The 72,089-nt window shown below is 37.4% G+C and overlaps 1 protein-coding gene across 1 annotated transcript; it reads left to right on the plus strand.

Moving 5' to 3' along the window:
- The first annotated feature begins 5,979 nt into the window (after positions 1-5,979).
- Positions 5,980-17,810, plus strand: LOC131650062 (patatin-like protein 1). The gene is made up of 10 exons (XM_058919804.1): positions 5,980-6,007; positions 6,097-6,187; positions 6,597-6,687; positions 6,846-6,976; positions 9,851-10,087; positions 10,183-10,369; positions 10,451-10,615; positions 10,694-10,999; positions 17,387-17,562; positions 17,646-17,810. The coding sequence occupies exons 1-10, from the start codon at positions 5,980-5,982 to the stop codon at positions 17,707-17,709; spliced, it is 1,476 nt and encodes a 491-aa protein (XP_058775787.1). The 3' UTR covers positions 17,710-17,810.
- The last annotated feature ends 54,279 nt before the right edge of the window (positions 17,811-72,089 follow it).

The raw sequence follows: 72,089 nt of genomic DNA on the forward strand, positions 1-72,089 counted from the left end.
TTGATATTGCATATCGTGATGTTGAGCGAAAAGCACTCTAACCCTGAGAGACAATGTGAGAAGTGTGAAAAGTTTGCAGGTGAAATACACTCTGTTGTGAAGTGTGATGGACAATAAGGTTCGATAAGCCCAAAAGCCTAATCAAGAAAGAGAAGTAAGTTGCGAAAGACATCGACTATGTTGTAGAAAAGAAAAGTTTAAGGTGACCTCTGTTTGATCCCTTGCATCACTTGAGGACAAGCAATGAGATAAGTTTGGGGTTGTGATCGGTCACCATTTCTACTTAATTTCGTCATACATTCGGCATAAGATCGCCATACTTGGTAACACTTTGTGGTTGTTTTTTAGTGTTTTTCTTTAATTCATCTAATTCTAGTTATTCTATGAGCAATGTGTTTTTATGTCGTTTTCATTGTCAATTAGGTGCTTTTGATCTCGTTTGGTAATGGTTTCAGGTTAGCTTCAGATTGATGGAAGATCGCGTGGCCAAAAGATGTGAAGAAAGAAGCAAAAAGCAAGGAAAAAGCATATGGGCAGAGGCGGACACGGTCTGACCGTGTCACCTGACACGGCCGTGTCAGGCCTCAAGAAGAATTGATCTCCCAGACCAGAAGCGGACACGGTCAGACCGTGTCAAGTGACACGGCCGTGTCAACTGTGCGGACAGAATTTCTGAATTTTGGTTTTTTCCAATTTTTAAAGTTCCAGGGGCAGTTTGGGCATTGTGGCTGAAAGCTGAAAAACCTAAAGGGATTAAAAGAGGCTTGAGAGACAAGGGGAAGACACTTTTTGATCGTACGAAAGAATTCCAGAAGAGAGCAAGATAGCGTATTCAAGGTTGTGGAAGACGAAGAGATTCAACGGTGGAAGCCATTGAAGATCAGAGTTCTCCTAATCTTTTGTAAATGTCTAAACTTTCTGATTTTGGTTTCTTGAATATTATGAGAGGCTAAACCCCCCAATGCCAGGGGGGTGTCCCTGATTTGAATTGTAATGACTTTTGAATTCCGTATTTCTTTAATCAAGTATTAGTTTTATGCAATTTGATTGTTTAATGTTTTTATGCCTTCTTTGTCGGAAAAACAAAGATTGATCTACGGTTAACAATTTGTAGGACTACGGTTGTTAAGGTTTTTAAACAATTTGATCTAGTAGTTATCACCTAGGACTAGGGATACCGAAAGGTTATTTGAACATTCTTGATTATTTACATCTTTGGTTTACAAACCTTTGTTTCTAAGGACTTAGGCAATAGGATTGCAAACCAAAAGGTTTTCCACTAAGGACTTAGGGAAACACCCTTAAGAACAAATAGTTGCATTCTATGAACTTGTTAAAGAGATCTTTTTACAGAGTCATTATAAGGAAGATCAAACACCTACCCTGGCATTACCTCAAATTACATCTAAAAAGTCAAACTTTAATTTCAGCTTATTTTTATTATTTCTTTTATTTAAATTTACTTATTGCATTATAACAAAACACCTATTTGCTCTTTTGTTTAATTGACTTAAACAACTTGTGTTTCCTACGCAATCCTCGTGATCGATACTTGGGGTAAAACCCATTATAACTACACCGGTGAAAATAGTACACTTGCTATTTTTCCGATCAATGATCACGACAACTTGTCCCTTGGAGGATTTTGGTTCTTTTGCTTTGTCTTTTGCTTTCCCTAATTTTAGCCTGGACAAAAGTTTCTCTTGATTTTGGTTTTCGTTGTCCAGCGGGATATGCCCAAATTTTTGCCTAAGTCATTTGCTTCAAAGCTTTGTTTTTTTTTTTGACTTAGCGGGCTATTGCTTCTTTTTTTTCTTTTTCTTTTGATTGTTCATGACTTTCTTTTCATTCTTTTTTGTCTCGTTCGGGAACAAGTTGCATGACTTTGTGATTGACTTGATGAAAAGGTTGTGAATTCCTTCTTCTTAGTGAATGGGAGACATCCGTTGTGGATTGTGCTCTTCTTCTTTTGTTGTGAGATATGAGATATGATTGATCCTCTGATGGAATACCTGAAAATCGAGCGCTCGGTCGCACTAACTGAAGACTACCCTGCCCTTGGTTAAGATTGAGGGTTTTGTATATATTTTTTTTTGAAAAGAAACTACTACTCCTTAGGCTCAAAGGGGTTAACAAAGGTTTCACTCCCTTATAACTCCGGTGTTTAGGAATTGAAACAATGCCTGTACATCGTCAGCAGGATCTTTGTTCCGAGAGCATACAATTAGTAGTTCATGTGTTTTTGATTTTTTCATCATTCTCCTTTTTTAGTTTCTTAAGACAAATGAGTGAAGTATCAATGAACATAATGACAAAGATGAAATGATTTGAGAAAAACATGTATATTGCATTATTTTTATTTATTCGAACAGAATGAGTTTCTTACATTGAGAAGTACTTGATAACAACAAAAGTAATACAGTTGAAGATACTTGAGAAATCTATACAATGGCAAGTTTGGCCTTATTCTGATGCAAATGAAATATTCTCTGACAAACACAAAGTCTTTAGGCTCCTTTGGTGGAAGGTACCCTCATGAGGAGGCGTGGGGTCCTTAGATAGTAGCTTGATTTTTTTTTTTGTAATTCCCCATGATTCTTTGTCGGTGAGCTCTTGTCAGATATCGGTGTGGAGGAATTGTCTTGTCTGATCTGATGGAGAGGAAGAATGGTAAGAGTCTTTGTAGCCATGGATGCATATGCATGAATGCAAAGTGTTAATGAGGATGCAAATGTATCATAAATCAGGATCAAGGATCAAGGCCTCTTGGATAACAGCTTCTCATGGTCAATAGGATATGGTCGAACCCTCCAGATTCAGAGGTTCGACATTGCTTTATGGATAAATAGGCCGTGCATAAGTCAAAGATGGTCGAACCCTCCAGATTCAGAGGTTCGACGTTGATTCTGATAGATAACTGATGTAGAACTTCTGTATAAGTCAGAGCTGGTCGAATCCTCCAGATTCAGAGGTTCGACGTTGATTCAAGATATATAACCTTTGCATAAGTCACATAAGGTCGAACCCTCTATATTCAGAGGTTCGACGTTGGTTATGATAGATAGTCTGAATGGGCATAGGGTGAGATGGAGGCATGTTTTCCTGCAAAACAAAATTCCCAACCCCTCTCACAGGTAGGATCTAGTATATGGTAGGTCAAAAAGCCAACAGAGGATTGAAAGTAGGCGCAATCATACGATATTGCCTCGTTCAACCAAGCTCTGCCCGTGGATACATGATCGGATCAATCAGACATACGTCTTCTGTCCGTCATGGCCACTCTATTCCTAGTTCCTAAGGTATCACTTATGGCCTGGGTATTGGGCCTTTTACCTCATAGAACATCCCACCCAACCTGCAAACAGAGAAAACATGTGGTCCCCACGGGGACCCATAATATAGTCCAGATGCATGCGGAAAGTAAATATGATATACAAACAGAACAAACATGATATGTAAACGTATATACACAGGATGTAAGCATATAAACAAACAAATAAAAACACCCAAAGAAAAGAAACAAACAAAGGCTAGGATCGACTCGCTAAGAATGGACCAGCACAGGTCTATCACATCCCCAGCGGAGTCGCCAGCTGTCGCACGCTCGCGAAAATGAACAGACAGAGTCGCCACCAATATATTTATCCCATAAGGGAAAGGAATATCAGAAAACCAGGAATAAAGAAAGGATAAGAAAAAGGTCTTGCGACCAGAAATAGGGTACGGGAGTCGGTTACGCGAGGGGAAGGTACTAGCACCCCTCACGCCCATCGTACTCGATGGTATCCACCTATGTTTGTTGCTATCTAAAGGGTGTATAAATCTAAAGCTTAATAATTAAGGGAATGCATGCAAATGAAAGAAAAGAAACACGGGGAAAATAAGGATTATAAATAGTTGTGCTCGCTTAGGCCCCGCGACCTAATGCCTACGTATCCTTTTCAGGAATCAGAGCGCCGTAGTTCGGCTCTTTAGTTTTTGTTTGTTTTTGTGTTTTTTAGTTGAACAGTTACATTCGCACTCCGCTGCTCGACCTCTGGAGTCTTAAGCTGGGAATGGAGCGGAAATAACGTGTCCGATTAGGAGAAAGAATGCCCTGAAGGCAATAGAAAGAATGCCTCGGAGGCAAGAGAGAGAAGAGAGAAAATTGGTTTGTGTCTTTTAGATGTAATTCCATGATGAACAAAACCCAATACAAGGCTTCGCATCACTTCCTTACTTTGTTTAGGTCTGAGCCTTTATTAAGTGTTTTAAATGTTTTTGGTTGAGTGTTTTTTAAGGGAATTTACTTTGCGATTTGAATCACATAAAAATGTATAATGATCGAGAAGCAGATTAGGGAATGAATCCCACTCACTTCTATCCCATTATGTAATGTTCGAGAAACAGATTAGGGAATGAATCCCACTCATTTCTATCCCATTAGTTAATGTTCGAGAAACAGATTAGGGAATGAATCCCACTCATTTCTCTCCCATTAAGTAGTGACCGAGAAACAGATTAGGGAATGAATCCCACTCATTTCTATGCCACTAAGTGATTGAGAAACAGATTAGGGAATGAATCCCACTCATCTCTCTATCACTTTCTTAATGTGATTCGCATCTCTATCTGTTAATGTTTTAAAGTTGAAAAGGAAAAGAAACAAAACTAGCCTAAGATGAATAACTAGCCTAATGTTATGAAGGGAACTTCTAAGTCCTAATGTTGTCATGGTTTCTACCTAAAGTTAGGAATTAAAGAGACATGAAAATAAAGTCACAATAGAAGCAAAGATGAAGAATGATACAATGGTACAAAGTTACACACAAGTATGAAATAACAAGTAAAAATATAGTACTAGAGTGAAATAAAATACTACTATTTTATATGGTTTTTATGAAGGAAATTGAATTACAAGTCAAGCAAAAAGGATTAAAACAAATAGCCTAAAACTAATATTTTTAATGATTATTTTTATGTCAAAAATTGTATTAAAGGCTAAGAAGATAGTAGAAAAAAAAGGTATTTATCACCTAAAAGAAATTGGTAAAAAAAAGACTAAGTAAACATAAATTTATTAATGAAGAATAAAAGGAAAGGGGGGTGAACAGTGAATTATATGGTGCAGCAAGCAAGGCGCAGGGCCCAGGATGAGTTTGGCCCAAGGGGCGTTTTTATTCAGATTTATCAGCACAAAAAAAAATAGACATGGGCCTTCAGGGGGTGCATTCAGAATTCGGCCCAATAGATTTGTCATTCAGATTTTTATTATTCAGAATTTTGTTAATCAAAAATTGGATTAAATAAAACAATTAATTAAAAATAAAAAAAGAAATAAGGAATAGAGGGAAATTAGGGTTACTCTGTGTGGCGATTGGAGTTCTTTGAAGCGAAAGCCTCTTCTTTCTCTCCTCACGAGCAAACGGCGGCCGGCTCAACCTTCTCTTCTCCGGCGAGATCCTTCGATTTGTCATCATAATCGGAAGCAAACACTTCCTCTTCCGATCCCATCCCTCACCTCTAAGCTCTTTCTCCTTCTCATTGCGAGAACAGCGGCGGCGGCGGAAGAACAAGCTCTCCGATGTACTCAACTCGCGATTGATGAAGATGATGATAAGATTTTGTTGGAGATGCGCGTTGAGGATTGAGAATAGATATGAAGAACGATGATGATTGAAGCCGTTGCAGAGAGTGCAGTCTTTATTGGTTTTGTGAATCGATGAAGGGATGTGGAGGAGAAGACAAAAATATGGAACTCGATTCAGATGCGATACGAATGTGAGGTTGTTACGAATTCAGGTCGTTTTCTTTCTCCTCCTTCTCTGAACCTTCTTCTTTTCTGTTCTTAGGATTGTTGTATTGATGTTGTTGCAGGGATTATGGAGAAAGATGCTGAGATGAACTGAAGTTGATGAGGTCATGAAGGTTGCGATGTGAGGAGAAGTTTGGTTCGAAGTTGATGAGGATAGTTGAAGATTGGTGAAGGAGATGAAGGTGATGGAATTGGTTGAAGAAGAAGATGAAGGTTTAGATGTGGTTATCGATGAAGGAGATTCTGAATTCCTTTTGTTGCGATTTTCTCATCTTCTCAGCATCTTGGTTCTGTTTTTGCAGGTTCTTGTGATGATTACTCAGAGATGGAGAGTGATTGGAGAAAGCTTGAAGATGATGATGAAATTGAGAGAGTGAAGTGTGAAGCAGAGAAGTGAAGAGATGAAGATGAAGATGGTGTGAAAAATGGTGGAGAGGAAAGTGATGAATGGAAGTTCTGATTTATAGATATTCTTCAGGTAAATTCTCCCTCTGAATTTTTCTGTTACTCTCTTCTGATTATCTGTTATCTGTTGATTCTGTTAGAGTTTGTAACTGATTTGGAAGGTTAGTTATAAAGTGGTTAAGATTGGTTATTAGTTAGGAAAGTTTGTTATGTGACAGTTGGAGATTGTTAGAAATATGGTTACAAGTCTGTTAGAGAAAATAGAAAGGGGTTAGTTAGAGGGTTGTTAAGTTAGTTATGATGTTTATGTATGATATGATGTGGCTGGGAGTTTTATGCAACTAATTGGTAAATGAATGATTAGGCTGTTAGGATAGGTTCCTGTTGGTTTATGCAGGGCTGCTGGTTTGAATTTGTATGGTGTTGTATGTTCTGGTTTGCAGGGACTGGTTTTGATTGAGTTAGACTTTGTAGGTGCTAATTTGAATGTATGGAGCTGTTTGGTTTTTTGGTCAGTTAGAAGTTTTGGTTTTGTTATATAGCTTGAATTTGAATGAATGATGATTAGTAAGAAGTGATGAATTGAATTTGAATATATGACTTGATAATATAATCTCCTTGGATTGATATGCACTTGATTATGCAGGGTTGGTTTGATGTGATGGAGAAGAAGAGGAGACTGAAATATGAGCTGGAAAATCGGAACAGGGAACAAGCCTTCAAGATTCCATTGGACTTTGGCCAAAGCAATATTATTATTTGTGATGCCTTTTTTCTGTAATGGATTTGATGATGTACATAATTAGGGATTGAATGTAGACATTTAATTTGACATAGAGACTTTTAATTTGAGATTGAATATGAGTTTGTATCCCTTTGAATAAAAAGTGAAATTCTTCTTTTGTTGGAATCGGATGAGCTTCCAAACATCCACGCCTGAACTTGAGATAAGATCAACCCCTTATGTAGGCTAGTCCAATAACTCATAATGAAAGGGACCACCTCAATGAATCCATTCATGTAGTAGAATAAATCCACTCAAACCAATGGTTTACAACATAAGCGAACAATCCAAATGACTCAACGTTCTAAACCAAACTTATGAGGCCAATATCAAAGTCATATGATCAAGTGTTCTTTGAGAGGCTGAATTAATTATCATCTTCTGGTCAAATGCCAAGCTTCTTTTTTTTGAATGAATAAGCTCATGCCAAAACTTTGTGAGCTCCAGTTAGTTCACCAATCGATCCCTGATCCCATGTGTTTTGGATTATGAATGCAATGATGTGTTAGATGACCTAAAATGCAAAAAAATGAATGAGGTATGTAAGCCAATTAAGAATAATTAGATGGGCAAATTTTGGGGTGCAACACCTGCGCTCTCCGGTGCTGGTTCATGTTTGTGGTAGGCGATGCACTCTTTGTGGACAAGAGTGCAAGATATGCCGACGTGACCTACCTCCGCTACTTCATGGACTTGACTACCGTTCACCAGTGGAACTGGGGTTCAGCTATTCTGGTATACCTATACCAGAAGCTGAACGAGGCCTCCAACTGGAGGACCAGGAAGTTGACCGGATCCTGTACACTACTGACGGTACATTTCATTTTAATTGTTTCACATTTATTTATGTTTCGTATTTATTTTTTTAATACATTATCGTGTTTGTGTTTCAGAGCTGGATCATCTCCTACTTCCTCCGCATCCACGGCTTCCGACGTTGATCCTGAGTACGAGGACGCCATGCCCAGGGCCACCCGATACGTTCTCTAGAGGGGGAAAATTGCAGTGGGACCATACCGTGGGTACCTCGACCGCACGATGCACGATGACATCAGTTGGAGGCCATTCAGCGACTACACTGATGTTGTCGCCTTTGACAACATCTCGTTATATTCTGGCTGGTTGGCATGCGGGACCAACACCATGGTGAGGTATCTCCCTGAGCGGTGCATGCGGCAGTTTGGATTTGTGTAGATGATATCCAGGTCACCTTTTGAGGCTGCTCCCGACACAGTTACCCGAGTGTAGCTCACTGACATATTTGCGGATTGGGAGCGTCATGTGGTCCCGGAGGAGTATCGTCGCATGCAGGTCACCCAGGACTGGCACAGTGTGGAGGGGTATGTCACATGGTTCTATCGGGTGTCACATCCTCTGATGACATCCGACGCTCCTAGGCCAACATACGAGGAGATCCTGGAGAACCAGCAGGCCGAGGATGACCATGCCATTGATCTCCTGCCGATCTGCCAGCGGATAGAGCTGCTTGGGCGGGACGCGTTGGATGAAGGTGTCATTGATCAGGGCGGTCCAAAGGCAATCGCCGTGGTGGAGAGGATCGTCGGTGATGCGGGCCTTGCGGCGGCATACAGGCGGCAGAGGAGATCCCAGGGAGAGAGGGTTAGGCATACCCAGTAGGGGTTCGGGTTTATTTTTTTTGTATTCGGATTATATATTTCGTACACTATGACTCGGTCTGTATATATTATTTGAATTTTATTTATTATATTAGCATTTTACGTTGATATGTCGTTTGTTTTGTTCGGCGTTTTCGTTTTGTATATATTATTCGTTTTGTATATATTTCGTACGGGACTATTAGAAAAAGCATAAAAAAAAGAGACTTCTGCATAATTCGGAAATGCACTTCCGAAACACCCTAAAATCTGAAAAAAGGTGTTTTCGGAAGTGCATCTCCGAAAACACCCCCAATTTGGTGTTTTCGGAGATGCACTTTCGAAGTCTGGGAAAATTTAGAAAAAAATACTTCGGAAATGTATTTCCTAAGCAAGGGTAAAATGGAGTTTTCGCTGGGGGTGATCCTCCATAGGGAGGTGGATAAAGAAAAAACCTTAAAAAAAAAATCATATCACAATTTAAGGTTTGATGAAATAGTAGGATATGCTAAGTCAGTTCTGCACCTTCTCTTATCTCGTTTTTTTAATTAAAATTTTCATCATCAATATGAGCTAAAATGGAAACTAACATGATAAAACAAAAAAATAAATGATTGATTTATCCCTAAATAATATAAGTTAAGATTAATAAAATAAATTTAATAAATTATAAATTAAATAAACGAAAAGGACTTTAAAATTAAATTAAAAAATATTTGACTTATCTAACATATATAATCAAATTATTTTTTACTTTTTTTTTAATTAAATAATAAAATAAATTTTTATTTAGTTGTCAATAGATTAGTGGATTTCTTTAAAATTATCCAAGATTTTTTTTTACTTTTTATTTTTATCATTTTTTGCTAATATGTTAATATTAAAAATTATTTATTAAAATATATGGAATTATTTTATAAAAGTAATTTTATAATTAAATATAATATATATTTGATCTCATATATTTATCAAGTGTGTACTAAATACATGAAACATTAAAAGAGTGATATTATGTTTCTTATCGTGTGTCTATCAAATACATATATGATGAGTGTGTTTTATGTAACTATGATGAGTGTGTTTTATGTAACTATGATATTATCCAACTCTTTATATTTTGTGTCAATCCTCTCACATAAAAAAATAGTCCTAATAGTTTATCCTATCTCTTTCAGAACTTAAACCCCTTAATTATTCATTAATTACTTATTTCTTTTTCTATATAAATATTCAACATTAATTTCTTACTATATATGGTTCTCCTGGTGTTATTCTTGCCTACCTTGAATCTCAACTTCAGGAGATAGATGGTTCTGATGCAAGACTTGCAGATTATTTTGATGTAATTACTGGAACAAGTACAGGTGGTCTCATTACAGCCATGTTAGCTACTCCAAATCCAAAGAACAACAACCGTCCTTTATTTGAGGCAAGAGAAATTGTTCCATTTTACCTTAAACATTTGCCACATATTTTCCCACAGAAAAGGTATATATTTAACTTATCATTACTAAATAAGTCTAAATATGCATATACATTAGAAGAACTAGTTAATTACTCTTGAATCATTGTTGAATCGGCAGTGGAATATTTGCGCCGATCATGAACGTAGCGAAAGCTTTATCAGGACCTAAGTATAATGGGAAGTATCTCCATAAGATAATAAGAGAGATGACAGGGAACACGCTTTTGAGCCAAACTCTCACAAACATTGTTATTCCATCTTTTGATGTTGAGAATCTTCAACCTACCATTTTTTCCTCCTATCAGGTATTGGCCTTGATTCTTGTTTTTTAATACTTAACAATGCATGCACTCGTTTAATTATTAGTAATCATGAAATTTATGCAGATTGACGCGGAGCCAGCTTTAGATGTTATACTGTCTGATATTTGCATAGCCACATCAGCTGCTCCAACTTATTTACCTGCTCACTATTTTGAGACAAAAAGTGAACAAAGAAGAGTGATTAAAAAATACAATCTCATCGACGGCGGTGTTTGTGCTAACAATCCGGTAAAGTTCTATCCCGAAGACAGAACATATTAAAAAAAATTCATGTCTATAAAATATTTTTGATAATGATTTTTGCAGACCATGGTTGCAATAAGAGAAGTGACAAAGGATTTGATAAGGCAGCCAAAAGGGAGAAGTGCAAATGATGCGGGTGTAGGATACGATCGTTTTCTTGTGATATCAATAGGGACAGGTTCAAACAAGAGTGAGAGAAAGTACAATGCTAAGATGGTATCAAAATGGGGTGCATTGACATGGTTATTCAACTCTGGTGCAACTCCAGTTCTTGATTGTTTCAGTGAAGCTAGCACTGATATGGTTGATTACCATAACTCTGTGCTTTTTACTGCACTTCAATCTCAAGACAATTACCTCAGAATTCAAGTAAGTAGTGATGTACTTCTCATGACTATATATATATATATATATATATATATATATATATATATATATATATATATATATATATATATATATATATATATATATATATATATATATATATATATATATATATATATATATATATATATATATATATATATATATATATATATATATATATATATATTTTTTTTTTTTTTTGAAATCAAGAAATATATTAAACAAAACCAACCATTCGGAATTACAACACCAAAGAACCAAAACACAGAAAATTACAAACCGATTAAACTCTAACTTAAGTAAAACAATGGGTTATTGCTAAACTCATAGAAGTTATAATTGGAATGAGTAATTTTCCCGATATAAGACCATCTCCACACTAGCGCCTTACAACTCCACACCACGTCCCTCGAATTCCACGAACCGTTATTAAAGACAATGTCGTTTCTACACCTCCATAGGCTCCATAAAATAGCTAACCAAACGGTGCCAATTTTTCCTCTTTTAACTTTCCTTGCCCGGCAAAAAGAGCTCCAAAAAATAAAGCCTTCCTTAAAGTCTAAAACATCTTTGAAATGTAATCCAATCCACTCGGCCATTTCCCTCCAAACAATACCGGCGTTTCGGCAAGAAAGGAAAGAGTGAAGGAGAGACTCATTACAATCGGTACAAAAAGCACAAGCTAGATTCGAAGAATGATGAAGAATACCTTTAGACAAGAGGGAATCCTTAACCGGGACTTTGTTGATAAAACATCTCCAACCAAAAGCCTTCACTTTCAAAGGGACTTCTACCTTCCAAATATCTAAAAAAGCCGCATCAAAACGATTAGTCGGGCCAAAGGGGACAAAACGGCTACAAAGAAAATGGTAACAAGAAGCGACAGTGTAAACTCCATCCGATTGCAACTTCCAAATTGCAGAATCCGGTTGATCCTCAACCAACTCAGCCGTGGCCAAAAGAAGCAGCATGCTGTTGAGCTCTTCATGAAGCGCTGCTGCACGTGACTGAGGCGAAGGCACATGAGCAGGAGGATAATTCTGATCCGAAGCGAAAGGCAGCGCCGGCGAAGGGTGTTCGAGAACATCCGAGACAGTGGCTGTAAGCGGAACAGCGAGACAGTGTTCGGGAATCCCAAAGTCACCCCAGGTCCATGAACCATCTATCCACCCACCCAAAGCTCCAATGGAAACATCTTGAAGCAAAGAGCGATTGAAAAGATTTACGAAGAGATTCTTTAAGGGACCGTCTTCCAACCAATGAGAATTCCAAAAAGATATAGTGTGCCCATCTCCGACCTGAAAAAGAAAATTGTTAGTAAAAAAATTCTCCGGTAACTCTTTCCCCAACGAGGAAAGATCCGACCACCACACCGACGAAGATCTATCCTTCTTAAAAGTCGTGTTATCACTCCCCAACTTAAGGTTCACATCCTCATACCGAGCTTTTAGCACTCTAAACCATAATTCGTTAGAAGCTCCTAGGATTCTCCAATTCCACTTCAAAAGGAGCGCTAAATTAAATTGCTCCAAACGCCTAAAACCAAGCCCTCCTTTTTCTACCGGAAGGCACATGTCGTCCCACTTCACCCAATGCATCTTCCTTATCTCTTCCGTCCCTCCCCACAAAAAGTTACTTTGAATCCTATTGATCTCCGCTATAACCTTCTTAGGAGCTTTGTAGAAAGAAAGAGTGAAAATAGCCAAACTACTAAGCACCGATTTGATAAGAGTTATCCTCCCTCCGAAACTAAGCCACCGCCCTTTCCAAGAATTCAATCTCCTCCTAACATTATCCACAAGAGGTTTCCAAGAAGAGATACGTCTAGGATTTGAGCCAATATGAATACCGAGAAATTTGAATTCCTTCTCCTCCATCCTACAATTTAGAAAGTTAGTGGCGACTCCCATGAAGTGCGAGTTAATGTTAACCCCGATCAACTTGCTTTTATGATAATTAATGCTAAGACCCGACACCACTTCGAAACTCCGAAGAACCGCTTTAATGGCCCAAAGGTGATTCCAACTCCCATTACCCATTAAAAGCGTGTCATCGGCAAATTGAAGAATATCCACAAAACATTTTCCGTTCACATTAAAACCAACAAAATCGCCATTATCTACCGCTCTTCCCACCAAGGTCTTTAACCCCTCCGCCACAATAACAAAGAGAAAGGGAGATATAGGGTCTCCTTGGCGAAGACCCCGTTCCACCAAAAATTCATCCGTTGGGCTTCCATTGATAATCACCGACATCTTACTAGAAAAAATGATAGCCTCCATCCATCTCATCCAAACATTCCCAAAACCCATCCTTCTCATCATGTACCTAAGAAAACTCCAACTCACTTTGTCATAGGCCTTTTCAAAATCAACTTTAAACAAAAGACAATCCTTTCCTTCCTTGCTCGCGAAATCGACCACCTCATTAGCTATAAGCACTCCATCCATCATTTGCCTACCCGGGACGAAAGCGCTTTGACAATTCGAAATAATTGAAGGAAGCACTTTCTTGATCCTACAAGCCAAAACTTTTGATATCATTTTGTAAATACTCCCCACAAGACAAATGGGACGGTATTCATCAAGAACCAAAGGATTGCTTTTCTTTGGAATAAGGGCAATAAAAGAAGAAGTAATACATTTAGACAACACGGCTCCGGAGAAAAAACTATTGAAGCAAGCATGAACATCCTCCTTTAAGAAAGACCAACACTTTTTAATAAAAAGAAGAGACATACCATCCGGCCCCATACTTTTGGTCCCATCACAACTCCACACCGCCTCTTTAATTTCATCAATTGAAAAAGGAACCTCAATCGACAAAGCTTGCTCCTCACTCAAAGACTTAAAAACAAAATCATCCAACAAGGGTCTATCGAAGCACTCCTCCTTGAATTTGTTTTCAAAATGGGACTTCACCAAATTCTTCACCTCCTTAACCGAGTTAACCCCCCCTTCATTATCATTCAACGAGCAAATGTGATTTCTACGCCTCATTTCCTTCACAACATTATGGAAAAACCTACTATTCGCATCTCCATCGTTCAACCACTTCAATCTACTTTTTTGAATAAGCATGTTCTCTTTCAATTTCAAATTAAACCAAATGTTCTTCGAAGCTTTCACCTTATTAGAATGGATCTCTTCCTCCCAATAGTCCCCATCATCCCACATATTCAAATCCTTCACATTCTCCTCAATCTCCAAGTCTATCTTACCGAAAACATATTTTTCCCACCATTTCAATCTCTCTTTAATAAGTCTAAATTTCTCCTTCAAAACAAAATCTCCTCTCCCATGAACAATGATTTCTTGCCATTCCTTCTTAACAAAATCAAAGAAATTCCTATCGTTAAACCATTCATTATTGAATTTGAAAGGTTTTGGACCCCAATCTTCTTTATCCACCATTAACCAAACCGGACAATGATCAGAAATATCTCTCGAACCTACGAATTGGCCAACAACTCCCCAAGATGAGATAACAAGATTGGAAATAATAAAGCGATCAAGTCTACTCTTAGATTTACCATCCCCGCTAAACCAAGAGAATCTCTTTCCTTTACAAGGAACATCAACAAGACCGGATGCATCAATAAAATCCGAAAACTCTCTCCATTCCGAATTATTACTCCTAGCCGAAACACCACATCTCTCACTATTTTTTTTCACCGCATTAAAGTCACCTCCAATGATCCATTCTCCATCTTGATACTTATTTTTTAACTCAAGCAATCGAGCCCATAAAATACGTTTTAGAGGCATAGAACAAGCAGAGTATATATTGAAAATATAGTAGTAAGCACCTTGCCAAAAAACTTTTGAACCAAGAAAACCCGGACCACAAAAACTAGCCTGAACAGAAACAGAATTGGTTCTCCAAACAGACAGCAAACCCCCGGAAAGCCCCTCCGAAGCTGAGAAAGAGAAGTCCACATCATCCCCTCCCCACAAACTTCTAACCAAAGTGGCCGAAACATCAGACAGTTTCGTTTCTTGGAACATAACGAAGTCAGCCCTCCAATTACCAATCAAACTTCTAATTTTTTTCCTCTTAATCAAACTACCTCCCCCCCTAATATTATAGCTCCCAATAATCATTAAATACGGTTTAATAACTCCTTCCTTCCTTCCCTACCTTTGACTCCTCTAGATAAAACATCCAGAGCCAAAGGTTTGTAAAGACCATCCTTCCCATTGAGATTAGCAAGAACCCCCAGCTTAGCCATTTCCTTTTTCAACCTTCCATCACTATTACTATCAAAATTGGAAAGAATCCTATTGTTGCATCTAGCAATATCAGAGTCCATCGAAGGAAAGGTGGAGGAGGTAGACTCAATATTATCACTATTCCCCGAAGAAGCAGAAAATACGTGAGGAGAAAAAGTAGTAATAGGAGATATAACCTGAATTGGGCCACCAATCACCTTTGAATTGTTTTTAAAAGATTTATTGGACTTCAGAGTGGAAACAGTCTTAATGGGCCGAACCACCGGAACTGCCTTAGGCCCATCCAAATCCTTCAACAATTTAAAAATAGGTTTTCTTTTATAGTTGTCCTTACGTAGCTTGGATATCTCCTCATTCTCGATCTCCGTGCCAGATAAGGTGTTACCAAAGAAGGAGGATTCTGGAACAACACCAAACTGATGTGACCCACCTAGCTTGTTAGAAAAAGCTAAGTTAACCTTTGAAGGAACCTGTTGCAGCGCCGAAAAGGTATGCTCAGAAGAAATCTCGGACACGTGATTCTGCAGCGCCACATCCTTCCTTTTGAGATCAAGAATTGCAAGAATAGCTTTATCAAACGAGGAGCTTTCTGCTACACTAGCTGAGTCTACCGTAAGATTTTCCTTTTCCCTATGAAAGTCGTGATTATCTCTGGCCCCACCCTGCCCTTTGCCGTGTTGCACATTCTTACCCCCACCTTGCTGAAACTTCACCGTCTTCCCCCTCCCACCACCATCATCATGCGTATCGTCACCAAAGGAATCAATGGGATCTTCCAATCTAACATCATCCTCGCGCCCACCATCTTCATAATCTTTAGGAGAATCCGAATCGGAAAAAGACGAAGAGTTGGAGTCCAGGTTAGAAGCAATCGTCTTCCTTTCCAGAATCCTAACCGGTCCGTAAGTGTCCTCCCGAAGAATTAGAGTGAATCGCTCTTCATCAATTTCTACCACCATCTTCTCCATTAGAGAAAAATTAAAAGGAACTCGTATCATGACTCTTGCTATGTCCATGTTGTTGGCGGCACTGGTGTTTTCATCTACGCACAGGAACGTACCCAACAAATTAGCTACGTTTTCAAAGAACTCAGTGCTCCAAGCGTGGCAAGGCACTCCATACAGACGAACCCACATTACCCTCTCCGCATCCACACTTTCAGGTTTCCAAGGTGTGATCCTTTTGAACCATTGCTTCCACCACCATTCTCCGTCGTCTACCAGCTCCTGAATAATCCCTTCCTCCAATTCCTCTAGCAGGCACAGATTTGCTCCCATAGGATGAACTTTTATAGCAAAGAAGCCTTCAATCTCCATATGAGTTTGGATATTGTATGATTCGCCCGAGAAAAGAACCTCCCCAATGAAAGCCTTCTTCCATCTTTCTTTGATTTCCGATGAGGATTGGAAACGAAGCAAAGGTGGCTCTTCAGATTGTTCTTCAGCAGCTCCAGTTGCTTTGCTTTTGCCTTGAACAATGTCTACGAAAGAGATGGAGTTCTCCACTTTTCTGGCTGAACACCCCGGAATCCCCTCCCTTCCGTTACCGTCTTGGTTTTGTTTCATGTTTTGCTTCTTTCTGGATCTCGTATCTCTTCTGGAACCTCCGCCCCTTGCGAACCTGGGTTGGTTAACATGTATTTTCCTACCATCAATCAGAATGTTATCTAACTTCACTGCTAGTAATCTCTCATCCTTCACTTCTATAAACCTTGCAAAACCGAAACGTTTTCCGAATTTATTCCTTCTTGGTGGAATCACCACCTCAACCGTCTCTCCCACGCAACTAAAAAGTTTGAAAACATCCACCGCCCTGCTCCTCTCCGGAAATTCCGAGAAGTAAAAGGAAGATATTATCTCCCCTTCTCCAACCTGCATTCCTCCGAATGGGAATATATCCCATCTAGCAGAAATGTGCCTAAAGCTTCTCTTTGGAACTTGCTGCCAAGCCATAATGCAGAAGAAAAAGAACTTTAGAGAGAAGGGAGAGCACGAATCGCTTTCTCTCTCTTCATTACAGATCCAGTGATTTTTTTATTGATATATATATATATATATATATATATATATATATATATATATATATATATATATATATATATATATATATATATAGTTATATATTGTTATAAACTTAACATGGGTGCATGAAATAGGATGATACATTAGAGGGAGAGCTAGCATCTGTGGATATATCTGCTAAAGATAATCTGAATAATCTGGTGAAAGCTGGTGAGAATTTATTGAAGAAAAAATTTACTAGAGTGAATCTAGACTCAGGCATATATGAAACAGTTCATGATAAAGGTACCATTCAGGAAGAACTCAAAAGGTAATTATTCATTTTATTTTATAATAGTCCTAACTAAGGTGGAAAGAATAGTAACAAATATTGATATTTATATGCTTTTGCAGGTTTGCTAATAAACTGTCAGAGATAAGAAAAGAGAAAAAGTCCAAGCATAAAAATGGCAAGTGAATGAGTGATCACTAGATTGAAAATGTCATTAATCCATTGCTGAAGCTCTATATTTTATTTTATTTGCTTAATCAGTAATTTCAGTAGCATTATATCAGATGCAAGTGTATAACATTTTCTAATACTATAATTGTGAGTAAAATGATTGTTTTTCATTTTCAAAGTTTAGAAGGATTCTAAATTTTCATTTAATGATGTGCAATTTTAATCCAACTTGTAAAGAACAATCTTGACAAGTGAATAAAGGGATCGACTTCCCACTTTGTAGTACTATTTTATATAATTATAAGTCTAGAATTAAGGTTCACAACAACCTCTTCAATGTCTTTAAGGTTCATGATTTAATATATTAAATATGAATTGAATTGCTATAGCAACAACAAAATGTGTCCACTTATAAATAGGGGTCCCGCCCCGCCTTAAGCCCGACCTGCCAAGTGGTAATAAGTATAAAAATCATGCCGATCTTGTTAAAGTGGCCGGTTGGCTGGCGGCAGATTTGTCCGTTTTTATTTTTTAAAATTTCTTTTCCATTTTTGTAATAGATTAATAAGCTTTTTTATTTTTTTACCTTTCAATTAAATTTTTCACTTTTTAACAAATTTTACTTAAAAAAATATTGCATATATTCACAAATAAATGTATAAAAGAAAACCATCAAGAATCATAATTACTATAATTAACTAAAAAATGCGGGCTTAAGGCGAGACGGGGTGAACGAATTTGCGAGACGGGTTTTGGCGGGGTAGACTTTGGCGGACGACGGGTTTTGACGGGGTGGACTTTGATGGACGGCGGACCAAAAATCCCAACCCAAACCACTATATTTTGGCGGGTGCACAGGTTGGCTTGGCGGGTCACGGCCCATTTTACCACCCCTAATTATAAACAATAAGTCCAATTGAAATTCTTTGAATGCTAGACCGACTAATTTATGTGATAGTTTTATTATAGGTTATGTTGTCTTAATTATTTGAACACATATCACATGTTCTTCTAATTCTTTTTTCCCCCTCATAAAATGAGCACAAATAGGTAGATAAATTACACTGTAATATTATGAGTTGCACTTCCTGAGCCTAAGAATCAAACCGAAGTTTCCTTGATTCTTAGACAAGAAAGTGTACCGTTAGGCCAATTCGCTATTGATGCTCAATATTTCAAACTTGAAATATTGAACATCAATAGTAAATTGGCCTTGCGGTACACTCTATTGTTAAGGAATAAAGTAAACATGGGTTAATTTTTTTTAAAATTAAAAAATAGGCGCCGTTTGTTAAAATGAGACGAAAATGATTTAATAAAAATATTAGACTTGCAAGTCACAGTGGTTTTAACACATATCCGAGTTTTTTGATAATTGTTGGGATTAGACGAATTGATCCAGGCGTTTTCTGCTATCCATATCAAACAATTTTTAAAACAGTACTTTCATTAAGTATTTTTAATTAGGGATCTATTCACCCCTTTAGATAAGTTGCATTCTTCTAAAACGTACCTTGGGAATTGATGTGGTTTGGGTTGAACGAGTTGCTGGGTACACGATGTTGAGTACAAGTATGTTGTGAGATGCTTCACTTTGCAGGTTGATATTGTTGTATAGTTATAAAGGATAAATTGGTGATGATTGTTTTTTTACATGGTTTGTGTTGAAGGTTGTATGCAAGCTTCCTATTGTTGTTACTGAGTATGCTCTGAATTTTGCAGGTTTATTAAAGTGAAGGTTTTGGTGGATGATTGAAGGAAGATTGTGATTACATTTGTGCAGAGTTTCTTTTTTGTTTTCCTCCCATTTTTTTGTGATTGTAGGTTCTTTTTTTTTATGGGAAAAACTATTTCATTAAGAGAAAAGCCAAGAGGCATTACAAACAAAAATAGACTTATGGTATAGGACAAACCCCATCCATAATTGAGAAGTATCTAAGACATTACACATAGATTTATCAAAAGCTAAAGGATTACAACCAAACCAGAAACAACAACATATCATCAAATCATCAAATCTTGTAAGGGCATCATTAGTGACAATATAAGAATGAGAATCTATTGTCTTTTTCCAAATCCAATTAAGGATGATTTCTTTGACTTATGTATGCGTATATCGACTTCTTTTGTTCTCAAGATTGTCCATTTTCGTGGAAAGCTCAAAACTTTGTTGTTGACTAGAGATAGTGTTACTCCAAAACACAAAAATCCTTTGAGGCTTTTTATCAAACACCATGAGTGCAGTCTTAAAACCCAAATGACCAAAGCATAAAATAGACAACATAAAGACATAAAAAGCTAGATATGAAAGAGGGACAAAATACAACCTTTTGTAAAACCACGACGGCTTTCGGGGTGTGCGAATCGTAGCCAGTAGAGCATAAACAGAGGAGAGGGGCGACTTTGAGATGCTAAGACCAGCCTTGAGGATATTTTCATCTTCTAGTAGTAGTGGTGGCTCAGGCGGCGGTCGGTTCAACAGAGAGGAGTATGGTTGAGTGGTGGTTTGCAATGGAAAGAGGGAAAATCTGATGAGGGGATCATATCTGATGGACGTATGAGAGTGAGGTTGGGTGAAAGAGGGATTACCCTTCATAGAGGGAGGAGTGACCACCATAAAAGTGGTAGATAAGAGCCACCATGAAGGTGGGGGGCAACCACCAACAAACCCTAAAGGTTTGGGAGGAGGTATTCTAGAGAGAAGAGAGAGCATCTCTCTCTATGGTACAACAAACCTTAACGTGTGATTGTAGGTTCTTTATATAGAGGCTAAAGTAGTGAATTTTTTAGAGGGAGAATTTGAGAGATGGGGGAAAAATTAGAGATTGAGAGGTGTTGGTTCCATGGCTTTGTGATTGTGATTAAGTTTCCTAAAACATGGTTCTTAACTGATGCTGAGCAAGGTGTTGAAACATCTTGACCTACTATCATAGCAGGTTCAACTGTTAAGTGTTTTTACAAATGTTCTGCCAGATGTTGTGATATCCTATACCATAACATCCTGACAGTTTATACTGGTTTTTAATCCTAGAAATATTTGATTGAAAAATATGAGATTCTAGAAGATTCAGATACTCATTACAGGCGCAGGCAATCAAGGAATTTTTGGACAAATGCAGATTTGTTTTTGTTTCAGAAAAAGGATCTTTGAGACTGTTTTTACATAACTAAGATTTTATTTGGTTTTATTTGTTCCTATTTTATTTGAAGATATTGCATCTGATTCAAAAAGGAGAAGATTGGATTTTTTCAAAGTTCAAGCTCATACTGCAAGAGTCTATAAATAAGGACTTGCTAAACCTAGTTTTGCAAGCATTCACAAATAGAAACCGTGAGTGCAAAATAAGGGTTACTGTTTTGGGAGTTGACCGGTAAAATAACAAGTATACTATTTTTACCGATGTAGTAATAAGCGGATTAATTTTCCCAAGTATTGAACTCGCGGACTGCGTAGGAATTATATGTTTTAGAAAAGTGCAATGGAATAAAAAGTCATCGGGGTATTTTAATTTGATTATTTAATTGAAATGACAGCTTAAGTTAAATAAAATGCTTAAATGTTTTGACTAATGAAAAAGTATGAAACTAGTTAGGATATATGTATGAATTGCTCTGTAATGAAATAGTTACCAATTAACAGATTGACAGTAGAAATTCTCGACTATCGACACCGAACATTGATTTTCCCTAATTCCTTAGTGAAAAACTTCTTGAGATTAAAACCCTCTTTCAATTCCTTAACAAGATAATTTTATCTCAAGATTCTATAAGACATAGCCCGGATAATTTGATCGCTACGCATCAAACCCTTATTCCTAAGTGATTCTTAATTATAGCGTTATGATTAAAAAAGCATTGAGGTAGTTTGTCCGACAAAACCCCAACCGTAAATCAACACATATATTTTCCAATATATTGAAGCAATAAGAACTTTTAATCATAAACTGAATTTCATAAAGATAGTCCGAAAATAACGGTAAAGATTATTCATTACATCACATGATCCAGGGACATCAATCCTAACAAGTAAGAGTTTAGCTACTCATGGCAATTGTTCGCATAACAATGATTAAAGAGGAAGACATTACAATTGGTTGAATCGGAATTGATCTTCAATCGCGAATGCTCTTGAAGATTTCTTCGCTCCAAGCCCTAGTGCTCTCAATCTTCTTTTTCACGTTCGTCGGCTATCAAAAAGTGATTTTTCCCTTTCCAAACGGTGACTAAATAACTCTCAGCCAATAGTCTCTTCTGAAAAGTCCATCATGCCCTCCCTTAAGTGACACATTCCAACGATTTAAAACATAACTTTTTCTGTGCACACGTCTGACACGGCCGTGTCATGGGACACGGGTGGCCGTGTCAGACCTCTGACTTATTGGCTCCAAGTTTTTGCAATATTTTCCTTCAGCAAGTGTGACACGGCCGTGTCACATGACACGGGTGGCCGTGTCACAACTCTGTCTCGCCAAAAACCACCTTTCCTTGACTCGAATCGTGCCCTGTTCCTGCAACACTTAAACACTACCAATACAAGATCAAAAGCAAGAGAAAAACCAACAAAAACTAGAAAAGATAACACATCAAACTCAAATAACAAAATAAGCAAAACTAAAAAGAACAAGATTAAAATGACTTAAATTACCACCGGATGAAGTTTTTTTCCATTGATCAGAACATAGAAACGAGGTGAAATTGGTGGCCGATCAGGAGTCCTTTAAGGTTTTTCGTGTGTTCTTTCTTGTGTCACTCATGTATCTTCTGATACATTGAGGTAGACGTGTGTTCTCACTCTTGAAGCTTTTAAGCAAGAGAGTTGAGTATTGTTCTTAGTTAAGGTTCTTGACTAAGTATTGTTTATTGGAAAGTGTTAATATTTCTATTTGGTTCCTTTGGTCATAAGGTGTGTGAATGTTTTTATCACCTCTATGATTAGAAGTGCGTTATCGATTTCTCACATCTAGATGTCGATTTATAGGTAGAAGTAGCATTGGGTTGTGATTAGAAGACAAGTTGTAAGTTGGGACTATTTAGGCTTTAAACTAATAATACTAATATTCCTCCGTGGCTTGGTAGCCCCTAGATTAGGGGTTGTTGCACTGAACTAGATTAACAATTTACTACGTTATTTATCATTCTGCAAGTTTATTTCAGTTTTGATAATTGTGCTCTCAGTCAGCAGATGTTATAACATCTTTCTTGATATTGTGTGTTGTTAGGACATCTATCTTGACATCAGTTGTAAGTGTCAAAATTTCAACTGGCATCAGAGCAGGCACCCTGTTTTGTTTATTGGGCGAGCTCTATAAATTAAAAAGAAAACTCAGAAGAAAGAGGACGAAATTTTTTTTGGAGAAACCCTTGAGATCGCTGCGAACCCCACACCTCACACCAAAGCTCGTTCACTGAAAACAGATTTAGGGTTCATCCTTAGAACCCTAAAATCCATGAGCTAAGCCCTTTCACCACACCTGTAAGCAAACAAGAAAGGGGAGAGATCAGAAGGAGAATGGGAGCTTACACGTTCCTGAAAGCAAGACAAAAGGTGAGATCCAATCACTTAGCTTTTAATATCGTAATCTGAATCGTGTTGCATGTTGATTTTGGTTTGATTGTTGTTTTTCGGAAAAAATTGAGGGTTAGGGTTCATCCTTCAAAGGATTTAGGGTTAGGGTTCATCGGGGTTCTTGGGGTTTTGGTTGAAGGTTGTGTGGATCTGGGTTTTGGGATGAGTTTCACGGATGAAGATCTACCGGAAACTGGGTTTTAGGGCGGTTAAAAGGGTGGTTGGGGGTAGAGCCACCGGCCAAGGCAATTTTCGTCCAGTGGTGGTTGTTGGTTTGCGGGGTTTGGGGTTCGGAGAGAAGAGAGAATTTGAGAGAGAAAGAAGGTTAGAGAGAGAAAGAGAAGAGGGAAATGGGGGAGAGAGGGGAGATAGACGAAGGATAACCCTCTCCTTGTCTCACCGGATGAAGGCCACGTGGCCCTCCCATGGCCACCTGGCTGCGCATCTGAACTTGATTCAGTGCGCGTCGTCTCACCATACACCTTCAACAATCAACACATGCAGGCCACTTGATAGGAACGAACGACCTAGATCACTGAACGCCTACCATGATAATATGCACCTGCACCACACACGACCAACAGACCTTAGAACACCCTGCGATGGTTAATAATAAAATTATTTTATTTAAACAATTAAATAATTTACACAAATCGAAATTCAATTTGCTATTTGTTTTACCGAAGCAATTGGTTATGATGATTAGTAATAAAATTAATTTGTTAACTATATATGTTGATCAAATCAATTGATCAATGCGATTAACAAAGTTAAAACACTAATCAAGATTGTACGCCACATTAAAACACCTCTTTTACAAACTGTGAATTTCAAAACTGCGACAATTACCAAACTGCGTACGGTAATTCAAAACACACTCATACTAAAATCTAAGGCGTACAACCCTGTCCCCGAACTACATAGACTCTGATCCTCCATAAGGAGGTACGTAGGCACTTGGTAACAAGGCGAGTCCCCTTCCCTAACACTCCAATAAGTTTCGAATCTTACCGTTCACCCTTGAAAGCATAAACCTTGCCTTAACATTTTTAGCCACAAATTTTGCCTTAAACTCAAAACCATAGGAAAGGGTTAAGGGTACCTAACACCTTCCCTTAATCCGATTATAATAACTTACCCAGAATTCTCTAAAACTGTAGGGTTTCCTATTTGCCATGGCAGAATAGGTGGCGACTCTAAAATTCTAATTTTCAGGGCATGTTGCTACAGCTGGCGTCTCTGCTGGGGATAACTTAAAATGGTGAATTATTATGCTCCTAGGTTTGGGATTAAGGTTTAGGGTTTGGTTTTAAATTTTTAGGGTTTATGGCTAATTTTTAGGATTGGTTTATGGTTTTAGGATTGAAGGTTTTTTTTGGGGTTTTGGGTTTAGGTTTAGGTTTTTTTACATTATATTTTTATAATATTCTGGTTTATTTTCTATTTTCACGGTTATTTGAATAAATATTTGTTTAATTGTTTATGTGAAATATTATATTTATTGCATGATGGGATATATAAAACTGCGTTAAAACATAAGTGTGGGAATTATCTTTAAGACCAGGGGAGACTTGCATCGCCTACGAGTCTTAATGATAATTCCACTCAGAGTGGGTTGAATATTCGGAAATGTCCAAAAGGAGGCTTGACTTTGTTGAGGGCAGGATTGGGTATTTGGCTGATCTCTCTGAGAACCTAACCCTAAAACTCGAACCTCATGGGCAAATGATTTATTCTAAAATCCAAAGAGACAAAAAGTCTCGGAGGCTCCGAACGGCCCCATGAGACCCTTTTTAGAACATACCTATGGGAAGGGTAGGCTCCCTAAGCCGTTACGTCGAACCTATGAACTTAGGGCTTATGTGCTTATGTGTTTAATTATATTTTTTTTATTTTTTTAATCATATAATTGTTTGCATTCATCATGCATCATGTGCACTCCTGCATCATGTCTTATCCACAAGAAATAAATAAAAAATAATAATATATAAAAAGAGGACTTATTATGTTTAAGCAATAAATGTGGATTAGATATAAATGCAAATAAAGCATATAATTCATGGCATGCATGTCATTTTCATGGCATTGAAAGAAAATTCTCTTTTACCTCCAGAGCAAGAAACCATCGGGAAGGATAATCTGACATCCCGACCGTCTTATCGAACCAGATTTCCACAGAAGAAATCAATGGAACAGCTAGAACAGAATCAAGCTTCCCTTCGTGAGAAGGTGAATCAACTAAAGGGTAGTGTGGAGAAGGTTAAAGGAGGTATGGATCAGATGCTAGGACTCATGAAGGACCTCCTGGATAAGCAAGAAAAAGCAAAAGAGTTTTAGTCTAGGGAAACCCTTGTTCAGGATGAAATTCCCAACGACGAAAACCCGCTACTAGGATTTATGACAGGCTTCGGCCCTGCTAAGGACAAACTTCAGGCACGATCTTTTTAGAGAGCTATCTAATTCCAAGAAGAAGGAGAGACCTCTCAAGAAAGATTCGTTCCCCCTCAACAGAAGGAAGGGACACCCCACATAGTACACATTCCTGCTAACAATACTTCTGAGGATGACGATTACCTGGATCTACAATACGGAGTACAAGAGGTGGACAACACAGACCAAGTACCTCAAATGCAGCAGTCTCTTCCCAACTCTAGGGAAGACTCCAAGGACAATGAAAAAATCAAGGCGCTAGAGGAGAGACTGAAGGTGGTAGAAGGATACGATGTTTTCGATGTGGATACCTTCGAAATGAGCTTAGTCCCAGACTTGACTATCCCGCACAAATTCAAGGTTCGCAACTTTGAGAAATACAAAGGACTCACATGTCCAAGGAACCACTTGCGCATGTATGTACGAAAAATGGTTGCCTATGCCTACGATCAAAAGCTGACAATACGCTTGTTTATTGGTACATGCAGTTGGAGAAAGCCCATATCCGAAACTGGAATGACCTTGCTAACACATTCTTAAAGCAATATAAGTACAACTTGGATATGGCACCCAACCGGATGCAACTACAAAACCTGTCACAGAAGAAGGATGAAGAATTCAAGGAATATGCACAAAGATGGCGAGAAATGGTTTCTCGAGTCCAACCTCCCTTGCTGGAAAAAGAACTGGTAGACATGTTTAAGGGCACTTTGCAAGGACCATACTACGATAATATGGTCGGAAGCGTATCTTCAGGATTCTCGGAATTGGTGGTCATTGGTGAAAGGATTGAAAATAGGATTAAGAACAGAAAGATACGAGGGGCATCCTCAGGTTCTTATCACACAAAGAAGCCGTACGATGGGAAAAAGGAACCCAACACTGTTGGGGCAATCCTGGTTAATTAAGCCTCAGTACTACAACAGAAGGATCAGCATAAGCAACAGGGTGGTCAACGTACTTGGAAGTCCAAGCCTAAACGATCATTTACCCCGTTGCACATGCCACTGTGTCAAGCTTTACAACATCTGCTCAGTCAGAGTTTGATAACTCTGCTGCCTCCATACTCAGCTCCAGCTAATCCCGCTCCCGGGTACAAGCATCATGCTAGGTGTGCTTATCATTCAGATAGTCCGGGTCATGATACAGAGGATTGCGGGCCGTTGAGGCATAAGATCCAAGATTTAATTGAAGAAGGGATCATTGAGTTCGGACACCCTGAAGAGCCTCGCAAGTCTAATGCTATAGATGTCTAGAAGGAGGGCTTCTTAGATCATTTGTTTCATTTTCATTTGCAATTTCTTTTCTGTTTGTTTAAACATTGGTCTTATGACAGAAGCTATGTACTTTACAATAATCATTAATGCATTGCTTACGTTTGTCTTGATTTATTCCTAGTGTTTTCACCATATTTAAAACTGTGTTTTTACTTGGTTTTCCTCTTTGTGATATTCAACTCTTGTTAAAGCTGTATGCCTTTAGAGGGAGGATGACAAAAACGATACCACAATCTCATAAATTATGCTTTCGAACAGAACGTGTTGACGATGTACAAGCGTTGTTTCAATTCCTAAACAGTGGAGATATAAGGATGTTAATCCCTCGTCAACCCCTTTGAGCCTAATAAGTAGGAGTTTTCCTTCACATACAAAATAAAACCCTTAAACATAACCTAGGGTAGGGTAGTTGCTCAGTTAAATTAATTATCCCAAATTGTTCCTTTGAACACAATTACTGATGGTTCCCTGTCATTATTAAGTCAGGCAGTCAATATGCACAAAGAAAAAAGAAAAACAACACAAGGCCTGCTAAGTCAAAACCTATGAAGGGGACTTAGGCAAAATTGGGGCATCCCGCTGATTGTAGTCTCAAAATAAACAGTTCAGGCAAAAGTTAGGGATAACAAAGTCGAAAAGAGGTCACTACATACCCTCGACAAAAGGAAAATATTACAAAAAAAGAGGATGACTGCCTTTGCAAATAAACTTTTGGTTTTTGAACCATCATAAATGTCAGTATTACAATTCCCATAGTATTTTGGAGCTTAAACACATAGTTAACTGAGCATAGGACTGGAGAACACTACGAAGATTGGGATGGGTACAAATAAACTTTGAGCCATTATCCTTTGTTTCTTAAAACCGCGAACTAGGCCACATTACAACCCTTAAAAGTCCTAACTGAAGCACGGTTAGTTCGAAAGCATACTGTTACCAAAATGTATCCTGACTCCTTAGGGTCTACTATAGCTCTTGAGTTGATATTACTTTCTTACAAGACTCTGTTTTACTAAAATGTTTTTCAAAACTTTGAGACAGACATATGCATTCGCATCTTATGAATTTCATTATAAAGCACATTTGTCTACATAGATTCAAATGCTTAAAATCAGGGAAAAGTTGCACGGGGCATGGCTAATGACTAAAAGTCCTCCCGACAGACGAAGTAGCTTTAGAAGAACATTAAAAAGAAGAAACATCTCTTACGCATGACTCGGTTGGCTAAAGGCTAATGTGTACACGGGGCATGACCCGTCGTTATCCCATTTATCTGGGGCAATCTAATCAAGATTCATGGAATCTCTCAAAGACGCTGAACAGCCCATGGGGGCAAACCCTTTCTAGGAGCCTTTTCAGGTAGTCTTCTTTAAGACACATCTTCTCATCCTTTCTAGGAGCCTTTCCAGGTATTTCTCATCATTTTTGGGAATCTTTTTAGGTAGTCTTCTCTAAGACGTTTATCATCCTTTCTAAGAACCTCTTTAGGTAGTCTTCTCTAAGACGTTTATCATCCTTTCTAGGAACCTCTTCAGGTAGTCTTATTTAAGATATTCCTTACCCTTTCTAGGAACCTTTTCAGGTAATCTTCTCTAAGATATCACTCTCCCTTTCCAGGAACCTTTCTAGGTAGTCTTCTTTAAGACATCTCTTAGCCTTTTCAGGTGGTCTCTTTTAAAGACATATCTCTATAAACCTTTTTAGGCAGTTTTCTCTAAAAACATTTCTCTTATTCTTCCAAGAACCTTGTCAAACTTTGTTTAAAGTGCAGTCTTCTTTAGGACGGCCTCCTATCCTTTCTAGGGTAATCTTCTTCAAGACGTCTCTTCCTGAGTTTTGTTTAAAACACAATATCCCTTAAACAATATCCTCTATAGGAATCTTTTGACCCTATTTACAGACATGTCTCCCTGTCATACCCCAAAATTTGCCCATCATATTTAATCATATTTCAGTCCATTTGACTTTTCAAATGCTCAAAGATATACAAGAAGGAAGCATGCAGCCTCTCTCCTAAACAACAACTCTCAAACTAGGGTTTTGCTTTTCTCAAAGAAAAATCGAGTTCTGACAATTCAAGTGGACCCCATAACCTCTCATATGCTTTAAAGGATCCTCATGCCAAGTTTCAAGCTCTGATTCATAAGGATTATTCAGTCAACTGCTCAAACGATCAGTAATCGACTAGTTGACCTAAAAGTCAAACTATGGACAAACTACAGTCAAAACTTCTAATTTTTTAGTCAACATCCTCATTATGGAGTATCATTCATCATTTGATCAAGTATTGATCATGATTCATCAAGAAAAGGTCAGAAATCATCAAAGTACAAAATTTCTAAATTAGGGTTTTCATAGGAGAAAGTCAACCGAACTTTGACCAGCCATAACTTCCACATGGAAAATCATAAATTTCCCATCCAAAGCTCAGTTTGAAGGAAATTGAATTCTCTACAAATTTGTCTCTCACATGCCAAGTCTAAAAATGCTTCATTTGAGAGATATGGATCAAAACATTATAGGTCCTTTTCAAAAGTCAACCAAAAGTCATCTTTTTTAAAAGAGCACACAAGGAGCATGGAAAATTATTTTGACATGAGACCAAAAACACTGGTTAGAGGACTCTCTAAGGTTTCTAAAAAGTCCTAGAACCCCTCCATACCTCAAAAATTGACAGAGATATGCCTTGTCAAAGTTGGACCATTTTGAAAAGAAAAATGTGAAGAAAAATGTTTCAAAATGAGTTTCTTTGCAAATGGGCCCATGATTTTAAAACCCAATCTCATTCCTTATGATATGAAGAGCCCAAAATCCAAATGCCACGAAATTATTTGGTTTATTTAATTTTATTTTTTTCCTTTAAAAGTCAATAAAGTTAAAAAATTCAAAGATTTATGAAGGAGATTTGTTTTGAATCTAATTCTAATCAAATCCAATCAATATTAACTCCACAAAACCATCAAATTTCGTGCACCAATTTATTGGAAGAAGATTGAATCAAATGGGCCAAAAATAGAAAGAATTATTTGATTTTTCAATCAAATTTCATCTCTCCAATCACATGATTTCTTTATAAAGATATTTCAACCCTAAACCACTCCCTATATATTTCACAACATGTTCAGCCATTAGGGGACACGAAAATTGGAAGCAGAAGAGTAGGGTTCAACGCCTCAAAATTTTCTCAAACTAGGGCACGTGAAAAAAAATTGTTTCAACAAGTTTCAAGACAAAACAATCCTCCCAATTCATTCTCCAGGTGATACAGCGTAAGAATGCATTCTTAAACAAGTCTCATAATACGTATAACCATGGTCTCATGCTCCTCATATTCATTCATGTTCTTGAAGTTTGTATGTTATGATTTATTGGCTCTCCATGCGAACTAACCATGACTTTGAGTTTATAATGTTATTTAGAAGCTGTTAGGGCCATTGTTTTGAAGTTTGAATGCAGGAATTGATGGATGCTGATCGGAAAAATAGCAAGTGTACTATTTTCTACCGATGTAGTTATTAAAGTGGAAGGTATCCAAGTATCGATCACAAGGACTGCTGTGGCACTATAAGTTTTGACAGTAATTCAATTGAACAAAAAGCACATGGGGTTGATTTGATTGGTTTGTTAAAGATTAAACTAAGTTGAAATAAGCAATATTTAAAAACGAGATTTTGTAATAAAATAAGAGAAAACATGCTAGGGTAGATGTATGAACCGCCTTGTAATTCGTATGACCGCTATTTCATGAAAGATTCGTTTGTATGAGTAAGTAACAATTCTTAATAGTTATTTTCCCTAATTCCTTAGCGGAAAATCATATGGTACATAAATTATGTTTTAATTCCTTAACAACCTAACTTTGTACCACGAACCATGTTCATGTAATCAAGAATGGATGATCACAATAGTTAAACCCTTATTCCTAAGCGATTCACTAATAGTGTTATAATTCAAAAAGCATTAACGTGGTTTGTCCGACCTAACGATAATCGTAAATCAAGAATCTATTTTCCAATAGATAAAAGCATTAGACACTTTGAATATAAACTTAACTCATAAAACTTCAAAATCATAAAATAACGGTAATTCGATTCATTACATACTAGCAATTCAGGGACATCCCCCTACCATAAAGATGTTTAGCTACTCATAGTAATTAAGAAAACAACAAAGGTAATCGTAAACATTACAAGAGATGAGGATTTCTTCAATCTTCAATTGCTTCCGCTCTTGAAGATCTCCCTTTTCCAAACCCTTGATTGCTCTTCTCTCCTTTGTAGAAAATCTCCAATATGATCCCAGATCCTCAATCCTCCTCAGAATTAGGTTTTAGTACTGCTGATTCAAGTTAAAAACGTGCGAAAAGTCCACTCTACCCTTAATGAACTCGGAGCCCTCAAAAATAGAAAATTGGAAAAATTGCTCTCGCCTGCCAACACGGGCCGTGTCCTGTGACACGGGCACCCGTGTTGGCCTTCTGTCACTGCCCAAAGTTATTTTTCTTCCCAGGCTTCCTGACACGGGCCGTATCCCGTGACACGGGTACCCGTGTCAGACCACTGATTTCTCCATTCTTTTGTTTCTTCTCCTGCTTCCTGACACTGGCCGTGTCCTGTGACACTGGTACCCGTGTCAGGCCCCTGTATGCACCAAATCTTCATTTTTTCTTCGGTTCATCTTTGTTCAGCCCTGTATTCTTCTCATAGACTTAAACGCATAAACCTGAAACACAATCACTACCAAAAACAAGCATCAAAGCATCTTAAAAACATGAGTTCTTAGCATCAAAACAAAACACACAACTTAAACGAAACTTTCAAAATAAGAACGAAAACTATAAAAGACGGGCCATTGTGTTACCGAATTGACGAGATTTATGCCGAGAGATTGATGAAAACACCATACAAATTGGTGACCGATCAGATGCCATGGTTAGGGCTTGAAGCTTGTGAAGAGTCGAATCCATAGTTACAGGTTGTTTCCAGGGATAATAATCGCTTCATTGTATTCACAATGTCTCAATTAATGGATCTGGGCAAGAGGTGAGATGGTTCAACGTCGGTCATGGCAGATTCGAAGTTGGAAATTTGGACAAGAGGGACCTGCGGAAAAATCCGCAGGTAAACCCGTAGTAGCTTTCGCAGGAAAAACCACAGATGCACATGTTGAAGATGATGAATAGTGGAAGGATAAGGTTGACCCCACGCTTGTCATTATTATTATATTTTCTCTTATGTTATTGTCATACCCCAATTTTTGACCTAAGATACCACCTCATATCATTTCATATACATCATTTGCATCTCTAACAAATTGCATAGCCTGTGTTTGCTGCTTGTGCTCAGCAGGGTTTAATCAAGAAATCACCTCTCATCAGTACAAGTAACAATTAATTAGGGTTTTGTTCTCCCTCCATCTCAAAAGAACTATCTTCATCAACAATCAATATTTGGTCCTCAGAGATTCATTTCAACAAAGCTCAAAAGCACTGAATCAACCAAATTAGGGTTTTGACTGAAGACAGCATACTCTTGACTTTTGCTCAGAATTTGACCTAATGACCTGGGACATGACCTCAAGACCCCAAGTACATCATTTTGGCCTAATCTATTGGCTCAAGACATCTCCTATACAGGGATTGATCAACAGTGAAATTTCAAATCCTCAGATTAGGGTTTTGAACTATCAGGGACTGAAATCAGGGATCACATTTAGGAAACCCTAAAAATCCCCAGGAAGTCAATCAAAGGTTTCAATCATCTTCAAATAATCCCTATGACAATATACAATGGAAATTGTATCTCAATTCAAGACCTACAGTCATCAATTTCATCTGGTCGACAATTAGGGTTTTTGACCTAATTCACTGAACAACTGCCTTTTTAATCAGGACATGGTGTCACAACTCAAACTATGATTCAATATCCTCCAATACCTCAATATGATCCATTCATACCACTCATTGGATGAGGATAGCTTGATTCATTTGAAATCTCCAGAAACGCGATTCGTCTGAAAAAAAGTCAACTGTACAAAATCACCATTGACTTTTGGGGAATTTTGGTCAACCATGACTTTTGAAGTTTCAAATCATCAATATATGATATATGAAGTCATTTGATCAAGAAAAATCAAGAAAATCAATCAAGAATCAAAAAGTCAAAGTTTGACTTTTATACTTAGAAAAATTTCTAAGTGTTTTTCAATGGTTTTTTCCAAACTTTGGAAGGGAATAACTCAAAAGATCAACCATTTAAGAGATATGGAGCTTCAAAGTTGGTATCTTTTGAAAATTTCACTTAAAACTTCATTTTCTTCAAAGTTCATGGATCTTTTTCACCCATTTCCTTAAAGGTCTTGAAGAAACTTTCAACTAGGGTTTTGAAGTATGTAACATGAGCTTTCCAAAATGTCCAAGAGCATGAAAAAATATGGAGCATAGGTGAAATTCCAACCTCCAAATCCTTGAAGTTCTGGCCAAGGTGATGATTCCAACAACTTCTAAACATCAATTAGGAAGTGTTTGAACCACTCACACACCTCAAATTACCCTAAAACTCAGAATTGCATTTCAACCTCCATATGAACACATAATGAGCCTTATCATGCCAATTTTCATTCTAGCTCATTTCTGTCCAAATTAAACATCCAAACACATTCCATATACCATATATGAGCTATCCCAACCATCATCCATGATCTGAAACACCTCCATCTTCAAATTCGATTCATACTTGAAGCAACTGCAGATCGGGTGCCATGGCCATGCTCAGATGAATTCATCTTGTTCCAGACATCCAGACACCTTCCATAATCATCATTGAAGCTATCCAGATCATCACAAAGCATCTGTAACACCTCCAGATCAGAATTCAATTCTCAGTTGGCCGTTTTTGAAGGTAAGCTCTCTTGAACTTCAAACTCCATGATACATGCATCATAAATGAAAAATTGATTTGCCATCATGTTTCTGCATATGTATGGATCATTAGCCCTCAATAAATTGCAACTTATCATGCACATACACGATTTCAGATTGAAATTCAGAATTAGGGTTCTTCGTGTTCATCAGAAAATTGATAGCCTTAGAGTGAAAATAAATGAAATTAAAGATCACCATCATGTTCCTCGTCCAAAACCAAGTGAGATGGACCCTTTACTTGATCAAAACAACACAGATTTGAAGAAATTCAAAATTCAGTTAGGGTTGTGTTCTTGGCGCGTTTTTTGGTTTGGAAAATTCAAATATTTGTTTTAAAATATAATGTGTTGAACGCGTATCATAAACAAGCTGCACGCGCAGCTCAGTTGGTTGTTGTTTTGAGTGGTGAACCTCAGGGCGTGGGTTCAAGCCCTAGTGGAAACAAATCCAATTTTTTGCAACCTATTTTCTTTCATTTTTTAACAAACTTCATCTAATTAATTAACCATTCAAATTAACTCATTTTTTATTCATTTTTTACACACCTCTTATTTAATATACATATTTTGACAATATAAAAAAAATCACAAAAAAAGATTTATTTAATATACTTTTAATTAGGTTTAAAATGATACATTTTTAAGTGTTTTTAAATACTTTAAATATTGTTCTTTCATTTAATTTTCAAACCTAATCACTTGTAAATATTTTTGTGATCAAACCCTAATCACTTAGGTCTTAATTAAGCATAAAATTTGTTTTTATATTAATTAAGTTGATTTCTTTTGTCAAATTCAAACCGTTTTAAAACAAGCGATCGCGATTCCTTTTTAAAACAATAACCATTTCTTTTTGATTTTTCTTTTCAAAAGAAACTATTGATTAAATCTCTTTGATTGATCAATTGATTTTCAAAACGAAGTGGGGCCTCTCGAATATTAGAGAGTGTGAGTCCCATTTCTTTTCTTTTTGTACAGTTTTTTCTTTTAAACAATAAAACTTCTTCAAAATAAAATTTTTTTTCAAACAGTTTTCAAATCATTTTCAAGACAACAAAACTTCAAAACTTTTCAAATATACCATGGGCCTCCATGTAGGTATAAGTCCCAAGCCCCTTTTGTACATACCTTTGCCTTTGTACAGTTTCAGTTTCTTCAAACAGAAAACTTCTTTCAAAACAACTTCCAAACGTTTTTTTTTCAAACGACGCGTCTGTAAATAAAACAATCAACCATGTTTTGCAAATAAAACACGGGCCTCCACATAGGTATAAGTCCCATTCCTGTACATGAAATTAGGTATTTCATTGTACACACACCTTTCTGTATATATCTCGTTCAATCTGTTTTTTTTTAACTTCGAACAACAAATCAAAAAATGAAGGTTTTCTTTAAATCTTCCCAAAAATACCATGGGCCTCCATGTAGGTATAAGTCCCAAGCCCTTTTGTGAATACCTGTTTACATAGCTTTGAATAAACTAAAGTGGGTCTTTCCCCGAGTACAAGTCCCGAGCCCTGTGTATACAAATGGATCATGCTTACAGGTATATTTCCTTCATAAACTCCATTATATACACACACTTTGTCATATATATAATTGTTCATACTTGTTCATGTTTGTTCATGTTTGTTCATACTTGTTCATGTTTGTTCATATGTGTGATATGTGTGCTTGTTCAACTTAGTACAATACTAGGTTCCCCATAGCCTCCTTTTGGGCTTCGTGCAAAGAATCTCCACTAGTTTAGGTTAGGACATAGAGTATGGTTTCCCGGTGAAATCGCTCTAAGAGCTCAAACCAACTATACCATGCCTCCCCTTGGGCTTTGTACAAACGAGTGACCCTCCCATAGCCTCCTCTTGGGCTTACAATGCAAGGACCCTGGATTGTCCCTCCCATAGCCTCCTCTTGGGCTTACAATGCAAGGACCCTCGGATAGCCTCCTCTTGGGCTTCGTACAAGGACCCACGGGCTTCTTATAAGCATCCCCAATATCCAAATCAAATACCCTAAGAGATTAGACATTTATCATCTCTATGATAGGAGTATCTCATCTATATCATCACAAACAAACAATCAATCAATCAGTCAACTTAACTTTTTTGCCACAAGGCTGGCTAATCAATCAAACTTTTTTGCCACCATACTGGCTGATTAATCAAAGTTTTTGTCACAAGGCTGACTTCATTGAAACTTTTGCCACAAGGCTGGCTGATTAATCAAAACTTTTTGTCACAAGGCTGCCTTCTTTGAAAGTTTTCGCCACAAGGCTGGCTAAAAAAAACATCTTTATCATTCTAAGCACCATAAGTGGCATGGCCCAGGGCTTATAATGAAAAGATTTTCAAACAAAAACAAACAGATGTATGTGATGATATAGATTAGATACATCGAACATTTAGATGACATTTGTCTCTTATCCTTTGCTTCCACTAGCATAAGTGGGAACTACGATTGCTCTGACTTTCTCAACATCCCTTTGAGAATACGTAGGCACAAGGTCTTATTCCTTGGCGAGCAAAACTTCTCTCTCAAACCATTCAAACCTTAGCACCCGTAGACCCCGAGCTACAGATGCTCTGATTCCCTCTAGGGGATATGTATGCAGAGGATCGCGATGATCTTTGCGAGCATAATCAAACAAACACCTTAGGTCCCACCTATTTCACAACAGAACCCCCACCATAACATAGAATGAAAAACAATAAAGAATCCTATAGAGTACTATAGATACGTTGGGTGCTAATACCTTCCCTTCGTATAACCAACCCTCTTACCCAAGATCTCTCCCCCACTTTTTAGGTTATTGCAGCTTTTTTCCTTTTCCTCCTTTGGAAATAATAAAAAGTTTGGTCGGAACAAAAGAAAAATCATTTTTTTTATGAGCACTCGAGCCCAAAGAAGGCATCAGGTGTCTCTTCCCGAAAAAAAGGACAAAACGATTTTTCGCCCGCGACAGAAAAATGGCGACTTCACTGGGGACCTATCTTTTTATTGTTTCCAAAGGAAGGGTTATTTCTAATTATTATTTTATAATTTTTTGTTATATGTGTGATTCTTTGGTTCTGTTACTTGTGTGGTTCTGTTACAAGTGATACATTATGGACAAATCCTAACCCAGATTAAGTACACATAAGAATTAGGTGGAGGGTATAGTCATGTACAGGCGTACGTGAGAATCCTTCCGCTCAGTGGAGGTTCCTTGTTGGTAATATATGTTTAGCATGTTTCGTAGCGAAAACATTATTGCTGCATTGAACTGTAGAAGCTGAGTTGGCCGTAGAACCCCAACCCATCCTGGCCTTATTAGGACGTGGTGCAGAAACGATCCAGGTGAAGACTTGGATAGTTGTCATGCGGAGAACCACACTCAGACGAGTTTTTCTTGAGAATATTGCTGGCTCATGAGTTTAATTGTGGAAGGCCGGTAATATCCGAAAGAAAAATGTAGACTCTGACGTATCAGTAGAACATGTTGTGCAGGTGATTAACTAGAACTATCCCATTTTTGGTTCTCTGACCTCATGCTCGTGACGCTGGACCTTTGAACCTATGTGTACCATGTTTGTGTTACCATGTTTGTGTACCATGTTTGCGTTACCATGTTCGTATTACCATGTTTGTGTTACTATGTTTGAATATGTGGCATTCATGCATCCACGCATTCATACATTCATTAAAAACTATCTTTTTCCATAAAAACATGATTTTTTCCAAAATTTAGAGAATTTTCTTTGCAAACATTAGGATTAAGTTATGGAAGGGGTAAAAAGGTATACCAAAAAGTACGGTTTCAAAGTGCCTGATGTGGGAAAACTGATAGAGTTATCATCTTTTGTACAAGATCCTTCGGATTTTAGGAAAAGTTATGGAAAGCTTTTGCCTATCCTGAATACTCATGTTGATGAAGGACTTCTCAAGACTCTGGTTCAGTTCTATGATCCCGTCTACCGTTGTTTTACCTTTCCAGATTACCAGTTGGTACCGACCTTGGAAGAATATGCCAATCTTTTGGGTATTCCTGTGTCTAACAAAATACCCTTCAATGGTTTAGAAGCCATTCCTAAGTCACACGTCATTGCAGCAAGTATCCACTTGAAGAAATCTGAAGTAGAGAGTAATTGGACTACCAAAGGAAACCTCCCGGGTTTAACTTCACACTTCCTGGTAAAGAAAGCCTTTGATTTCATCGAAACTGGTAGCATGATAGCTTTTGAAGCTATACTAGCCTTGCTCATCTATGGGTTAGTTCTGTTGCCCAACGTCAACGACTTTGTTGGTATCAATGCCATAAAGATATTTCTGATTGGGAATCCTGTTCCGACTTTGCTTGGTGACATGTATTTCTCTGTTCATCATAGGAATCGCCAAGGCGGTGGAATCATTGTTTGTTGTGCACCTCTGTTGTTCAAATGGATTGTTTCACACTTACCTGAGTCTCCTATTTTCACGGAAAACCGAGAAGGTTTGCGTTGGCCTCGAAGACTTATGTCTCTTACTAATCATGATATTCGTTGGTATACCTTGGCACACTGTGGTACAGAAACCATTGAAAGTTGTGGAGAGTTCGCCAACGTACCCCTCATTGGTACACAAGGAGGAATTAACTACAACCCGGTTCTAGCCCGACGACAACTCGGGTATGCAAATTCAGCTAAACCCATTGGTCTCGCAGTGGAATGCTACTTTTACAAAGAAGGGGATGATCCTCAAAGGTTGAAAACAAGAATGGTGAGAGCTTGGTACGACGTCCGATGGAAAGAAAAAGGTGAGGCGAGAAATTGCATTGCCGTGGACACCTACACTTGCTGGGTAAAGAAAAGAGCAAAAGAGTTTCAAATGCCTTATGATTATGAAAAACCCATGTTTCCTGCAGTATCTCAACGACCCAACATTCCCACTATGGAGGAATACCAAGACACTTTAGCCAAGATGAGAATAGAAAAAGACGCTTGGGAAGAAAAGTTTCGTAAGACCGATGTGGAAAACAGAAAGTTGAAGAAAAGAGTGAAAGATCACGAAGAAACTCTCTACTGTCAAGATGGATGGCTCATGAGCAAAGATGAGAAGATTCGTCAGAAAGACGCTGCAATCAAAAGGTACATCAAAGAAAGCAAGAAAAAACTTGAAGGCTCAACAAGCAACGCTCCGACTCCTGATGATTGGAAGAATGTTGTTGACAAACTGAGGACCGAAAAGGCCGAATTGAAAGCTCGCTATGGGAAAGAAATCATGAGGCTCAAGCTGCACAACGCATTTGGTTCTTCATCTGATGAAGATGCTTAGGATTCACTAGTGTAAATAAGGGATCTAACACCAATTTTTTAGAGATTTAACACCTGATTTTTTTCGGTGTTGTTGCCGCCGGTATTGTAAGTATGATTTTGACACCGGTTTTAAAAAAGGTATGGTAAATCGATTTAACACCGGTGATAAACTGGTGTTATAAGTGTTACATATAGGTATTAAAACTAACATTCGACACCTTTTTTATCCTTCAAAAAGGTGTAAACACTTATAAATTGAACCTACTTTTTCTAAAAACAGGTGTTAAAGTTTAATGGAGAATAGTTTGATTAGAAACTAATTTATGACACCTATTTTTTATCCAAAAAATATGTAGAACATATATATCGTACCAATTTTTTCCAAATTTGGGTGTTAAAAGTTTAACGAAGTGTTATTTGGTTAGAAACCAACCTTTCACACCTATTTTTTTCTTAAATTGGATGTATAAACTTTTTTTATAATGTCTGTATAGCATATGTATCACACTTGTTCTTTATTAAAGTTGGTGTTATAAATGACATTGAGTGTGATTTAGTTTTAATTAAATCATAATTGCTATATAACATAATTGCTTAATCTTAAATCAAGTTGAGGTCATATATGGCACCGATAAATTTTTTCTTATTGTTTCAATTGAAAAAAAATAAACTCACCAATTTTGGTTTAAATTTAACAAATTGTACCCATGAGTATAAATCCAAATTAAGAAAAAAATTATATTAAAAAACAATGTTGTTATGAAATTAACCAAAACAATATAGATGAAGGAGAGATGAATGAGAGAAAAGAAGAGAAAAAGTAATATTGTATTATCATCTTTCAAGTAGATTACTTTACATTGCAAAATGGTCTCTATTTATAGGATATTAGGAAGGTGAAAAATCATAACCTTACTATACCACTTAATAGGGAATATGAAGATGAAACATAAGAATATATATGGACATCCACAATAATATTTATTCATAACACTCCCCCTTGGATGTCCATTGAGGATATGCCTCGTTAAAACCTTACTAGAGAAAACCCAGTGGGAAAAAATCTAGTGAAGAAAAAAGAGTACAATATCCTTTGATTGTGAACTGCCTCGTTAAAAACCTTACCAGAAAAACCCAGTGGGACAAAACCATGGTGAAGGGAAAAAGAGTGCAGAAAATATTTATTTCTCCCCCTCATATATACATTTATATGTGAGACAATATTATTTGTAGTAGTCTCTTAAAATGTCTTCTTCGAAGTGACTTCATGTAGTGCTAATAGTTATGCAAGACTTTATGAAGTTGTTGTCATGATTTGTTTCATAGATCTCCATGAAATGGTTGTACCATCACATGTAAACAAATAACCTCTTTCTGATCTACCATTGTGAGAATCAGACAAGTAACCAGCATCTTTAAGATAACGAAGTATATGTTTGACTCTGTTCAAATGTCTTCATGTAGGCGAATAATTGTATCTTGGTAATAGATTGACCACAAATGATATATCGAGACGTGTATAATTAGCAAGGTACATTAGTGCTCCAATTGCACTAAGATATGGTACTTCAGGACCAAACAATTTTTGTAATCATTTTCTTGAGGCCTAAAGAGATCTTTCTCCATATCTAATGATCTAACAACCATATTGGAGTAGGCAACATGTGACATTTGTTCATATAGAATCATTTCAACACTTTTCTATATAGCCTTCTTGATGTACAAATATTCTTTTGTCCACATGCTCAATTTGCAAACCTAGACATATTTTGTCTTTTCTAGGTCCTTCATCTCAAACTCTTTATTTAAGCAATTTATAGCTTTTGGAAGCTCTTCAGGAGTTCCAATAATACTTATGTCCAAATTCATTTGTGTAATACAAATATATTCAATACCTCCAGTATAATTCAAAACCAATATAATAATAGTATCTCATTATTAAACACTTTAATCAAACACATTCATATGAACATATTATCATATAATTATCAAACAATTACCCCTTATAAAATTAAATATATTTAATCAAACAATATTATATCACTAAAATTATATCGTCATATAATTAATTTGATTGACTATCCTTCAGGGATGGATAAGTTCTTCAAAAACTATAAAAATAATTTATTTTTCTATCCTTCAGGGATGCTTGATAAGTTCTCCAGGAACTATAAAAATAATTTGTTATATACAATAATCTAAAAAATATATATAACCATCCTTCTGGAATGCGTTAAAATTATTTGTGTCATTTTTCTAGAATGACAATATTTTAATGAGCATATTACAATTTATGAATTTTTAGATCGATACAAAAAAAAAATTATGAAATCCTTCTGGGATTCAATAATATTATAGATGCGACCTTTTAAAGATTATCGAACTTTGAATTCTTCTGAAATTCATCAATTATTGATAAACACAATACTCGATTAAACTCAATCTTTGAATAATAATTTGGAGATAGTTTAATAATAATAATCTTTAGTTCTACAAATATCACATATCACAAATTATTTCCATAAACAACAGTCAAGAAAAATTATTCTTTGTGCAATCCTTCAGGGATGTTTGAATATTAAATTAACACTTTTATGTGTTAAAATTCAATTTCGGACAAACATATAGAAATGCTTTAATGTTAAATTCTTCTGGAATTTAACAAGAATTATCAAAGAAATCTAATATTATTGTACAAGGTAAATAAATTTCTCTATAAAATATATAAAAAATAAACATATTTATATGAAGAAAAAAAATAGTAACAAAATCATGAATTATATTATATTGGTTCAAATATATTAAGATTAGAAAATAACGTAGAACCTGGCTATATCATGACTCGCGTTGTAGAGTATCGTGCTGATAACGTGTTATGAAATTAACCAAAACAATATAGATGAAGGAGAGATGAATGAGAGAAAAGAAGAGAAAAAGTAATATTGTATTATCATCTTTCAAGTAGATTACTTTACATTGCAAAATGGTCTCTATTTATAGGATATTAGGAAGGTGAAAAATCATAACCTTACTATACCACTTAATAGGGAATATGAAGATGAAACATAAGAATATATATGGACATCCACAATAATATTTATTCATAACAAATGTCAAATAATAAGTCAATATTAATTCCTATAAAACACCATCTTTTTCTGACTCCTTTTTCGTTCTCTTCAAGCTGATTTTGTTCTTCAACTATTTGTAAAAGGAATTGAGTCCAGAGTTGTCGAATATTATCAATAACATCTTTGTCATATGATGATGGATCATAATATATCTACAAATACAAACAATAAAATAAAAAACAAGAACATGTTAAAACATGAAATGATATGATTTACGTATTAAATATTGAAATATTAAATATTGAAATATTCTGTTATTACCTCATGTAATCCTTGCAATATACTCGTCTGGATAATGTCAAATATATTTTTCTTTACATAATAACCACAAGCCCAACTATTGTCATTGATGTGCCTACAAATTAAATAAATAACAAAACATATAATTATTTATATATATAATTCATATGAAATATCAATAAATTTAAAACAATTTACTTACCTTAATAAATATAAAATTAAGCTTTTTATTCGCAATATAGCCTCTCAAGATATCATAACCTCTCATAGCCCTAATCAAAAATACAATATGAGAGTGCTTGAAAGAGGGAATTTGTATTTGCAGTGGATGATATGGTTAATCATAAATAAACGGCCGTGCCACAATAATCTTGATATGGCGGCATGAATTGCAAGCAGGAGAGAGATATATTCTTATCAACAATTCCAATTTGAAGAAATATTGATGCTTAAAAGAGAGTGATGACGTTTGTGATTCAAAACCGATTTTGATAAATTAAAGTTTTTGATTCTGAACATTTTTCAAAGGATTTTTCAAGTTTGATTGAGAGAAGGATTGAGATAGAAGATGCAATCGTAAATCCTAATCTAATAGAACGAGGGTTTTATGTGATAAAGTCTTTTTTTTTTTCAAAAACGCATATATTCAAAATCTCAAATTTTGGGAAGAAGCGGGATTTTTAGAGCCAATTTTATTCATTTATTTATATAATTTTACTATCACATTTAAGAACAGGATTCTCTTGATTGGTTTAGGAATATATTTAATATTTCCAAATCAAATACAAAATTTATTTTTGTTATCACATTTATTTTTTTTTCTAAAATCACACTAATATCTCACTTTTTTTATATACTTTAAATTGATTTATATTATATTCAATTAAAGGTAAATAACAAATTATGATGCTAAATACTTCATGAAAAATCATGTTTCTTAATAAAAAAATCGAGTTTCAACTTTTTTAAACCTTCTTTTCTAGTGTATTCACTTAAAATAAATAATGAAACTATCATTTTCTAAATAATAGTACAAAATAATATTCAAAAGATGTATAATAAAAGAAAACTAAATAAGGAGTAAAGATTACATGATAATTTAGTTTTAAATAAGATAAAAATATTATAAAATTAATTTTAATAAAATTTTATTAAGAAATTTTTATTTTTTTTATGAAATATTTCGAATTATGATTCATTATTTGCTTTAGGTGAATAGAATAAAATTTAATTTAAAGAAAATATAAAAAAAATAGGGAGATTTGGTTAAAAATAAGAAGAAACTATTTTTTATTAAGTATATTAAATTTTTAGAAATGATTAAGCATCTTAATGTTTTTTTAAGAAATATTAAAAATATTTATGTTTTTACTTATTACCAAAATTGACGTGGATCATCTTTATTAAGAATTTTGATGGTCATTTAATAATCATTAAATTTAAATCAAATCAAGAAATAATTTTGTTCTCAAATTTAATTTTTTTAATATCAGGTATGAATTTATATATACATGTTTTATTGTTTTTCCTTTTATACTTATTTCCCTTAAAATCAGGTATCTTATATTAAGCAAATTTATTTGTTTTAAAAGTAACACACATTAGACACTTGTTTTTCTAAAAATTAGATATTAATGATTAGCATTAAAGCTAAAATTTTAATTTTAATTACAAAATTGCCACTGTATATAACTTTAATATCTTTTTTTAATAAAATAGGTATGACATCAATAATTCTAATGTTATTTCTCTACTAGTGATTGTTTAGCCTTTTATTTATCATTTGCTTTTGTAAGGAGCTACGCTCCAAAGTTGTAACATTTCTCATTTATTCAATAAAAGAATTGTTTGTGTTCAAATGTTTGCAAGGAAATAATCTTAAAAAAAATGTTTGGAAAAAATCATAAACTTCTTTTTGCATACATCATTCTGCATATCGAGTCTGTTGTATAGAGTCTCATCTTTTGGATCTTTCTCCAATAGATTGTCAAGCTGTCGCGTCTCAAAGTTTCTCGACCGCGCTCGCAATCAGATCACAGATACAATACTCGTTCAAGCAGAAGAAGAGTAATGGAACACTCTGAACAAGAGAATATTGAGCTCCGTGGTACAGTGACCACCCTTCAGGAAAAATTGGAAAGTCTCACTACTCTGGTTGACTCCTTAATGGCCGCACAGAATCAGCCGCCGCCACCTAATAGTCAAGCAGCGGTAACATCTGAAGTCACTACTCCAGTTTCTACAGTTGCATTCAGCATTCCATCTTTCTCCATGCCAGAAGGTTGGGGCACGCCTTTCAGCTTCGGTACAGGTTTTCGCCATAATGTTTCTGGGGTTCAAACATCCACAACTGAAGCGCCTGCTGCACAAAGTTCACAGTTTACTCCAAATCAGGGGGTAACTTTTTCTCAAGTCACTATGGCACTTTCTCAACCCACTATGACGGTTCCGACTCCTATGGTTCACACTGTTCCTTACGGAGACAATGAGATTTATCATGATCAAGGTGATAGCACAAATCAGCGTAATCTTGTGGAAGATCTCCAAGAACAATTCAACAAGATTCAGCTGGAAGTCAAAGCTATTCGGGGAAAAGATTTGTTTGGAAAGAATGCCCAGGAGCTATGTTTGGTTCCCAGTGTACAGATACCAGCTAAGTTCAAGGTCCCAGACTTTGAGAAATACAAAGGGAGTTCTTGTCCACAAAGTCATCTTGTGATGTATGCCAGAAAGATGTCTACTTATGCAGATAATCATCAGTTGCTTATCCATTACTTTCAAGACAGTTTGACTGGTGCCGCACTGAAATGGTACACAGGTTTGGATAGCACCAATATTCGAACTTTCAATGACTTAGGCGAGGCCTTTGTCCGACAATACAAATACAACTCGGATATGGCTCCAGACAGAGATCAGCTTCGATCCATGGCTCAGAAAGATCATGAAGCTTTCAAAGAGTATGCTCAACGATGGAGAGAAACTGCTGCTCAGATTAATCCACCGTTAAAAGAGAAAGAGATGACAAAGATCTTCTTGAATACTCTCAGTCCGTTTTATTATGAACGCATGATTGCTAGTTCTCCAAGTGATTTCACCGAAATGGTAAACATGGGGATGCGTCTAGAAGAAGGAGTCCGAACCGGACGTCTAACTAAAGAAGGTGGATCTTCAAGCGGAACCAAAAAGTTTGGAAGTGGTTTCCCAAAGAAGAAAGAACAAAGTGTTGACATGATGTCCCAAGGAAAGTCAAGAGGAAACGTCAATCGTCAACAACAGGTTGCTGCTATCACGCCAGCCGTTAATACAACACCGAATCCGAGATTTACCCCGCAGTTTCAACAACAACAGCCTCGACAACAGGCTCTACAGTTTAACAATAATCAAAATCGTGTACAAAGAGCTCCACAGTTTGATCCGATTCCAATGACTTACACAGAGTTGTATCCTGCTTTGATTGAAAGAGGTCTTGTTCAAACTAAAGCACCACCACCCGTACCTGAGAAACTCCCATGGTGGTACAAAGCTGAGGTCTCATACCCTTATCATCAAGGAGCACCTGGCCATGATCTTGAGCATTGCATAGCTTTGAAACATGAAGTTCAGAGGTTGGTTAGATCTAATCTTCTCTCTTTCAGAAATTTGAATCCAAATGTGCAAGCAAATCCGCTACCCAATCATGGAGGGCATGTTGTAAACATGGTGTATGGATGTCCTGGTCCATATCGAGTCTATAATATCAACTTCTCAAGAGCAGATTTGGTACAAATGCACGCTACTCTCTGTCGAGGGCAGAATTTTCGCCAGCATCACTATAGTTCCTGTAGCATATGTTGTGCAGATCCTCACGGATGTTCGATTGTGAGAAGAGATCTCCAAGTTCTGTTGGATAATGGTACTATTCAGATCTACAGAAATAGGAATGAAAATGAAGTTAACATGATAGGATGTTATCCGCATGAGCTTTTAGTCTCGGATATCAACTCGGAAATGCCTATAGTTAACGTCATCGTTCCTCATTTCAATATGTCTGGGCGCATAGAAGTTACTTATAACAAGCCAAAGGTTCCTATTGCTCCTTTGATCATTTGTCTACCCGGACCTGTTCCTTATGACTCTGACAAGGCAGTTCCATACAACTACAATGCAATGGACAAGAAGTTCCTTTGCCTACTCTTTCATCTGTCGTGAATATCGCTGATGTGAGTCGAGTAACAAGAAGTGGACGTGTGTACACTCCACTACCTCCAAAGCAACCTGTCGCTCCTGCTATCGGACAAAATCCTATCAGTACACCAGTGGGGAATCCTGTGGAAACTCCTGTCAGTAATACAAACACCGATGTTGGTCAATCCAGTGGAACCAATGTCAATCCTGATTTTGATGAAATTTTGAAGCTTATCAAAAGAAGTGAATACAAGATTGTGGATCAGCTTATGCAAACTCCTTCAAAGATCTCAATACTTTCATTGCTGTTGAATTCAGAAGCCCACAGGGAAGCCCTGATGAGAGTTTTGGATCAAGCTTTTGTAGATCATGATGTGACTGTTGACCACTTTGATGGGATAATAGCCAACATAACAGCTTGCAACAATTTAAGCTTTTGTGATGAAGAACTCCCCGAGGAGGGTAGAAATCACAATCTTGCTCTACACATTTCTATGAACTGTCAGTCAGATTCTTTGTCCAATGTATTGGTAGACACCGGATCTTCCTTAAATGTGATGCCGAAGACGACTCTTGCTCGTTTGTCTTATCAAGGAATGCCTATGAAGTTCAGTGGTGTGGTAGTCAAAGCATTTGATGGATAGCGAAAATCTGTTATCGGCGAAGTTAACCTTCCCATGACAATTGGCCCACATACATTTCAAATCACCTTCCAGGTCATGGACATTCAAGCTGCTTATAGCTGTCTGTTGGGACGACCATGGATCCATGAAGCAGGGGCAGTAACTTCTACGCTCCATCAAAAGTTAAAATTTGTAACAAATGGAAAATTGGTAACAATAAGTGGGGAACAAGCCTTAATGGTGAGTCATTTATCCAATTTCTCTTTCATTGGTGCTGATGATGTGGAAGGAACTCAGTTCCAAGGTCTCTCTTTAGAAGACGAATCTTCCAAAAAGAAAGCATCGATCTCTTCTTACAAAGAGGCGGTAAAAGTAGTGAAAGATGGAACTACCACTGGCTGGGGGCAAGTTGTGATCCCGACCAAGAATGAAACTAGAGCAGGACTCGGATGTTCACCAACATTCTCAAACTGCACTAAGAAGGATGAAACCCTTCGTCCGATCAAAGAAACATTCATTAGTGGAGGGTTCCTTAACCCGATTCCTCAAGAGGTTAATGTCCTTATTGAAGAATACATCGAAGAAGGTCTCTCCGATGATGAAGAAGAATGGAAATGTTATCTCAATGACTCAGGATACATATCTCAGGAAGAACCATATCCTCCTTCAGAAAAATCCAAAGGCAAAGAAATTCCGCCTATTCCTGCAGAGGTTTGGGACACCTTGGGACAACCAAGTGGAAAATTTGATTATATGGTGAAATATACTGCACCTGAAAGTTCAAAGATTGCAATTGAAGACATCCAACCAACTGGATGGGGAGATTCCTTTGAATATAATAGTCAACCAGAAGAGGCTTATCAGCCCTGTCAATTTTCTCAACAGCCTGAAATTACTGAAGATTCCGGCTTCAATGCATCTACCAAGATTGATAATCCTGAAGATGGTTATTATCACGTAAATGCCATTTTTGAAGATGAAGGGGGAGATGGTCCCGCAACTGACTCGGAAAGTGTCGCTGACAATGAGTCTCTTCATCCTGAAGACTGGGAAATACATCCAGAAAATTCTGAAGATTGTGATTCATCTTATGCTCTTCAAGAAGTAGAAGAAGACCGTTTCAACTCTACAAAGAACAAGGTTGACAAACCAAGACCTTCAAATCCTGCTCGACCAGCGGACAATGTCAATATTGAAGATAATTCTGGGGAGAATTTTCCTGAATACATAATGCACAGAGGAGTTCGTTGCTACTGGAAAGCTGTCGACGTTCCGAATGTTGTTCGCCGCTCAAAGTAATCACCTCGCTGTTATTTTGAGCTCCTGCCTTGCCCAAAGCAGAGAGATGTTTTATAGGGCTTTGCTTTTAAATGTTCCGCCCAAATAACTTTGTGTATAGGGCTTTGTTTTAAAAGTTTCCCTCTTTGTCCCGCCCAAGACAAATGAGTTTGTGTTTAGGGCTTTGTTTCAAAAATGAATCATAAATAAAGCGTCATTTTGAATTCCCTACATTATATGTTTTATTTTTGCTTTTTCTGGAAATGGTAATCCTAAAAAACCGAAATAAAAAAAAAACTTTTCAAAAAAATCTGCATACACTCTTGCATTCATTTCTGAAATAAATATAACTCACATGTGCAGATTTACTATTGATAAACCCATTGAATGCAATAACCCTATGCCCTCTCCCAACTTTGAGTTTCCTATGTTCGAAGCCGAAGAAGAGGAAGAAGAGGAGATCCCGGACGAGATCTCTCGATTACTTAAGCACGAGGAAAGAGCCATTCTGCCTCACAAAGAGCCTTTAGAAAAGATCAACTTGGATTCTGAGGAAGACAAAAAAGAAGTGACCATTGGATCGCTGCTTGATACTGATGTCAAGAGTAAGTTGACAGACCTTCTCAAAGAATATGTTGACGTGTTTGCCTGGTCCTACCAAGACATGCCTGGGTTGGATACCAATATTGTTCAGCATTACTTGCCATTGAAGTCAGAATGTCCGCCGGTTAAGCAGAAATTGCGAAGGACTCACCCCGATATGGCTAACAAGATCAAAGTGGAAGTTCAAAAGCAACTCGACGCAGGTTTTCTTGTCACCTCCGAGTATCCTCAATGGTTGGCCAACATAGTGCCAGTTCCGAAGAAAGATGGTAAAGTCAGAATGTGTGTTGACTACCGTGACTTGAACAAGGCCAGTCCAAAAGATGACTTTCCATTACCTCATATCGACATGCTGGTTGATAACACCGCTAAGTTCAACGTCTTTTCCTTCATGGACGGGTTCTCTGGTTATAATCAGATCAAGATGGCTCCTGAAGACATGGAGAAGACATCTTTCATCACCCCATGGAGTACCTTTTGCTACAAAGTGATGCCGTTTGGATTAAAGAATGCAGGCGCAACTTACCAAAGGGCAATGACTACTCTCTTTCATGACATGATGCATAAAGAAATTGAAGTTTATGTGGACGACATGATAGCCAAGTCCAGCACAGAAGAAGGACATATTGAATACCTTTTGAAGTTGTTTCAACGATTATGGAAATATCAGCTTCGCTTGAATCTTAACAAATGTACTTTTGGGGTTAGATCTGGAAAACTCTTGGGTTTCATTGTCAGCCAAAGAGGTATTGAAGTAGATCCCGACAAAGTCAGAGCTATTCAAGAGATGCCTGTACCAAAAACTGAAAAGCAAGTAAGAGGATTTCTCGGACGATTGAACTATATCTCCAGATTCATCTCTCAAATGACTGCTACATGTGGGCCAATTTTCAAGCTTCTCCGCAAAGATCAAGGGGTTGTATGGACTGAAGACTGCCAGAAAGCGTTTGACAGTATCAAGGAATACCTGTTAGAACCACCAATATTGATTCCTCCAGTTGAAGGAAGACCACTAATCATGTACCTTACCGTGTTGGAAGAATCCATGGGTTGTATGGTTGGACAACAAGATGAAACCGGTAAGAAGGAGCATGCCATCTATTACTTGAGTAAGAAATTCACAGACTGTGAGTCTCGTTACTCCATGCTCGAAAAAACATGTTGTGCTTTGGCTTGGGCTTCAAAACGTCTCCGCCAATACATGATCAACAATACTACTTGGTTAATCTCCAAAATGGATCCAATCAAGTATGTCTTTGAAAAGCCTGCATTAACAGGAAGGATTGCCCGGTGGCAAATGCTGTTATCTGAGTATGACATTGAATACCGTGCTCAAAAGGCGGTCAAAGGAAGCATTCTCGCCGATCACTTAGCGCATCAACCAATTAATGAATATCAATCTCTCAAGTTTGACTTTCCTGATGAAGATGTCTTATACTTGAAGATGAAAGATTGTGACGAACCGTTACCTGAAGAAGGTCCTGAACCTGGATCAAGATGGGGCCTAATTTTTGATGGAGCAGTAAACCCTTTTGGCAATGGAATTGGGGCAATCATCATCACTCCCAAGGGTACTCATATCCCATTCTCCGCCAGATTGCTATTTGATTGTACCAACAACATCGCAGAATATGAAGCTTGTATCATGGGTCTCGAAGAAGCCATTGACTTAAGGATCAAGATCCTAGACATATATGGAGATTCAGCCCTTGTGATCAACCAAATCAAAGACAAGTGGGAAACTTACCACCCTGGTTTGATTCCTTACAGAGATTATGCAAGACGTCTGTTGACTTTGTTCAACAAGGTTGAGTTGCATCATATACCTCGAGATCAGAATCGAATGGCAGACGCCTTGGCTACTTTATCTTCCATGTTCAAAGTCAATCATTGGAATGATATGCCTACAGTCAGAATCACGCGCCTTGAAAGGCCCGCCTATGTGTTTGCAACTGAAGTAGTCATCGATGATAAACCGTGGTTCCACGACATCAAACGCTTCCTTCAAACTCAAGAGTACCCACTTGGGGCATCAAACAAAGATAAGAAAACTCTAAGGAGGCTTTCTGGTAGTTTCTTCCTGAACGGAGATGTGCTATACAAAAGAAACTTCGACATGGTTTTGCTCAGATGCGTGGACAGACACGAAGCAGACATGTTAATGCATGAAGTGCATGAAGGGTCCTTTGGAACTCATTCAAATGGGCATGCAATGTCCAAAAAGATCTTAAGAGCAGGATACTATTGGTTGACAATGGAATCTGACTGTTACAAACACGTGAAGAGATGTCACAAGTGCCAGATCTACGCAGATAAGATCCATGTGCCACCGACTCTACTCAACGTTCTCTCATCTCCATGGCCTTTTTCCATGTGGGGTATTGACATGATTGGAATGATCGAACCAAAAGCTTCAAATGGTCATCGTTTTATCTTGGTAGCAATTGATTACTTCACCAAATGGGTCGAAGCAGCATCTTACGCCAATGTTACAAGACAAGTGGTTGTGAGGTTTATCAAGAACAACATCATTTGCCGATATGGTATTCCCAGCAAGATCATTACTGACAATGGTTCAAACTTGAACAACAAAATGATGAAAGAATTGTGTGAGGAATTCAAGATTGAGCATCATAACTCTTCTCCTTACAGACCAAAAATGAATGGCGCCGTTGAAGCCGCTAACAAAAACATTAAGAAGATTGTCCAGAAAATGGTCGTCACTTACAAAGACTGGCATGAAATGCTGCCATTTGCTTTACATGGGTACCGTACTTCAGTGCGTACTTCAACAGGGGCAACTCCCTTTTCTCTAGTATACGGCATGGAAGCTGTGCTCCCCGTAGAAGTTGAAATCCCATCAATGAGAGTCCTCATGGAGACTAAGTTATCAGAGGCTGAATGGTGTCAAAGCAGATACGATCAGTTGAACTTAATCGAAGAAAAACGTATGACTGCTCTATGCCATGGACAGTTATACCAAGCAAGGATGAAACAAGCTTTCAACAAAAAGGTTCGACCTCGTGAATTTTGAGAAGGCGACCTCGTGCTTAAAAAGATCTTGTCTTTTCAACCAGATTCTAGGGGAAATGGTCTCCTAATTACGAAGGCCTGTATGTTGTCAAAAGAACATTTTCTGGCGGCGCCATGACTCTTGCAACCATGGATGGTGATGAACTCCCGCATCCTATGAATGCTGATGCAGTCAAGAAATACTTTGTCTAAAAAATACAAAAAAAACAGCTCGGTAAGTTGAAAACCCGCAAAGGGCGACTTAGGAAAAAATGAGCGTCTCGGTGGACTGAAAACCCGAAAGGGCGGTCCAGGCAAAAATTAGAGACAATAAACAGAAAAAATTCATCCTGGTAGATTGAAAACCTGAAAGGGCAATTGTGGACCTCCGTTTTTTATACCGGGCCATACCTCTGTTCTGTAGAGATACGTGAACTGACTCTTTTTTATCGCTTAATGCTTTTGCATTTTTGAAAATTCACAGAGTCGCCACCGACCTTTTATTTTATCCAATTAAGGAAAGGTTTATAAAAGAAACAGAAAAAAGACCTTTAAGAAATTCTGGGTAAGGGGGTAGGTTATACAAAGGGAAGGTGTTAGCACCCTTTGTATCCATGGTTATCCATGGGCTCTTAAGTTTGCTTAGCTCAATTGTTTTTCAATCACTTTTCAATTGCTCTGAAATTGCTCATATGTGGTTTCAAATACCTTTGTAATTTGAATTTTGTAATGATCCGTGTGTGGATGTATACAAAATGCCTGTTTATCTTTCGAAAGATGTTTTTGAAAAGAACGTTAACTTTGTAATAACCCGTGTTTGGATGTATACAAAGTATTGTCTTTTTGGAAAGTTTTGTTTTGAAAAACAACAATGTATGAGAATTTTGTTTGTTTTGATTTGAGCAAGCAAACTAGGAGGTCTACCCTGAGTTGTAAGGTCTTTATCCTATTTCCTTTAAAAATCTATCCTTTCACCGGATACAAACGCAAGGTTTGATTTTGTACTCAAAATAGTAGAATTTTGACTTTGATTTTGAAAAGAATGTGAAGGGATTTACCTTAAGAGGTGCAAGTGTGATTGTGATTGTATTCAGATATTTTATCTTTGAAGTTAGTGATCTAACGGTTCAATTTTATCTTTGACATACACGCAGTTTATTTTTGCTGGAAATTAAAATGCAGAAATGTAAAGTACGGAAAGTAAATCTACGCTATTACATCGATTGTGCAGGAAATGTAAACTAGCCTATTTACATGAATTTGACATCCTATACATTTATCTAGGAATTTAAATTGCAAGAAAAAAAATAAAAGGGCATGTTTTTGGATTTTTTTATGGTTGATTTTAATTATAATTAATGCATGATTAATTAAATTAAAATGAAGAAAAAAGATGAAAATAGATTTAAACCTAGAAATTAAGTTTAAAATATGTACAAAATATTTGTCAATTAATTTTAAAACAAAACTAATTTATTTGGAATTTTTGAAATTGATTTAAGCTAATTAAAACATAATTATGCAAATAATTATACAAATAATTAAAACTTAAAGAGAAAATTATTCAAAATATGTACAAAATTAGTTTATAATATATAAACAATATTTAACATAAAGAACAATTTTTTTTGTGATTTTTTGATTGGTTAGAATAATTAAAAAGCAAATATATAAATATATACTAATTAATTATGCAAAATATTGAAATTTTGAAGAAAAATAAAATATTTTTATTTCAGAAAATAATATATTATTTTAGAAGTCTAAAAATATTTTTTGTGTATTTTTTGGATTTTTAAAACTATTTTTAATTAATTTAACAAAGAAATTAAAATAAAATAGAAAATAAAAGGATACTGATCATGTGTGGTTGGATTGAGGGTCCATGATAAGGATTGTTTGATCTGGCGCGTTGGATGATTCATTAAATGAGATCAGATGGTCCAGAAATTGAGGCACGTGGTGATCAGTACACCTGCAAAGCACAGAATTAGAGGAAATTTTAAAAAAGTATGCGCGCTGGCTGTCCAATGAGGTGGGAACACCTCATCATCTTCAACCTCTCGCTAGGGCCTTTTACAACGCTTTTATGAAAGAGCGCTGTAATTGATGAGCTTCAGACCTGCAAAATAACGAATAGGGGTAAACGTGCAAAGAAATTTGGCGCGATGGTACCATTCAACTCGTCTGATCCATACGAACCTAATGGTACTACTTAGAACCTCTAATTTTGCCTATTTCAGAAAGCCCTAATTTTGAGATGAAGAACCCTAAAATGGTAGTTTCGTGTATACGTGTTCAAACTCCAATTAAGTTTCCAGAAATGATCTACACCTCAAACCAAACTTAATTATATGTCTACATCTTGCTAAGCATGTGTAAATAACCAGATACAAGTTGATTTAGGTTCGAACAAATTATGACCTGTATAGCTCGATTTAGGGAGCTTCAAGGCTTGCAATTGATTGGGATACGTTTATTGATGTTCAAGGAAGGTGTTTGAATATTTATTTCGTATTGAAATGGACTGAAACTTAAAATTTGAATTCCAAGTTTCTTTGAAAATTACAAGTTATTACAAGAGTGCTATATACTTATGAATGCTACTGAATTCGTCCTCTCTTTGTTACTGAAGCATGCTAGCCTATTTATAAGCATTGAGTGCTTAGAATTGAAGCTAAGAAGCAACTAGTTGCCTTAGTGGAATTCTTGCATTTTTTATATTAAAAAAGCTTTGAATTATTGACCAAGTCTTCTTGCCTTCAATGCACCTGCCTTGCTCTTCAATTCTCTGCAGAAAGATGAAGATTCCTTGGGTGAGTCATGCTTGGAAGTTAAGCTACCATTTATCCATCCATTTTCCTTTTAATTTTAATCTTAAAATAAGATAAAATCATGCCAAAAATGGATAAAAAAGGTGTGGGCCTTGTCTTGGTCGTGGGAGGCCCATAATATCATGGAAATGATTTTTGAATGCTGAAAACTTGGCCCCATTTGGAAAAAATACATTTTTGAGCAATGTTGATTTCATGCATTTTCCCAAAATTTAGCCAACTTCAACAAGGTGTAGATCCCTCAATTTTTGTCATATGAAGGAGTTCTTGCACTTTTTGGAAACCTCAAAGAGTCCTCTAACCAATGCCTTTGGTCTCATGTCAAAATGATTTTTGATGCTCCTTGTGTGTCCTTTTGAAAAAAGTGTCTTTTTGTTGACTTTGAAAATGACCTGTAATGTCTTTGATCATATTTTTCAAATGGTGAATCCAATGACCATCGGATCAATGGAATTTGAAATATAATTGAATTTCCTTCAAAATGAGCTTTGGTTTGAATTTTTTGGATGAAGGATGAGAGAGTTATGATCAGTCAAAGTTGAGTTGACTTTTCAGGCAAAAACCCTAATTTTGAATCTTAGGGTTTTGTTGATTTTTGATCTTTCCTTGATGAATTATGATCATCCAATGATCAAATGATGAATCCTTTGACAAAATATGGACTTTGACAAAAAATTTCATTTTTGACTGTCTGTTGACTTTTTTGGTCAAACGGGTCGTCTGTTGACTGTTTGAGCTGCTGACGGTGCGTCTGAGTGAATTGAAGTTTGAAAATTTGTATGATGGTATTTTGAGATATATGGATGTGTATGAAATCCATTTGAGCTCTCAAAAACTTGTTGCTCCTGTAAAAACAAGAAAAAACCCTGATTAGGGACTGTTTGTGTAGGAGACAGCTAAGCGTACCTGATTTTTGTGCAGTGCTGAGTTTCTGCTAATCGCGTGATATTCAGAAGACTTCTATCACAAAGATCTTGGAATTTTGAATTGTGAAAGATTGATTTGATTGATGGTACAAAACACTGAGAATTGTACTGCCAGCAGTTTGGCTGTCAACTGACTGTTCAGGTAGCAGTTAGAGTGAAAAATCAACAGTCAAAGTTAATTTTCTTTTTTGTTGTTTTTGTTTTTGTTTTATGTGAGAAATGAAAGTTTATTTACATGACTTGTTAAAAAAACACAGACATAATAAATAACTAATATTTACTGTATGTGGGCAAAATTACCGATAATAACCCTGAAAATCATTTAATGCACAGAAATGGGAATATTTGACTGGCAGAAAACACACAAAATATTATCTGAGTAATTAAGCAATATTATGACAAATAGTACAATATTTAATACTGACAGTACAAATATTACATACTATATTGAACAGTACGACGAATAAACGGTACATTTAAGAAATAAGAAATACGACAAATTTTAAGAATGACGATTAATGACCCATGCTATGAACAATAACATGTAGATGATTGGGAGTGCAACCATTTCAGGTCCACACTCTTCAGGACTATGCAGGTAGAAGAAAGTCATGATCAGCGTAGCAATGGTGATGACTGTAAGAGACAGTGTCTCTATCCACTTCGCCATTCTTGTCAGGGAAGAAGAGAAAATAGATATGAGGTAGGAATTTTGAAAGATGAGTTAGAATTTGATGTGAGATTTTATGGAAGAAAATGGGAGGTATTTATAGAATGGAAAGGGGGATAGAGACGTTGGGGAGTGATGTGATTCCGTACAAAAGGAAAATTTGAGTGGAAGTAAGATTTGAAAGAAAGTGTATGATAGTGTTGGGAAAAAAAGAGATGTGGAGAATAAAGTTAGGATTTGATTTTTGAAAAAGAGATTTGAAAAGATTTTTTGAAAATAATGGAATATAGTAAAAAAATTAGTGGGAAACAAAAGATAATAATAATCTACTTGTTACCAGTACAGTCTGAGTTTCCTGATTCTGCGCCTGCAAAAAGATTTAACTCTGTACCAATTGTGTCAGTACTATTTATCTGTAAATAAATAAATAGCATGTGTGAAGTAATAAACAGTATTTGGCGTTTGCGTAAGAATAAATTCAACTGCAAGCCAGATTACTGTATAAGAAAAATTCTAAAAACTAAGTGTTTCATATGTCAGGATATTTGTTGAAATAAAAATCCATGATTATATGAGACTCTTAATTTTCAGATTGGAGTTTTCTTGAAAAAAGATGCGGGCAAATTTTGGGGTATAACAGTTGCCCCTATTCAATCTTCTTAAACCTGAAGAGATTGTCTGAAATCTGAAGGTAGAAGATGATTGAATATTTAGATGCCCTGAAAATTTGCACTTACCTTGATCAGAAGAGATGTTGGAAGTTGCATTTGAATGTCGTCTGCGAAATGTTGTTGGCAAATTGAAACATTACCTGAGATGGGCTTTCAGATGCCACCTGGTAAATGTGTTGATGGTTTGTTCATCAGAATGAATTCATTGATTATATCTTGATGAAGGATTTGAAAGTCTTTGTGTTGACTGTTTCGGAACCGTCCAAGGTTACCGCTTTAAGTCTTGGAGGATAATCGTTATGGAACTTTCCCAAAGTTTTTCCGCTTTAGATTTTGAAAGTTGATCTTTGTGAACCGTCTGAGGTACCAGCTTTAGATCTTTGATAGCAGATCGTTCTGGAATCGTCTGAGGTATCGCTTTAGATCTTTGATGCTAGATCGTTCTGGAACCGTCTGAGGTATCGCTTCAGATCTTTGATGCTAGATCGTTCTGGAACCGTCTGAGGTATCGCTTTAGATCTGCAATGTTAGATCGTTCTGGAACCGTCTGAGGTATCGCTTTAGATCTGCAATGTTAGATCGTTCTAGAACCGTCTGAGGTATCGCTTTTGATCTGCGATGTCTGTTTTTGAGTTGGTAAGTGATCAGAATGAATCTTCGGCTTGATTATATCTGAGAGAACCGTTCATAGAATTCAGGTGAACACTGCATGTGATTGAGAATATCTTTGCTGAAGATATCTGTCTACCTGAAAAATCAAGTTAGTGATATGCAATGTTTATGATGCATGTAATGTGAGCTATTCTCGAGCTAAAGGAGAAATAGGCATGTTATGTTATGTATGAATATGCGTATGAAAATGCGCATGATGCATGATGTATGATGTATGAATATGATGTATGAATGTGATGTATGAATGTGAATATGTGAAGCTTCTATTTGGGAAAATAAATTTCCGCCAGTCATCTGGATATGACTATATTGTGATCGTTGATGATCTTTTGTCTTGTTTGAGTACCCTCGGCTGGGGAAATTCTTTGAGAACCACGGTACTCTGTTGAATGACCTTTGACTATCACTTGGGAATGAAAGGTAGCTGAAAGTTCTGATGCCCTTTCAAATGGGAATGAGGAAGATGCATAATCCTCCGATGCACTATCTGACCAAGTCCGGGTGCGGGGATCACACCTTCTGAAGATAGCAATCTGGAAAAACCCTGCTGGGGGATAAGACTTCTTTTGAAGAGAAAATCTTTTTGAGGAATTTGATGAGAAATGCGCTCCTCTTGGGGATTTTCTTCTGATGGAATGATGTCCAGATAATTGGGACATTTCCTGAATGTTATTCCTGTTTTTCCTGGTAAACATCAATCATATTCAAATGCATATGTTCATTCAAAATTATCATTGGGACGCTTACGTATTTAAACAGAAAAAGTGAAAATGGTGATTTTTGAGCCTAAGCTGCATTGATTTTTGAAAAAGAGCCATGATAGGCTGGTTAGCACAGGGAGACAACAATCCTAGAAGTAGGAAATTGTCAGAAAGTTTTGGAAAATATTTATAAAGATAAATAGCTATGTGAAAATGATCCAGTCAAGTTTCAATTCTGCTATTGCCAATCTGTCTTCGAGTATCTCATCCCTCACATGTTGGAAGAAAGTGATTGGACTGATCGGTGTCTTTGAGGTGTTGAATCTTGATGGTGAGTAGGCAGCTGAACGGAACACAGTTGTATGCTTCATTCCCTAACTTTTGCCTAGGCTGCCCTTTCAGGTTTTCAGCCTACCGGGATAGTATTTGTTTAGTCTCTAATTTTTGCCTGGACCGCCCTTTCGGGTTTTCAATCCACCGAGACGCTCATTTTTTGCCTAAGTTGCCCTTTCAGGTTTTCAACTTAGCGAGCTGTTTTTTTCTTTTTAAGCGAAGTATTTTTTGACTATGTCAGCATTCACAGGGTGTGGGAAATCCTCGCCATCCATGGTGGTAATCAACATGGCTCCGCCGGAAAATATTTTCTTGATTATGAATGGTCCCTCGTAGGTGGGAGTCCATTTGCCTCTGGGGTCACCTTGTGGTAAGATGATGCGTTTGACAACCAAGCCACCAGTTTGGTATGCTTGACTTTTGACTTTTTTGTTGAAGGCTTTGATCATACGCTTTTGGTATAGCTGACCATGACAAATAGCTGCGAGCCTTTTCTCATCAATCAAGTTTATCTGGTCCAACCGTGTTTGAATCCAATCGTCTTCGTCTAGATTGGCTTCTTTCATAATCCTTAGGGAAGGAATCTGAATTTCAATTGGAAGAACTGCCTCCATACCATAGACTAAGGAGAATGGAGTTACCCCTGTTGAAGTACGCGCAGATGTGCGATAACCATGAAGAGCAAAAGGTAACATCTCATGCTAGTCTTTGTAGGTTACTGTCATTTTTTGTATGATTTTCTTGATATTCTTGTTGGCAGCTTCCACCGCGCCGTTCATCTTTGGTCGATATGGAGAAGAATTATGATGTTTGATCTTGAACTGTGTGCAAAGTTCAGTAATCATTCTGTTGTTTAGATTTGTGCCATTGTCCGTGATAATCCGTTCAGGGATGCCGTACCGACAAATGAGATTGTATTTGATGAACGGGCCACCACATTCTTGGTAACAGAAGCAAATGAGGCTGCTTCTACCCACTTCGTGAAGTAGTCAATAGCGACCAGGATAAAGCGATGTCCGTTGGAGGCAGTAGGTTTGATTTCTCCGATCATATCAATACCCCACATTGCAAAAGGCCAAGGAGCCGTCAGGACACTTAATGGAACTGGAGGTACATGTACTTTGTCAGCGTATATCTGGCATTTGTGACATGTTCGGGAGTGATGATGGCAGTCTGTTTCCATGGTAGACCAGTAATAACCTGCTCTCAGGATCTTTTTAGCCATTGTATGTCCACTGGAATGAGTACCGAAGGTACCATTGTGTATTTCTTCCATGATTTGTTCTTCTTCCTTCTTGTTTACACAGCGAAGTAAAGTCGAGTCATGGTTGCGTTTGTATAAGGTTCCATTGCTTAGAAAGAATTTGGCAGCAAACCTCCTTAGAAACTTTCTGTCGTTAATGGATGCCCCTTCAGGGTACTCCTGAGCTTCGAGATATCTTTTTACTTCATGGAACCATGGTTTTTCCTCGGTTCCTTTGGTATTGATCTCATTGCAATAGGATGGTTCATCTTGCCTGTAAATGGTGATCATAGGCGCCTCGTTGTCCCACCTGACTTTGAACATGGATGACATGGTAGCTAAAGCATCAGCTAGTTGATTTTCCTCGCGTGGGATGTGTTCGAAAGTGATTTCTTCGAAGTAAGGAATCAAACTCAGCACATATTCTTTGTAAGGAATTAGATTTGGGTGCTTTGTGTCCCATTCCCCTTTGACTTGGTAGATTACCAAGGCCGAGTCTCCGTAGACTTCCAGGAATTTGATTCTTAGATCGATTGCAGCCTTAAGACCCAGAATACATGCTTCGTATTCGGCTATATTGTTAGTGCAATTGAAGCATAATCTGGCAGTGAACGGTGTGTGACTTCCTGCGGGGGAAATGATCACAGCTCCGATGCCATTGCCAAGTGCATTAGAAGCTCCGTCAAAAACCATAGTCCACCGGGATCCTGGCTCGGGTCCTTCTTTTGGTCCTGGTTGTTTGTAGTCATTGACTAGCATAATGTCTTCGTCTGGGAAGTCAAAGTTCAATGCTTGATAATCATCCACTGCTTGATGAGCTAGATGATCAGCTACCACACTTCCTTTGATTGCTTTTTGTGAAGTGTATTGAATGTCATATTCTGTTAAGATCATTTGCCATCTCGCTATTCTCCCAGAGAGAGCAGGTTTTTCGAACACGTATTTGATGGGATCCATCTTGGAGATTAGGAAAGTGGTGTGATTTAGCATGTACTGTCTTAGCCGGCGAGCTGCCCAAGCTAAGGCACAACAAGTTTTTTCGAGTAGTGAGTACCTTGTTTCACAATCGGTAAACTTTTTGCTAAGATAGTAGATTGCGTGCTCCTTTCGGCCGGATTCGTCATGTTGTCCTAGTACACACCCCATTGAGTCTTCTAACACAGTTAGGTACATTATAAGAGGTCTGCCTTCCACGGGTGGCAACAAGATTGGAGGTTTTTGGAGATATTCTTTGATTTTGTCAAAGGCTAACTGGCATTTGTCATTCCACCTTTCCACTTGATCTTTCTTCAACAGTTTGAAGATCGGCACACAAGTAGTAGTCATGTGGGCAATAAATCGGGCGATGTAATTTAGACGTCCCAAGAATCCTCTGACTTGTTTCTCAGTACGAGGTATAGGCATTTCTTGAATGGCTTTAACCTTGGCGGGATCAACCTCGATACCTTTGCTGCTGACGATGAAACCTAAGAGTTTGCCGGATCTTACTCCAAAGGTACACTTATTTGGGTTCAGTCGCAACTTGTATTTCTTGAGTCTGTCAAACAACTTGTGTAAATGACCCAAATGTTCTTCCTCGGTGCTGGATTTTGCAATCATGTCATCGACATACACCTCTATTTCTTGATGAATCATATCATGAAATAGCGCTACCATTGCACGTTGATAGGTTGCTCCTGCGTTTTTCAGACCAAAGGGCATTACTTTGTAACAAAAGGTTCCCCAGGGTGTTGTGAAGGTTGTTTTTTCCATGTCTTCGGGTGCCATCTTGATTTGATTGTACCCTGAGAATCCGTCCATAAAGGAGAATACCTTGCATTGTGCGGTATTGTCAACCAGTACATCGATGTGTGGTAAAGGGAAATCATCTTTGGGGCTTGCCCGGTTCAGATCTCTGTAGTCCACACACATTCTGACTTTCCCGTCTTTTTTAGGTACAGGCACAATGTTAGCTATCCAAGGAGGATAACTTACAACTTTTAGGAATCCGGCGTTGAACTGTTTTTCAACCTCGTCTTTGATCTTTTTTGACATATCAGGCCTACTCCTTCGTAGTTTCTGTTTGACTGGAATGCTACCTTCTTTGATTGGCAGGCGATGAACTACAATGTCTGTGTCAAGGCCTGGCATATCCTCATAGGACCAGGCGAATATCTCGACGTAGTCTCGCAGCATTTGAATCAGTCTTTGCTTGATGCTGTGTTCTAAATCAGCCCCTATTTTGACTTCTTTCTTTTCTTTGTTGCTGCCCAAGTTGATGACCTCAATTGGCTCCTCGTGAGGCTGTATGGCCTTGTCTTCTTGTTCTAGCAGCCTTGCAAGTTCTCTTGGCACTTCACAATCTTCCTCACTTTCGTCCTCAGTTTGGTAGATCGGACTTTCAAAGTCATGACGGGCAATAGCAGAATCGTTGTTGACTGGATCCAGAGTGTATGTGAATCTGCATGTTAATTATGTGAGTATGTGTGAAGAAAAAACATAGCTATTTGAAAGCGAAGAAAGAAAGAAAAAGGATCACAAAATTTAAATATGCAAGCGTCCCATGATTTTATTGAATGCACATGATCATGATATGATAAGCCCTTATAGAAGGACCAATGTGCTAAGGCACACGACTTTCAAGCTCATGGTTCGATTGTTCAGGAACCATTTTTATCTTTGCACAATATACACAAAGAAAACAGGAAATGGCATTTACTCCTGGTCAAAGGAGATCACATCCTCAGCTTTCCAGTTGTTCAATCCACTGTTGTGAGCAGGGGGTACCCAACTGTTCCAGTTGCAGTTGTCTTTTTCATTTTCCACAGCATTGATTTCATTAGTGGGAAAATGAGCCGGTGATCCTTCGGGATAAGGGATATACTCTGCTGGATACGAGAGCCCAGGCTGAGATATCTCTGTTGGCTGAGCGAGATGCTCGATAAGGCCGTCCCATGAAGTCGGGATGATGCTTTGAATAGAGACTTGTGCATCCTGGTGAGGAGTGTATGCTGACAGAAAGCAACCCTCGTTATTTGGTATTTCCCTGGCTTCTTCGAAAGCGAAATTGTCATCGTAATGTTCATCCCATCCAGTTGGGACAATGTCCTCCATAGCAATTTGTGAGCTTGGAGGAGCGGAATATTTCACCATATAGTCATATTTGCCGCTGGGTTCTCCTAGCATGTCCCATACTTCTTTGGGTGTATTTTGATATTGCTCAGTGACGGGACTTGTGAAACTTTTGTCATTTTCAATTTGATCACCCCATCCAGTCGGGGTAATGTCTTCCATAGCAATATAAGAATTCTGAGGTGCGGTATACTGATAGTTATACCCGCCATTTGGTTCTCCCACAGCATCCCACATTCCCATGGAAATGGGTGGAATCTCATCTGGATATGGCTGAATGATATGGTTCAAGAACACTCCTTCATCTTCAATAGCGTTTACTTATTGGCTGACGAAGTGTGACATTAATCCTCCAGAACGAGGACCTTGATCATTCTTTTGATTTTCGCTATCATAGCCCAGGCCTAGCTTGTCAGACTTGTAGGGTATATCGGGAAGCTGTCCCCATACTGTGCAATCACCCTGTTTAATCATGGCTTTGGCATCTTTGAGAGAAGCCATAGTTGTAGTTGGAGTAGCAGGAATATGCTTGGTGGTAGAGACATCTGGGGAGACCACCTCAAATGATTGGCATGGAGTTTCGATGAATTCGTCCTCCAACTCGACATATTTGGAATTGCTTAGGTGACTAACCACATATTCCTCTTCGCCATAGACTGTGACAATCTTTCCTTTTACTGGATATTTTAACTTCTGATGCAGGGTAGAAGTTACAACGTTTGCCCCGTGTATCCAAGGGCATCCAAGCAAACAGGAGTAGGCTGGGTGAATTTCCATTACGTAAAAGATAGAATCGAAGATTTGAGAACCCACTCTGATTGGGAGATTCACTTTTCCGTATACCGTTCTCGTTGACCCGTCAAAGGCTCTTACCACAACATCACTTGGTTGTAACACAATTCCTTCGAAGTCAAGCTTTTCTAGTACTGTTTTCGGTAACACGTTCAAAGAAGAACCGTTATCTACTAGCACATGAGATAGAGTGGTGCCATTACATTCAATGGAGATATGTAAGGCTTGGTTGTGATTTTTTCCAGCAGGGGTTAGATCCACATCAGAGAAACCGAGACCATTGCTCACGGTTAGATTGGCAACACAATTCTCAAATTGGTCGACTGAGATCTCTTGAGGCACATGCGCAGCTTTCAGGAACTTCATCAGAGCTTTGGCATGAGCTTCTGAATATTTTAGCAGAGATAGCATTGAGATTTTTGAAGCGGTGTGCCCCAGTTGCTCAACAATATTGTGTAGCAACCTGCCCTAAAAATATAGATTTAGAGAGTCGCCACATATTCTGAAGGGCGAATAGGAAACCCTACGCAGTATAGAGATCAGGGTAAGATACTATATTCAGGTCGAGGGAAGGTGTTAGGCACCCTCAACCCTTTCCTATTGGCTTTGAATCTAAGGGTCAAGTTTTATGGCTAAAAGTTAAGGTTTTATAACTAAAGAATTGAATAAGGGGAAAATTGAGATTTTAGGGAAGGGGACTCGCCTTGTTGCCAAGTGCCTACGTATCTCCTTATGGAGAATCAGAGTCAACGTAGTTCGGGGGACGGGTTGTACGCCCTTAGAGTTAGAGTTTGAATGGTTTGAAGGCTTTTTGACTGGCCTGTCGTAGTTTTTTGAATAAGGATAAAAATCCATATATTTGATTTGTTTTGAATATTTTGGGCGTACAACCCTGACTTTAATATGGCACTATTAACCGCAACGATCAATAGATTCGATCGCCATAGTTAACAGATTAGTAAAGGATTGCTGGCAATTCTAATCGATTGATTCGATTATCACTTTTAGAAAATTGATGTATTTTAATTATTAATTTATTAATTTATCGTTACCCCTCATAACCGATAGATTCGATTACAAATGATAACGAATTGATAAGAAATGCTAATCATCATAACCAATAAGATGGTTACAACCTTTTAGCAAAATAAGTTTATTTTCATTTTAATTGCTTAAATTAAATGATCGAATATTACCCATCGCGACCAATAGATTTAGTCGAAACGAATAACAAATTAAATCCTATTATTTTGGCTCAAAACTAATGGGATTGGACAAACCCTAATGCCTTGATCACAATTTTCTTCTAAGGTTTTTTTGTGATTTTATAATTAAAGGTTAGATTAATTAAATCGAAGACTCGAAATAATCAGGAATATAATTCTAGATGATTATAGCCATGATCCTAATTTATATTCCAATCCTATCTTTTAATCGAAATTATTATATACAATAAAAATTACTAAGCTTTAACCAAAAAGGAAATAAGTAAAAATAAGAAAATAAAAGTAAATAGAAAAAAAACCAGGATTTTATTGAATGTGGTCAGATTGGTAAGGCCCATGATGTGCTTGCGCTTTTTGGCCCTTCAGATCTAGCCTTAACATGAATCCAATGGCCCAGAATTATCTACAAGAGAATCACTTTATGGAAAATAAAAAGAAGAGAAGCAAGAGGCAGGGATCGATCCCACGCCCTTGCTCTTGAACCTGATGCGCGCTCTTTCCACTAAGCCAAGGAGGTTTTGCTGTTAGCATAATCATCATCAATTGATATATACGATTCACAATTTCCAAAATGAAATTCAAATGACCAGCGGGCCATTACTCTTCTTCTTCCTCGTTCAAAAGGCAACGCTTTTATTTTTGAAATACAGAAACTTTAGGCCACGGTTTTTTAAGCGTAGCTGTAGACCTTTTGCTTTCAAACCTGTAAATCAACGTTAGACAATACCGATTGACAGCCCAGAACAACTAAATAACATCTCACGAATCTAATAGACATCCTAATTTGGCCTGATTTTGCCTCTAAACAAGAATCCCCAAATTAATGTTCCAAGAACCCAAACAATGGCAAAACCTTTAATATGTACAGAAGCTTCAATTAAACAATTCAAACACGTTCTAAATACAATAATGAACACAAATCAACAATCGAATCATGTTTATAACACATGATTTGGCATAATCGAATTCGAAATTTTTTTATGCAAACCGTGGCTTGTAGATGCGAGCTCCTGGAGGTGTTGGCTATGGGTAATGAATGGGATCGCTTTAGGGAGGTCTCAGGAAGATGAAGGGACCCTCAATGCACCTTGAATCGGCCTATCTCCCCGAAAACGAATTTTGCTTCTTCTTGAATTTTTTTTCCTTTAAAGTTCATACGATTTTTCCCATTGCGGCCAGTCCTCCCTCTCTTTACCAACTTTTTTCTTTTATATCAGTCAATTTAGGTTTTTTCTCCTACACCTAATGGGCCTATCATTTGATTTATTAATTTAACCCAAACAAATTACTAATCCATTGATTAATTGTATATTATAATTATAATAACAATAATAGTTGAAAATAATTATAATAATCTTAATAATAATATTATTACAACTACTACTAAATAATAATAGTTAGTTATAATAACAAAATGATTAAGCCAATTATTAATAAATAATAAAACATGTGAATAATTTGTGAGAATGGACTGAAAAACCTCAAAAATAGACGGGCCAGATGACTGGGCCGAACTACCTTCTAGCCTTAACCACATTTTAACTCAGGATATCTTTATAAGAGGGCAGGTTTGACAATAGGAATGTCAAACCCCATGGCTCTTAATTTTGACCCTTGATGACTTAACAGACGTAGATTTGATTGGGCAAATTTCGGGGTATGACAGCTGCCCCTGTTCAATCTTCTTAAACCTGAAGAATCAGATAGGCACGTCTGCCTATCGTGATCTAAAGGTAGAAGATGATTGGACACTGAAATGCCCTGAAATTTGCATGCGTTGGGAGTAAATTCCGTGAGGGATGGGCTTACAGATGCCACCCAAGGTAAACACCATTTTTCAGCATATGAAGCAAATGCTTTCTGGAAGGAACCCTGTACTTTGATTATAGCATGGCCTGAAAAGGCAACTTGAATTTTATGCAATGCTTATGATTCATGCGATGCATGATGCAGTTGAGCTTCTTAAAATAAATGAGAGCGGTGTATGTATGTGCAATATGTATGAATGAGGTATGTTAGTTGAATGATGCATGATTGTTAGTTACGTTAATCGAAGTATGTTAGTAATTCTGAAAAGAAAGATAGCACCTTTGATTATTTGTTGATGATGTTTTGGAAGATATCACTGTCGAGGGACTAACGTGATAAAACCAATTGAAGAACGGTTTAAAAATCTTGTGTGCCTGAAAAAGCTCCTAGAAAGGATGGAATACGCTTTAAAGAAGACTGCCTGAAAAGGCTCCTGAAAAGGACTGCACCAACAGGGTTATTTGCGAGGGTTATCGCAAAATTTACCTGTGCCAACAGGGTTATTTGCGAGGGTTATCGCAAAATTTACCTGCACCAATAGGGTTATTCGCGAGGGTTATCGCAAAATTTACCTGCACCAATAGGGTTATTTGCGAGGGTTATCGCAAAATTTACCTGCACCAACAGGGTTATTTGCGAGGGTTATCGCAAAATTTACCTGTACCAACAGGGTTATTTGCGAGGGTCATCGCAAAATTTACCTGTACCAATAGGGTTATTTGCGAGGGTTATCGCAAAATTTACCTGCACCAACAGGGTTATTTGCCCTGGTTCGGACAAATTTTACCTGCACCAAAGGAATTACCTGCCATGGTTCTGACAAGCGTACCTGCATAAAAGTAATCGTTTGCTATAGTTCTAGCAAACATACCTGCATGAAAGAGATTCATCTGTTTGGAGACTCACGACTCGAGGGTCGGAGAAAATACACCTTTCACAACACGAGGGTTGGAAACTCACGACACGTGGGTCGGACAATACACCTATCACAACACGAGGGTTGGAGATTAGGCTTTTGTAGCGTGATTTGAATTTTGATGTAATAGTCAGACGGGAATTGACTACCAAACGAGAATTGGATTTGATGGTTTTCCAGTATGAGAACTGGACTTTGTAATGATTTGGATTGCCAATAGAAATTGGGCTTTTTGTATATGCTAATGCTAATTTGTATGTATGTATGCTAATGCCGATGCAACCCCGAGATTTTATCTCCTTAAACCTATTGAACTTGTTTAATCCATGCTTGCACCTACACCATGACTATGCTTATGTTGGCTCTGTAATGTGGATAATGCTTATGCATATACGTATGTTTTGTTGACGTAATGAGTGGAACGAAGTAATGTCTTCTGTAAGATTACCTGAAAAGGTCTTTTGAATGGATGTGAATGTTTGTCTTAAAGAAGACTATCTGAAATGATTTTTCGACATGGTAGCAATTTGTCATAGAGAAGACCACCTGTAAAGGCTCTTAGCGTAGATAGAAATTTGTCTTAAAGAAGATCACTTGAAAAAGTTCTTAGCAAGGGATGAAGAATGTCTTTAAAGATGACTACCTGAAAAGGTTGAAAGATGTCTTAAAGAAGACTACCTGAAGAGGTTCTTGAGAGGGATGACGAATTGTTTTTTTTTTGAAAGGGACTACCTGAAAAGGTGGTTAGGACAAGAATGTCTCGAAGAAGGCTACCTGAAAAGGTGCTTAGAAAAGTAATGTCTTAAAGAAGACTACCTGAAAAGGAACTTAGAAAGAAGGGAACGTCTTGAAAAAGACTACCTGAAAAGGAACTTAGAAAAGTAACGTCTTGAAGAAGACTACCTGAAAAGGTATTTAGAAAAAGAATGTCTTGAAGAAGACTACCTCAAAAGGTACTTAGAAAAAGAATGTCCTGAAGAAGACTACCTGAAAAGGTGCTTAGAAATGACGACGATTGTCTTAGAGAAGACCCCCAGAAGGTTTTTTAGAAAAAAATGTCTTGAAGAAGACTACCTAAAAAGGTTCTTTGTAAAGAATGTCTTGAAGAAGACTACCTAAAAGGTTCTTGGAAAAGAATGTCTTGAAAAAGACTACCTGAAGATACTCCTGAAAAGGATGACAATTTGTCTTGAATAAGACTGCTTGAGGAAACTCCTAGAAAGGATCGTGATATTTGTCTTAAAGAAGACCACCTAGAAAAGGTTACGGTGTAATGTATCAACCCATGTAATGCATGATTTGTATGTATTTGTAGGATTCTCCAATGGTAGGTTATTTATAACCAAAGCGTATATAGTTCGCTGGAGTTGCAGGTTTGCTTGATAAGATGGGGTGTGATGCTAGCGCGATTTCCCAATACCTGTTTTGTTTGAACTTTGAAGATCGTAGTCAGGAGAAAGATTGATTCGAGGTTGTAATGTGTGAAGACGCCTTTTCCTTTTGTTATGCGACTTATGGATTTTCTATCCATTGCCCCAGTATTTTCGTGGAAAAAGATGCTTATGAGGGAAGTGCCCCAGCAAATAGCTTTGTCATATGCTTCGATGTTTAGATTAAAGGGTGTGTCCTTGATCTCCATGATATGGAGGATTATCCATGGTTTTCTATCCGTTTTGAATTTATCCCATGCTTGACATGCCCCTGATTGAGATTGCTTCGAGATGTGACCCAAGTCAATTGAACCTTAGGAAGAATGCCCCTAGTAAATACGATCTTGGATTGTATGCCCCTGCGATCCTTGAAAGTTTGCCCCTGTTTAGGAGAACCCCCTAGATGTGGTTCCCCCGACTCCAGGGTCTTTATTAGAAATGATCACCTTTGATTAACCCATTTCGAGATTTCCTCGATGCTAAGTGTATACTCGTAGATGGTGTTGTACCTTTTGAGAAGTAGCTCCAATGGAATGCGTATGCAAGTTTTGAAATCGAAGTCCGTTATGAATTAGGACTGGATGTTTTTGGAAAGAATGCTTGAAGAAGCACATTGGTTAGAGATAGTTTTAACAAACATAGGAGTCAGTATAACAAATCCTGCTTAACATGCTTTCATGGTTAACCTTGCCTCAATTAGGACTTTTAAATGTTGTAACTTGGCCTGGTTCATGTTTTAAGAAACAATGGATATAAGGCTCAAAATTTATTTAACCCACCCCTTTCTCCTTGATGTTCTCCAGATTCTAAAAATTCGCCTAATCCAATGGATGTGCTTTGTTTGCAAGAGAATCGTTTCAGTTTCGATGTTGAGCAGAAGCCTTAGTAGAGATCCAAACTTTGATGACATATGTTGTAAAGATCCAAGCATTGATGTGAAGCTTTGATGGTTTAGCAGTCACAAGATTATCCTTTGTATTTCGCCTTTGTTTTTATCCCTTATTTTTGCATGAGCTAATTCTTTTGAATTTGACCCATCGGGATGCCCCAATTTTGCCTAAGTCTTTTTGTTTCCTTTTATGGAATTTTCATTTTGACTTAGCGGGCGTTTTTTATTCTTGAAAGCTCCTTTTGAGATTGATTCTTGGATATTGCATGTTGTGACTGCTATGTTGATTTTGATTTGTAAGCTTCGCCTTTGACACTTCCTCGATCTTGAATGATGTAATGAGGAAGAAGGTGTTGTAAATGTTACCTCCATTGCTTCCTCAATCTTGGATGAATGCGAGGAAGAAGATATGCTTGAACCTTATGCTTGGATTGACTGATTCTCTTGGCAACCAAAATACATCATTGAATTAGTTGACATCTACCCTGCCCCTGGTTAAAATCAAGGTTCTTTTGAAAAAGTAGAAACAAACTCCAACTCCTGGCTCGAGGGGGTGACGAGGGATTAACATCCTTATATCTCCACTGTTTGGGAATTGAAGCAATGCCTGTACATCCTCGACTCGGTCTTACCTTGAAAGCATATGTTTAGCTGGACTTAGTTATTTGTAATCGTCATTCTCCCTCAAGTTTGTTAATACTCTTAGATTTGAAATTGAAAATAGAATAGAAGCGTGTGAGTGGAAAGTCATAGTAGTGAGCGAATGAAGCGAATGAATTGATTTCAAAACATGCATGAATATTTTATTGAATTACTATTCGAAAGGTACAACGTTTTATATCAAATAGCATTTTGTGATCGTAGGAAATACAACTTGAAATGATAAACCTATTGATCCTAGGGGCAATCTCCTTTGTGAATCCATTGATCTTGTTTTACTCCTTAGTTGATGAACTTGTAGAAGTGAAGGGTAACCTCGAGTTTTCCTTGGGCACGTCAAACCTGTTGAGACTAAGTTGTTAGCGGCGGGTTTTCGTCGTATCAGAACTTCATGAGTTTCCTTTGATTGAACCTCTTTTGCTTTCCCTGAGGATAGTATCACGCCATTGCAACCTTCTAAGTTTGTAGATTGATAGAGAGAACCTATGACCCTTTTGCCCCTTGGTGTGGAGTTAACACAGGTCGCCTTCCCTTCATAGTAGTCATGCATCTTTGTTCAGGATTTTGCCCCAGTTGGACTAATCCTTGCCCCCAGGTTATCGTAGAGCGTCCGTGTAAGTTTGTTATGTTCGTAGATGAACCCCTTATGATTAGATACATCTTGAGTGTATCTATGAGGGAACTCTTTGCTGAACTGATCCTTGCTCGATGAAAACCTTTATTGTATTCATAATCCTATTATGACAAGGCATGGACATGCGGCTGACATGGCGAAAGGCATCCTTTTTTCTTTAGCAAGACTAAGATCTTTTATTCTCCTTGCTCCATAGTCTACGATCCTTTGATTTTTTTTTTTGGAGTTTCGGGAAACCGGCTAGCATGGTAAGTGTGGATGCGGGCGAAGATGCAAATGTAAATGCATGAATGCATGAAAATGCAAATGTACGCGTATGCGAGAGACTCCTTGTATTATAAATCCTTGTATGCAATGCAGACG

Source organism: Vicia villosa, linkage group LG2, assembly GCF_029867415.1.
Source record: "Vicia villosa cultivar HV-30 ecotype Madison, WI linkage group LG2, Vvil1.0, whole genome shotgun sequence".
Lineage (NCBI taxonomy): Eukaryota > Viridiplantae > Streptophyta > Magnoliopsida > Fabales > Fabaceae > Vicia > Vicia villosa.

Bases quoted from the DNA above. Each gene is read 5' to 3' on its own strand.
- LOC131650062 (XM_058919804.1), top strand. From the start codon at position 5,980: ATGGAATTGGTTGAAGAAGAAGATGAAG. The intron at 6,188-6,596 runs GTGAAGAGATGA...TGGTTTATGCAG, and splicing joins GTGAAGTGTGAAGCAGAGAA to GGCTGCTGGTTTGAATTTGT. The intron at 10,616-10,693 runs GTAAAGTTCTAT...TGATTTTTGCAG, and splicing joins GTGTTTGTGCTAACAATCCG to ACCATGGTTGCAATAAGAGA.